General features: G+C 52.9%; 2 protein-coding genes across 4 annotated transcripts in view; both read right to left on the bottom strand.

The window, feature by feature from the left end:
• Positions 1 to 12717: 12717 nt before the first annotated feature.
• Positions 12718 to 59584, bottom strand: MYOM3 (myomesin 3). Of its 3 annotated transcripts, none has more exons than XM_047726585.1 (37): positions 59439 to 59584; positions 56234 to 56412; positions 55693 to 55773; positions 54964 to 55123; positions 54103 to 54260; positions 49742 to 49837; positions 47806 to 47894; positions 45819 to 45863; positions 45214 to 45354; positions 43993 to 44154; positions 43084 to 43225; positions 42014 to 42213; positions 41189 to 41242; positions 40672 to 40799; positions 37959 to 38142; positions 36393 to 36567; positions 33482 to 33603; positions 32868 to 33055; positions 32495 to 32621; positions 31326 to 31504; positions 28510 to 28624; positions 27417 to 27573; positions 26636 to 26745; positions 24884 to 24928; positions 24284 to 24420; positions 22409 to 22553; positions 22207 to 22266; positions 21781 to 21848; positions 20580 to 20690; positions 18791 to 18878; positions 18242 to 18280; positions 17902 to 18010; positions 16608 to 16771; positions 16349 to 16385; positions 16137 to 16159; positions 15356 to 15411; positions 12718 to 14353 (listed from the first exon to the last, which is right to left on the bottom strand). In XM_047726585.1, the coding sequence occupies exons 2-37, from the start codon at positions 56392 to 56394 to the stop codon at positions 14063 to 14065; spliced, it is 4347 nt and encodes a 1448-aa protein (XP_047582541.1). In that variant the 5' UTR covers positions 56395 to 56412; positions 59439 to 59584; the 3' UTR covers positions 12718 to 14062. The 3 variants fall into 3 exon arrangements, with proteins under 3 accessions (XP_047582541.1, XP_047582542.1, XP_047582543.1); XM_047726586.1 differs by having other exon boundaries at positions 59455 to 59534; XM_047726587.1 differs by lacking the exons at positions 54964 to 55123; positions 56234 to 56412; positions 59439 to 59584 and having other exon boundaries at positions 55693 to 55761.
• Positions 59585 to 62922: 3338 nt separating this feature from the next.
• The window catches only part of IL22RA1 (interleukin 22 receptor subunit alpha 1), a 21612-nt gene continuing 15035 nt past the window's right edge, over positions 62923 to 69499 (bottom strand). Inside the window, exons 6-7 of the mRNA XM_047726588.1 lie at positions 67050 to 67171; positions 62923 to 66144 (exon numbers count right to left, since the gene is read on the bottom strand). Of these exons, the coding sequence (XP_047582544.1) occupies positions 65194 to 66144; positions 67050 to 67171 (1073 nt within the window). The 3' untranslated portion in view covers positions 62923 to 65193. The remainder of the gene's footprint in view (positions 66145 to 67049; positions 67172 to 69499) is intronic.

The following is a 69499-nucleotide window of genomic DNA, read 5'->3' as shown; positions in this document are numbered from 1 at the left end:
GGGGCATAGATTAGCATCAACTTTCTTGGAGGCCAGAAAGACGTGACAATATCTATCAAAAACTTAAATATGCCTCCCATTCAACATAGCAGTTCCACTTCTAGTTACTTAATCCCACAGAAATACTTTATCCTACAGAAATATTCTATTCTTTAGAAATATGGCACCTGGCCCAATGGTGTGTGAATAAGGGTCACATACAATGCCTGCTGTCATTGTTTGTAATGATGAAAAAATAGGAAACTGCCTAGATGTCTACTGATAGAAGAATGGCTAAACACAATTTAGTTCTGGATATAAAATAAAATACTGGGGCACCTGGGTGGCTCAGTGGGTTAAGCCTCTGCCTTCGGCTCAGGTCATGATCTCAGGGTCCTGGGATCGAGCCCCGCATCGGGCTCTCCGCTCAGCTGGGAGTCTGCTTCCCTCTCTCTCTCTGCCTGCTTCTCTGCCTACTTGTGATCTCTCTCTCTCTGTCAAATAAATAAATAAATAAATAAAATCCTTAAAAAACAAACAAACAAACAAACAAACCAACAAACCAACCCAGGGCTCCTGATAAGCAAATAAATGGTATGTACTGGTAGAAAGATAATAAGCTTTATCTGTAAAATGCATTTATTAGTATATATTTGATCTTCCTGGGTTGTTTATTAAAAATAAACTCAGAGTTTATGAATTCATGGGGCATTGCTTGTTGGAAAATGCTACATACGCTGTGTACTTAATGGGGCATAAAAAGAAGGTGCCGCATACCCAATATGGCCGCCTCATGTAAGTGATGGCACACGTAATTGCTTAAGACTTACATGTTAAATCCAAATCACAATGTCTCCTATGTGGGCGAGGAAGTACTTATGGGAGCCATGTTGATGGTCTCAGACTTCCCCAAGGAAGGAATGTTTTGTGCATGTCTTTTGGTTGCTGTCTCCTTTGAAATAGTAGGGTTTGGTCCTGAGTAGGATCTATGATGCATGCGAACTTGATTTACAAATGGGGAGATATAAGTGGGGTAACATGAGCAGCTAAATGGACCTTAAGGCCATGGAACTTGGGAGAATAATCTGGGCTGAGGGCATGGATAGGAAAGAGAAGATCTTGGACAGTGGAGTAGCCTCCTACCCGGTCTCCTGGCCTCAGGGCTCTTGACCTCTCCACAGCTCCTAGTACTCACCCCTTGTTTGCCAATGTCCCTGCTGCCCTTGGCTCCTTCAGCTGCCAGAGAACCTCTCTCTGCTGTTGCCTCTGCCTGCAGGATCCTTCCCCTGGGACATTCTCTACATGGCTGACACCTCTCGCGTTTCAAGTCTCAGTTCAAATGTCACCCTCTAGAGATTTGCCTTGACACGCGACCTAGAATAACTCTCTTCTCAGTCCTGGTCTCTTATGGCCTCACCTTGTTCACATGCTGCTGTCTGAAATGGCCGGGTTTTAAATTGATTTTTTTTTTATTGTGGTGAAATCTACGTAACATGAAATCTACCACTTCCACCACTTTTAAGTGTATAGCTCAGTAGCATTGTACATTCACAATGTCATATATAACAATCACCTCTATTTCTGGAACTTTTTCATTATCCCAGATAGAAACTCTACACCCATAAATAATACCTTCCCGTTCCTTTCTCCTCCCATTCTCTATCCTACTTTTAGTAACCTCTATCCCACTTTTTCTTTTTCTTTTTTTTAAAGATTTTATTTATTTATTTGACAGACAGAGATCACAAGTAGGCAGAAAGACAGGCAGAGAGAGAGAGAGAGAGGAGGAAACAGGCGTCCCACTGAGCAGAGAGCCGATGCGGGGCTCGATCCCAGGACCCTGAGATTGTGACCTGAGCCAAAGGCAGAGGCTTAACCCACTGAGCCTTCCAGGCGTCCCTCTATCCCACTTTTCGGTTTTATGAATTTGCCTATTCTGGGTTCATACAATAAGGGGAATCGTACAATACTTGTCCTTCTGTGTCTGGCTTGCAAGATACATCTGTATTACAGCAGGTGTCAGACTTTCATTCTTTTCAAAGGCTGGATAATATCCCATTGTATGGATGTACTACATTTTGCTTATCCATTCACCTGTTGATGGGCACTCGGATTGTTTCTACCTTTTGGCTATTGTGAGCAATGCTGCTATGAGGTGTACAAAGATCTGTTTGAGGGTCACCTGGGCGGCTCAGTGGGTTAAGCATCTGCCTTCGGCTCAGGTCATGATCTCAGGGTCCTGGGATCAAGCCCTGTGTCGGGGGCGGGGGTGTGTGTGTATGGGGGGGGGTGTCTTTGCTCAGCAGGGAGTCTGCTTCTCCCTCTCCCTCTGTGCTTGTGCTCTCTCTCTCTCTTGCTTGCTTGTTCTCTCTCAAATAAATAAAATCTTAAAAAAAAAAAAAAGGATCTGTTTGAATCCTTGGTTTCCATGCCTTTGGGTACATACTAGGAGTGGAATTGATGGTACAATTGTTTATTTATTTGCTTGGTTATTATCGCCCTTCCACTAGAATACTGACTCAAGTGCTTCCAGTAGTGCCTGACCCTCAGTAGGAGCTCAGTACATATTTTAGAAAGGAACACATTTCTCCGGTAAACTGAACAGGTTAGCATAACCGTCACCTACCTCGTAGGGCTGTTAAGAGGATGAAATGCAACCGCTCACGTCCTAGCATGGGGCCCTGGCCTGTCATCACACTTCTGTGTATGGTGGCGGTCCGTGAATGCTTCACAGCCCAAGTTCCTGACCTTCATAACTGCTGTCTTGGCTTCTATATTTACTTTTCTGTTTCCAGCATAGAGTTTTTTTGGGTTTTGTTTTGTTTTGTTTGTTTGTTTGTTTGTTTTTTTGGTCTCCAGTTTGCCCAACACCATGAAGGCCCGAGACATCAAAATGATCAAGACCCTGCACCTGTCCTCAAGCAGCTCAGAATCACATTAAATTCAGAACATTGGCCTAAAAGCAGACTCTCGAGGAAAGGTTCATGGAGGGAGTTAGCTTGTGTTTTAATATGAGTCAAATTCATTTCAAAATTCGCAGCATGACTTGGGAGTCCTAGTCAAAGTGGGCGAAGAGAAACGGCGCGAAAAGTCTCCCCCTTATTTGTACGCTTCTGCCACCTCTGATGATCCAAGGAAGATGCTGAATCCTGTGCTAGAAGCTGGCGCCGCCCTTCAGCTTTTCCCTTCACCTGTTGCCTATCCGGTGGCAAGAAGCTGCTTTAGCTCTCGCCACCTTATAGTCTCATTTCAGGCTTCTTGGAACTCTACCATGTGAATCTCTGGGGGGAAATCCGGGGGAAAGATGGAGAGATGGAGGAAAAAGAAGCCGGAGCTGTCAGGAATAGACTTCAAACCAGTATCGAACCACCAATGAGTTCTTATTAAGCGCCAACTGTGTGCTGCTTATGGCGCAGTGAGAATCAGCGTGGGGGCTGAGGGGAGTTCACGTACTGTCATTTTATCCTCACAGAGTTTATGATCAGGAAGGGGCAGATAGAACTCCTGGCTGAGAAACTCCCATAAGACAGAGATGTAGGGGCGCCTGGGTGGCTCAGTGAGTTAAAGCCTCTGCCTTTGGCTCAGGTCATGATCCCAGGGTCCTGGAATCGAGCCCCGCATCCAGTTCTCTGCTCAGCCTACTTGTGATCTCTGTCTGTCAAATAAATAAGTAAAATCTTTTTTAAAAAAGATGTAAGTAAGTGCTGAGAGATAAGGTGGTGGCTGGTACACACTTAGACTGTCAAGGTGGAAGGGCTCATTGAAATATGGGCTAGTCCCTCATTTCAAGAGGGGGGAAGCCTGAGGCTCAGAGAGCATAAGTGGTTTGCTTAAGACCACACAGCTAGATGCTGTCGAAGATCTCTGTCCCCCAACCTCTCTACTGCAGTTTTTTTTTTTCTTCTGTTAAACCACAGGTATCTCTGTTAATTGAACAGTCTAGCATGGCTCTGTCCAGGTTCTGTAACCTGAGTCATATGAAAAATTAAAAAATTTCTAGTAGCGACATTAAAAAAAATGCAAAGAAACAGGTGAAGTTGATTTTATTAACATTTTATTTAACCCAATGTATTTGAAATCTTATCATTTCCTCACGGAATCAATGTAAAATGATTAAATGAGCTATTTTATAATCTTTTCATTGTGCTAAGTCCGAGAGGTGGGTGTATGCTTTCTCCTTCAGCACATCTTTCTTTTGGACTGGCCACACATCCCGTGAGCTATGGCCGCCTGTTGGTGGCTGCTGTATTGGCCAGCCCCAGCTAGCTATTTGAATTTAATGATCCATGTATCAGATTTTCAGGGAAAATAGTGAAGAGATTGAAAGGTGTTGTATAGACATCATGGTACACTGACAAAGAGTCTGAAAGCTGGCGCCTGGGGTTTGGATCCTGAGTCACCCAGTTGGTAACTGTGTAGACTCTGGCAAATCACTGACCCTCCTTGATCTCCGTTTCCCTAATTGGTTTACGCGCATCAAAGGGCAATTGTAGAGATCTGTTGAGCAGCTTACATGAAATATACATGTGTGTATGCACATACAGGTAGATCCACATCTCTGCGGGAACAGGATTTGCTAGTAGAACATCCAGCCCTCAGAGTGTTATTTTCATGTTCTCTAGAACACAAAGGATTTCAGAATGTTGTCCTATGCTGAGCACTGGATGGATAATGAAACAACTTTATCAAGCATCTTTAGTATCCTACGAAATCAGTACAAAAGCAAGTGGGGAGCAACTAAAGATGTGCCAGGATATTGAGCTGGGAAAGCCAACTCATCTGGGCAAAGTCAGGAGGTACAAATATCTCCGAGGCCCCAGTCTGTTTGCCTACTGGGCCTGACCCCAGCTCACAGCCTGCGGGTTTCTGACTGTCGGGGAGATCTGAGCTCTTGGGCTGGCAACTGTGTGCTCTTGTAATCTGCTATGTGAACATATTCCCTTAAATTTAGGATTCAGAGTTAGATGGGGGAAGATTTGCTGGGAGCTGGGCGGCCTCAGAGCCCAGCTGCTAGCCATCTTCTGATAAACGGAGAGCATCAGTTACCCAGGAATGGAGGCATGTTTGCATCACCACCTGGCCGATGAACATATGGAGTTCTGGAAAGGTTCAGCGATTAGGCCAAAATGAATGGGCTGAGAGTAGAGCCCAGGTCGCCTGACCCTCAGGCTGCTTTAGAGATGAGAGGACTGAGTATCGTGTACCCAGAGATTGAGTATTAGAGACATACTCATTAAACTGAACGCAGTTAGTTGCTCTCCCTTCCTCAGAAGGCAGTCTGGAGGCAGCACTTTAAATACTTCTGTTTTTAGTTCTTCTAGTGGCTTCCCATACAGCTCTAAAGATAGGTTTTGTGTGGTTATTTCTTAATGCATTAATTTTAGACATTGCTGTTGGTTTCTCGTCGGGTGTTATAGAACCTCCTTTCCTCTCTTCTCGTTTTGATGTTATGTGGATTCAAGCTGCCTACACCTCTTTCCTTTTCCCTTAGCTTTCTGCTGTTACCTTTGGCTTCCAGTAAACAGAATTTACATATGAGCATCATGTAAGTAGATCCAAGTAATGTGCTGATACGGCATTTCCTTCTCTGCTCACTTAATGCCCCTAGAGGAGAGTGTCCCCAGAGTCAATTTCAAATGGATTCTTCTTTCATACCCACCAGCAATGGTTTAAAATCATGACATGTTTTATTTTTGGATTATGTCTATCCTATATGGCCCTTCCCCCTGGCATTTCTGAGCCTCTGTTTTCTTGTTGGGAGTGGCTAGTAAAAAAATTGCTGATCTTTTCTGAGCAATTGCCACATGCTGGGTACATCACTAAGTGCTCTACACATAATTAATCCTCGCAGGTACCCAAAGAGGAAGGCACAAGAGTTTCCCTGTTTTACAGAGGAGGAAATTGAACCGAAGAGAGGTTAAGTGAGGGAGCTGTGATTTAATGCAGACGGCCTGGCTTTACTTGCCTAACCGCTGTGCTCTACCCAAGGGACGTGTGCCATTGTCACCATATCCCCAATCCATTCTCATCCCTACTCATTCCGTGTATTGCTTCCTTGTTCTAACTTAGATTGGTTTCTTTGCATTTAGACCAGGCCTTCCTTGTCCAACTATTATAGTTTATTTTAAATGGACATCTTTGGGACTCCCATTATTCTGCTTTCTGCACCTGTGGGAGAGGTCCATGTAGATCCTGGAAGTGAGTTTGGAGACTTTTGTCAGGGAATTCTGGTTTCTGGATACTGGGTGCATAGTTAATAAAGGGGGGATGTCATAGACTCTGTGTGGCCTTGTTCCCTTGTCTTCATGGATTCCTTGACCCATAGAGAGGGGTGTGGCCAGCAGAGGGTCAGAGAATACCTCATAAAAGCATGGGGGCCGGAGCAAGAAGACCCTCTTGCCTGGGTCTAAGGCCAATGCTATTTTCTCCAAGAGATTTTAAGCAGTTTTTGAAAATAAACCCATCCTCAAAGCTCAGTGATTTGCTACCACTTGCTGAAATGATTCAAAAGAATGTATGTTGAGTTCTGACTGTATGGTTGTGGGCAGCCACTTAAGGGTCAGACCTGCTAGGCTGTCTCTGCAATGCCAAGGCAAAGGGTGCTCAACCTTCTCCAATATCTGTGTTATAGATCTAAAAGCAAATGCCAGAAATCCCTGGGGGCATTTCCCAGAAGGAATGGCCGCTCTGAGAGGCATGACCCCTTGCCCATGTGGGCTTCTCACTTGGAAGGTGCTATTGAAGATTGAAGCAAGGACACTAAATCACAATGAGGAGTTGCACTGATGGTATGTCCACATAGGCTTTAACTAGACTGATCCTCCTGCAAACTGTAGCTGTTAACTTGTGTTCTATACCCCCTACCCCCTGCCCCCAAATTTTACCTGAAGCACTGGAGGATAAACAAAAGCAGGCAGATCCTGGAAAGAAGTTAACACTTGGAAGTAAAGAATGGTGCAGAATGAGTTTCTAATATTTTATGGCCTTCAGCACACTGCAGTCAGTACGATTTGAGAGTGTCTTTTAATATCCCAATAGAAAATCTACAGTATTTCAGGCCTGAAACCCAGAGGGCAAAGTTGAGGGCATCCACAGCCACTGGAAAGTGAGGGAGAAATCCTGGAAAAGTAAGAGGTAGAGTGAAGAGGAGTCACGAGTTCTTTGTAAACTCTTTTTCCAAATCTCTGGCTGACCAGTAAATTGCACATGTAGAGGAAAGACTACAAGCAGATCAGGTAAGGACACAAGAAGTAAACTCATATTTGATCTGCTTTTCCAAAGACAATGTGCTTTGAATCCAACCAACTTAATTACCTGGCAAAACAACAATCACAAAAATCAGTACTCTTTAGAGGAATATAACAGAATCCAGAATGTCCATTACATAACATTCACAGTGCAATCAAAATTATTTGACATGCAAAGAAGAAGAAAATGTGATCCATTTTCAAGAGGAAAGATAATCAACAAAGATTGGCCCTGAAATGAACAGATAATGATTTTAAAGGAAATATTTTAGCTATGCTCTTTGCTATAAAGGAAAATATGTTCATAGTGAAGGAAAAGATAGGAAATCTTAATAAAGAAATATAACTTTAAGAAAGAACTGGATGGAAATTCCAAAAGTAGACAGTACAATATCTGAAATGTAAAAAGTCATCTGAGTCTCAAAGTATCATGAAGTGAGGGTGCCAGTTACCACTGATGAATGAAGTAAATGGGCAAAATAAATGGTTCTGGATCAAGGAACACAGAGAATAAGGAGAGGCTAGTTTGGCCGAGATGGGGCAGATGTCTGTGGTAGTTTTTAAAACATTCAAAAGTCTTACTTCTCATTTCTGTTTAAAATATAATGCAAGTTTATTGTAGAGATTTTGAAAATACAGTAAGAGAACAAACATCTATTGTAATCCTATCACCTAGATAACTCACTGTTGACACTTTGATGTTTATTCTTCTAGTCTTCTTTTTTCTAGAAATTTTTTTTAAAGATTTTATTTATTTATTTGTCAGAGAGAGAGAGAGAGTGAGCACAGGCAGACAGAGTGGCAGAGGGAGAAGCAGACTCCCTGCTGAGCAAGGAGCCCGATGCGGGACTCAATCCCAGGACGCTGGGATCATGACCTGAGCTGAAGGCAGCCGCTTAACCAACTGAGCCACCCAGGCGTCCCTATTCTTCTAGTCTTCTAAAAATATATATCATCTTTATTTTAATCAAGTACATTCACACTCTATATACTATTTGAAATCTGCTTTTTGATGTTAAAACCTATCCTGAACATCTTTCCATGCCCATAAATGTTTTTTTTTCCCCCCTGCAACATCATGTTTGATGCTATGACTGGATTGTAATTATATATTAAGTATATTAGTGTTATGTTTTTCATATCCATTACAAATAATTTTCTCAGTTGGCTTTTGCTTTTTTTTTTTTAAGATTTCATTTATTTATTTGACACAGAGAGAGAGATCACAAGCAGGCAGAGAAGCAGGCAGAGGGGGAGGGGGAAGCAGGCTCCCTGCCGAGCAGAGAGCCTGATGTGAGGCTTGATCCCAGGACCCTGGGACCATGAACTGAGCTGAAGGCAGAGGCTTAACCCACTGAGCCACCCAGGTGCCCTGGTTTTTATACAAATTATGGTGTGCATATGTACATGTACCTATGGTTAAGCATCTGACTCTTGGTTTCGGCTCAGGCAGCGTTTTCAGGGTTGTGAGATCCAACCACCTGTTGGGCTCTGTGCTCAGTGTGGAGTCTGCTTGAGATTCTCACTCCTCTCCCTGCCCCTCCCACTTGTGCTCTCTCTCTCTCTCTCTCTCAAATAATACATAAATAAATCTTAAAAAAAAATCAGCTGCCATCTCTCTGGGTAGCCATCTGTTAAATGGCATTTCCCACATGGGCAGGGTCCCTGTCTGGTTTGTTCATCTCCATATTGTCAGCACCTAGCATATTGCCTGGAGTGAAATAGCTGCTCAATAAAAATATGTGTTGGCCGATCAACTAACTTCTCACCTGTGCCCCTGAGGGGAAGGCCCAAGGTACCATCACTGTTTGCTGGTTTCCATTCTTGCTGTGTAGCTAGTCTGTTTTTGATCTAATAATTCATGCTCTTTGGCCAAGCAATTCCTCTTCTTGAATTTATCTGAATTTTTTTCAGAAATGTAGGCAAAGATCCATATCAAGGATGTCCATCTGAGTTTTATTTATAATAAGGAAAAATTGGAAACAGTTTCAAGGAATATGGAAATGATACATAATCACATGATAGATGAACACAAATATGGGGTTTTAGAATGCTTCTTGGGAATGTGAACAAATTCTTATGATTTGATGGCATATGAAAAGTCCAGAAGGTAAAATTAGAAGAGTTCCCAACTCTGTTAAGATCAGCAGGAAATAAACCAAAAAATGTTAACAGGTGGTGTGTGAATTGGGAATGCTTTCAGCTCTAAGGAACTGAAAATCTGACTTATGGTGCCTTAAATACAGAGGGGTTTAGTTTTCTCTGATAAGTTGTCTAGAGGTTTGAGGGAGTGCCATCGGCAGCTTGGTGATATTAGGTATGGCATCTCGCAATGCTGTTTTCTTTATGGTCACAAGATGGTTGCCCCAGCTCCAGGCATCATGTCCACATCTGAGATAGGAAGGAAGAAGAGGAGTAGCACAGTGCCTGAAGCATCTGTCCTTTTTATTAGGTACCTCTAGAGCCTATCGAGGTGCCCCAGCAGATTTCTGCTTAAGTCTCTGACCAGAATTGGGTCCTGTAGCTGTCTCCATCTACAGGGGAGCCTGGAGAAGGGAATATTTAGCCTCCCAGATTCCAGAGTAGAGGCTGCAGCAGGGAAGGAGTAGGAATATCTGTTATGTTAGTTAATAAACAATGTCTTCTACTCTGCTTATTTCTGGGTGGTGGGCTTATGAACATTTTTGCTTTTCTTCTTGGTTCTTTTCTGTGTTGTCCAATATATCTGCAACCTGCCTTTATAATTTCTATAATTGAAAAAAGGTACAACAGATATTCCTTTAGAAATTCCTTGTGAAGTTGTGGGCTTCCGTCTCTGGAAGCATCTGTATTGTCATCAGTCACAAATGTGCACAAACAAGTGCTGAACTCTGTGGGAGCTGGACTGACTCATCTGTCTTCCCCCCGCCCCTGCCCCCACTTAGGCACTGTGCTAGTTCCTTGGACAACCTCCCTTTACCCAATTCTCACAACAGCCACCTTTTCCAGAAGAGATACAGGAAGGTTGCATAATTAAGTCGCACACAGAATAAAGCAAAGCCAAGTCTGTGCTGGTGGCACCAACTTTAATTTTGTATATTCCTTCCACGCAGCAAGCTCAGTAAAGATTGTGTTGAATGAATGCAGAGTAGATGAGTCATTTGGATGTATAATTTTTTTTGGATGTAATGGATTTCATAAAAATTTCTAAAAACTATGCTCCTCAAAGAATACCACTAAGTAAATGACTATCCAAGCTACAGACAGGAAAATATATTTTTGCGAAACATCATACAGATGGGTATGCAATTTTTTTAAACTACAGCTATTACTTGATAATGATTTCTTGTAGTGTATCTGTGTTAGCACTAATTTTAATCAGTGCGATCGAAAAATAACAGACTGTTCTAGATTGCCTGCAAGAAAAGAACTCAGCTCTCTTGCCTGTGTCTAATATCCTTGACTAATATCTGGATAAAAAAAGCTTACTATGACTCCAGATGAATGGTAGTAGAACTGCCTGTACCCACCGAGCTTGATGAGTCATCAAGATTTTGCTAACTTTTTCATTTATCTCCCTCATTCTACTTAAAAAAAAGAAAAAAAAATCCCCAAACCAAAATAAAACCCAACAAACTGGAGTATTTTAAAGCAAGCCCAGAGACTGATTTCATCATGAACATTTCTGTAATTGGAATAAAAGGCTTTTGAGTGGCCTCGTGTTTCTTTCTTTAGATCTGCTCACATAGGAAGCAGTGACGCACGCGTCGGCCAGCTCCATGACCTGAAAGAGGTCCAGGAGCGGAGGGCACGTTCCTTCCAGGCTCTGCAACTTGTTTTGCTCCCAACCCAGGGCCCTCCTTTGCTGAAACTCCTCTGGCCTCAAGATTTATACTTTTTTTTTTTTTTTCAAATGCTCAAAATAAAAAAATATCTGGCTTCCTCTAGCTAGAGACATCTGGGGAGTGTTACTTCTGAAAGTATTTTTGGCATGAAAACGTCACCCAAGTTGCTGGAAGTGATTTGGAAATTTTAAGGTATTGAAAGCATCTGACTAGTGTGGTGGTTGAGGCCGAGTGGGTAGAGGTTAATTATTACACTGGCTGGTCATTTCCCATTAGGAAATTTCCCATTCTTGCTCCCTGTGCTGTGTGTTTATTCTTAGGTCTTAAGGCTTTAGGTCAAGGATTGCTCCCCAGGCTGGTACACGGAAAGTGACAGAACAGGTACCTGTAGGGGACGAGTGGCCTGGGGGTCTGATAAAGGGGGGAACCCACTGCCATTGTTCCCCTAACCCTGCCTGGCTCCCCGGAAGTGCAGTATGTTGGGAGACCCACAGAGGGATCCTGGGGAATGCTAGGCTCCTGTGTTCGCTGATGGGCTCCACCAGATAAGAGACACAAGGTTCTGCCTCTCTGAGTCCCACGCAAGGTACCGGGGATCAGGCTAGACCGGCTGAGATGTTTCCCAGGATGAACCATTATAAGAAGAACACAAGGAGTGAGTGGGAATCGCAGCTAAGGAGGAAGCATCGGGGTCCAGCAAGCAGGTGCTGAGAATAGCCTAGGCTGGGGGGTGGGGGAGCAGGAGGCCATTGGGAATAGGCTGGGAAGGGGAGAAGAAGGCGAAGGTGAAGGCCAGTGGTTTGGACATTGCTCAGGATTGGCGTGGTAGAGCAAAACATCCTCTGAACCAGGACCCAGGGATTCTTGTTCTTGTCCGACTCTGCCACTTACTATTTGGGCACTCAACAACTCAATGATGCTGTTGTATTTGATCACAGGAGAATGCTGCCTAACCTTTGAAGTGTTGTATGCACGTGACCATCATGACCTCTGCCTACCTGCTCCCTGGGTGGAGACGATCTCGTGGAGGAGACGCGAAAGTGCTTTGTGTTACGATGAAGTACATACATGAGCACGTGAGCCTCATGGGAATTAGCAGGAAGAGCACGGATACTGTGCTTCCTGATCTCTTGGAAATGTGTACCATTTTGCAGTGACTCATGAAAGAAGCCACGTCTTCTCTGAGATGCCAAGTACAAGAGTGGGAGCAGGGGCTCGGATACAGCCTTCTTTTTCACCAGTTAGGAAATGAGCAAAGCAGAAGAGAGTGAAGTTCGGGGAGGTAATAAAACTCTTAGGGTCAGCTAGAAGGGCCTTCAAAAATGACCTTTCAGGCTTCTTGTTTTATAGATGGGAGTGAGCCCCAGAGAAAGAGAAGAATTGCCCAAGAGCACACAGCGAGGTGTGGCTTCAACCCTAGGCGTGTATGTTTTCCAGATCTGCACAATTCCCATGCTTGTTCCCAGCCAGGGACAGTCATGTTCCCCCCACACCCTTCGCTGAACAGCGGGTCTGGCTCCCCCAGGCAGCCTGGAACGGGAGCTGCGGGGTGTGTAAGTTAACCCACCACGCTGCGTCCATGTGTAGTGGGCGGGTGGAGGAGGCATTCATTTCATCCTCGAGGTCAGAAGCCATTTCAGAAATCAGAGGCAGGGGTTATCTCCTGGTGGTGGGAGTATTGATGATTTTTATTTTATCCTTTATAATGTTCAAGGTTTTCCAAAATAATACAACAAACATTTATAATTGTATAAACCCCACTCCCTCCAAATCTTATTTTTTTTAAAGATTTTATTTATTTATTTGATAGAGATCACAAGTAGGCAGAGGCAGGCAGAGAGAAGGAGGGGGGAGCAGCCTCCCACCGAGCGGAGAGCCTGAAGTGGGGCTTGATCCCAGGACCCTGAGATCATGACCTGAGGCGAAGGCTGAGCTTAACCCACTGAGCCACCCAGGCGCCCCATCCCTCCAAATCTTATTTTGAAAAAGAAGGAAGTGGGAGGGCCGCGACATGCCCAGGTCTGGATTGAGGTCTGCTGGGCAAGGCCAACCAGTATCTGTCACACCAGTATCTGTTCCCCGAGCTGGGAGAGGTCCTGAGGTCATCCACCTCTCCAGCCTGGCACACGAGGCCAGCCAGGTAGCATCTCCCCACCTCCTAAAATGTCCTCCTCCCAACACCACTGCCAAACTGAACTCGTTTATCAGGGTCCAACACGGTTCTGCTAGATCCGTGAAGGTGTTTTAAAGCCCGCCTTCCCCCACTGGGACGAGCATCTTTCTCCCTCTCTGACCACTAGTGGCACTTTCTTTGGATCCGTTTTGTCATCCTTATCTGCCTTGTCCTGGAGTCTTTGGTACCCAGGTCTGTCTCTCCTGCTGGGCTGAAGCCTCGAGGGTTGGGCCTACATATCATTTATCTTTCTGCTTCCAAGGATCTCCCCAGCCTGACACTGGGGCTCAGATCAATGTTCGCTGAACTGAAGCGAATTGAAAATACAGACTCCTAAAGGAGGATATGGCCATCCAGTGGTTTACAGCAGGGCTCCTCACCCTCGGTGCCCCTGCCCTTTGGGGTCTGATAATCCTATGTGGTGGGGAGCTATGGTTTAGTAGTGTCCTTGGCCTCTACCTACCCGATGCCAGCAGACACCCCCGGTTGTAACAAGGATATGGCTAAATGTCCCCCCGGAAGACAAAGTGCCTCCTGTTGAGAATCCCTGGATATGGTTGATACAGGGTGTTTCAGAAACAACCCCTTGGGGTAGGAATTCCCATTTAGCAGATGAGAAAGTCAAGGCTCATGCAGAGTTCGGATGGGGAGTAGAGTCTTGCCCATCCCACGACCCCGAGACCCCCCCAGAACCCCAGTAAGGTCTTTAATTCTGTGCTTTGGCATGCCCACTCCACTCTCACCTCCCCAACCCCCCTGTCCTGGGTTCCACCCTATCCCCTTCCCCGCTGCCTGTGCCAGGCTGTGACCTACTGGTTGACCCCGCTGGTCCACGCAGACTAGACCACAGGTGGAACCTCAGCCTGCACTCTCTTCTCCAGCACCTTGGCCTCCTCCCCGTGCTTGAACACGCTGATGGTGACTTGCCCCGTCTCAGAACCATACTTATTCTTGACGAAGACACCGTAGCGCCCACTGTCCTCACTGTTGACCCTTTCGATGGTGATGGTGACCTCCGAACCCCTCACTTCCATGCGGTAGCGATCAAGGAAGGTGACAGGCTGGTCATTCTTCAGCCAAGAGATTTCAGGGGTGGGGTCTCCCGAGATGACACAGGTCAGGCACAGAGTCTGTTAGAAAAGACAGGAAGGGAATGCTCCATCTCACCTCCTTATAATCATACTTGGCATTCACCTTCACTCCCCCAGACAGCCCCCAGTACAAGTTGCTCCTGGTGATAAATTTATTATGTGAGTTCTATTATAACCCATAAAAGGATAACATTAAAGGGAGAGACATTTTATTTTAATCCCACATCCTCCATCCTCAAGATTTCTACAGGAATGCTTACTAGTTAGAATTTCCATCATTACCCTAGCAATCATTTGTCCCACACTGGCCTGAATTTTGCTTTATTGCTTTTTGTCGCATATATGTTGTTATGATTTTACTATGCAAATAAGACTATATTGCCTTAATAAGAAGATTTATGAACTGGGTTTGAAAAATTCTCGAACAAGCTCTAACACGGAGCACTATAGTGTGGGGGTCGAACAGGCTCTGGAGCTGGGCACCGGCAGACTGACTCTCAGCTCTGTCCCTTCAAGCTGTGTGACCCTAGGAAAGTCTCTTGACCTCTCTGGGTCTCAGTTTGCTTCGCTGTAAAGGGTGACTAATGGTAGTAATAATATTTTATTTCCTGTGGCTGCCTTGATGGTTAAACAGACTACAGTATGTACACATACAGGGAGCAGTGTCTGGCGCAAAGTAAGCACCATAGAGACACGAGCAATCATTTTCTAGAACACGAGACTTGCATACTTTCAGGTCAAGAGGGGCTTTTAGGGATCATGTAGTAGAACTCCTATGGGAATGGAAATGGAAGTTCATAGACAGAAGTCTGTGATGCCCAGGGCCACCTGGAGAGGTGGGGTGAGCATCCCCATGGGCCTGACACCAGGATCAGTGTTTCCTTGTGACCAACAAGGTGTGGTCACTTGGCCCGGCTCCGGGGAGCCAGCTCTTTCTGCCCTTGAATCCATGGTGCTACTTTGTACCATGATCTCTGATGGGTACAGAACAGTGGGAGCACGGGGTGGGCCGGCTGGCCACGGGCTAGGGTCGCTCACTACCTTGTCTTCCATGATGGTGGCTACATCTGGCAGGCCCCTCACCACTTTGGCACGATCTGGAAGGGAAAAGAGAGACTCCAGTGATGAATGGTTTCCTGCCAGCTGCTTCCCAGAATCAGGTTCCACAGAGCTGGGGTTTACTTTTAAGCCACGTTTTCTTTTCTCCCTTTTCATCATTTTGGGTGGAAATCTTTAAATTTGCATTACGTGTTTCCTTGCCTTTCCCAACAGAAGATGGGGGACATACTACGCTTGTGGTATGGACTTGAAGTGATCCTGGTAATGACTGGTACCTGGAGGGGACAAGGAGGTGCCCCTGCCCTCAAAAGTGGGGAAGGAGGAACTGGCTGGGGACACGTGATGAAGCTCAAGTAGGTGGATTTGGTAGGGGTGTTCCTGTTGCTCGAGAGCAAGCCAGGTCCCTCTGGGGTTGGGCCTGTATCCCAGACCAGGTGAGGCCTCAGCGTCCCCACCGGCCAGAACCAGCTTCAGCTCAGAGGCTGTCCCTTCCCCAGGCCTCATGCAGAGAGCCCGCCCAGCCTCATTCCTGTCTGTGCCCTGCTGCTGCCCTTGACCTTGTCCGTGAGCCTGCTCGGTCCACACCCACCATCTCCCTGATCCTTGGACCCTTATCCATCCATCATCTGCTTTTGGGCTGCTGCTACCCACGGCTGCACAGACCCCATGGGGAACTAGGACTTTAGATGCCTGCCGGGAGGTAAACTCATGGGAAGGTGCCCCAAACCCAGACACGAAACACCAGAAATACGAGGGGACTTACTCTTCTCAATGATGGCCAAGGCTCTGAAAAACAGAAATGGGTAAAAGGTTTGAGTTCCATTCGTGAAAGATCAGGCCCGCCCCGGGCAGGGGTGAGGGGGTGATGAGGGAAAGGTGGAGCTGGCCCAGGCTCCCAGGAGGGGGTCCTGTACCCAGCTCCTGCCATACCCCCAGGGGCCTATGATTCACCCAAGAGATGCAGAGGGCACTTACTTCAGTCTCTGGTGCTCAGCCAAGGCGTCGTCAAAAGCTGCCAGAAGGAAAGAGGGGGAGGGGAGGGGAGGGTCAGCTCCTCAGCCCCTGTGACCTGCAGGAACAGGGCTTTGTGCTGACTGTTTCTCCGCTGCCCTCCCCATCCTGTGTTCTCTCAGGGCAGTGCCCGGACTGGGTGGGGAGACAGGAGTCCCCTTCCCTCAAAGACATAGGATTCTCTAAGCAGGTTTCTCTGCGGACAGACAGGTGGCTGGCTCACCTTGTCCCGAGAGATCCGTTGAGAGCTGCCGGGTGTCCTTCCCTGTGGCTATCTCCAGGGTGTATTTGCCCTTGTCTGAGTCTTTCGGGTCCAGGATGTGGAGCCAGATCTCATCCAGGGTGGTTCCAGCCCTTATCCGGTCACCGCTCTCCAGGCGCTTTTCTCTGGGTATGAGGACAAAGAAATGTGTGACTTGGCTCAGCTCATCATGCTGGCTAGCTGTGGGGCTACAGGCACTCCCTGCCCCAAACTCCTCTCCTGGGGTTTTGTTTCCAGATCTGTGAGCTGGCCAACCATCCATCCATCCATCCATCCTTCCATCATTCATTCATTGGTTCATTCATTTGTTTGTTCAGCAAATCTGTGGCACATCAGGTAAGTTCCAGTGCTGAGTCTACCTGTGACACGTCCTTCAGGTTCCCGGGTCAGTGCCTACCACCTCCCCCACCCTCAGGGGTCACTTTCCCACCTCTTCCTTCTCGTCAGCTTAAACCCTTCCAGTGTTTCTTTGAACAATCATCCTTCCCCAGCCCTTAAAAACCATAGAAACTCCCTTCTTTCTTTACTGAAATGTCATTCCTGGAGACACTTGGTCCACGTCTTCAGTGTTGGGTCACAGAGGTGACACCTCTGGTCTCGGTCACTAGGCTCAGTAACTATAGTTGGGAAAGGAGCCCTTGGCTTTGGCTCTCACTCATTTGACAAACTTGACCAAGTCAGTCTAGCCTTTTCCATAGAGCAGGTGCAGTGATGTCTGCTCTGCTAGGCTGAGGCATGCAAATGACAAGCAGCCCTGGGAAAAGAATGCTCTCAAGCTGTCTGTGGTCACTTAGCTCCTAGCTGAGTCTCTGTGGATAACTTATCCATCCTGCCTTCATGCTCTGGCACTCAGTCAGTCGTCAGCCCCACAGGTCCCTCTGCCTGTACCTCTACTCTCAGCCTGGCTGCCTGAGTTGCCTGGGGCTGCAAAGACCCATAGGGGCACCGTGACTCCCGTGACCATCTGGTCTTCCTTTCCTCCCCCACTTCCCAGATGCTGCTTTTAGACAATGATCCTTCTGTGGCCACGGATGTTCAGGAAAAATGGTTTTATCACTAGGGTTCTGACCTTTGCTGGGGAACCTCCCTTCTCTACCTTTAATTGCTGTTCCCTATCCCCAACTCCCTCTGCGGACAGCACAACTGGTGGGAGACCCTATGTCTGCCAACCCCTTGGGACTGGGCTCTGGGGCAGATGCCCCCTGTCCTTCCCCACCCTCTACCCACCCTGGCCTGCAGGGAAAGGCCAACTTACTTATGGAACCAGGTGGTTCTCATATACTGGATGTCAAAGTACTTGACCTTACTGAAGATCCGGATCCCCTCCTCGGTCCCCTGGATCTTCAATGGGGTCGCAGAGAGGGCTGCGGAGGCAAAGGAGAAGGCCAAGGTCCTTTGGGCAGAGCATTCTGGGGCCAGCCAGCTCAGCCCTGCTCTGGGGGTGTGGTGGGGGGGAATGTGGCATTGCGAGGAGGCAGGGATTCTTTAAGGTTGGAAACGAAACCCAGGCCCAGTAGCCCAGGCTGGCTGGAGGGGCCCTGGAAGCTGTTTGCCTCAGGACAGGGCTAGCGAAGCAGGGAGTGGGGCTTGCTTACCACCAATCCTGCCCAGTTCAGTGAAGATGGCATCCAGGGCTGGAGGAAGACGGAGAGAATGGTTAGCTGATGTAGGGACCTCCCAGGGATGTGCCTGGGGTGGGTATGTCCCTGGGAAAGGCTGGTGGAACCATGAAGAGCTCAGCACACAGGGGGCACAGCAGGATGACTCCCATGGCTTGGGGGTGGAGGGGGTCTGGGGCACTCACTGATTGATGGGGCAGGGGCACACCACGGAGGGAGGACAAATGGGCCAGCCTGACCATTTTCTTGAGGCTGGGCCAACCAGCCTGATGAGGAGTCTGGGGCCCAGTGTGGGGCAGGGGAGCAAACTCTGGCTTTGGCTCACTGTGGTATACTACAGAGAATGAGGGTGTCGGTGTCACAGACCAGGCCCCTGCCACTGACCAGCTGTGCAGCCTTGGGCAGGTCACTTAGGCTCTCTGTTGCCTCCAAGTGATATGGGGATCCCATAAATTTGACCCCACATCTGAGTCCGTGTGATTCCCTGGGTCCCCGTGGCCCATGTCTAACCTCACCAACTCCTACCTTCCCCTGTGAGGTCCAGAATCGTGTCATCCTCCCCTCGGTCATCAGAAACTGTTGCTCTATAAATTCCCTTGTCCTCTTTGGACAGCTGGAAAGAAAGATGAGAGATGACATGGTGTCAGCATGGGTTCTGGAAGGAGTACCAACCAGCCTGGACTCCGGGCCTGCTCCTAACTCTGTATGATCTCAGGCAAAATTCCCCCCTTTCTCCTCTCTGGTCCTCAGTTTACCCATCTGGAATGGGTGATTGCTGAGGCTCCTTCTAGCTCCAGAGCTCTTTGAATCAGGTTTGGGTCATGTCTGGGCCTCGGGGTGGGGATGAGGGGGAACTGAGGGCAGAAGCAGACACCCCACATTTGGAGTCACAGGAAGCTGCGCCAACCAGAGCATATGATGAGCTCTCCTTGCAGTCTCCTGAGCTGGACTCCTCCTCCCTGGAGGTCCCTGGATGGAGGGACCGGGGGACCCCTCTGCCCTTGTCCAAAAGGAAGTGTGTTATCTTTGGCCCAGGACAAGGGGCTTCTTTCTGGCTTATGCTTGCCATCCCCAAATGAAGTCTGAACTAACCCTCTGCCCAGCAAGAACTTGGGTTGGACTTTGAAGCCTTGGGAAGTGCTCTCTGCTTCCCTGTCCCCTCCAGGGGGCCCTCCCACTTTGACTGTCTCTACTTAGTGTGTTTTGAGGCAGAATCCAAGGCAGAGACAGCTCTGAACCTGGGGAGACAAGGGCTGAGCCCCACTAGCCCTCTCTTATGTCTCCCCACCCTTTCCCCAGGGAAGGTTCCAAAGTCCCAGCCGAACCTGGGGGGAGAATGATTGGAGTGACTTCTAAGCCCTCTCTCTAGCCTTGTGTCTTGGTGTGTAAACCCTCGGGGTCTCCATTTACTCATCTGTAGAATGGTGGCATCATCCTTGCCTGGCTATGCACTGTAGTCGCTGTGGGGATCAAGGGAAGTTTGATCTGGGAAGCCAGAAAGTTCTATGCCAGCTGGACAGACTGTTAGAACAAGCCTCAGTAGCTAGGAAGCACCTACTTGTTGATAATCTCTGTTTAAGGAGCATGCACTGTGGTGACAAAGGCCAAGTCCTGGCTGGGATTTGGGGGGAAAGACCCTGAAATCATTATTTCCTTCCTAGTCAGCAAACCTGCATGTGCTCCAGTCCTCCTGGACACCCCGTAAGGCCACAGAAACCAGCAGCGGGGCAGAAAAGCATTGAATATTTGAGAACAAGCCTTGTGCTTCTACAGTAACCAGGCCACCCTCCTCTGGAGGCCAGGAGGAGATTGTGGGCTGGAGAACAGGCCTCCAGCCCTGCTTTGCTCTGCCCAGCCCTGCCCCACAGAGAGAGCCTTCCTGTCCCGAATCCCAGACTGTTGACTGAGGTAGGACCAAACCTTTGAGAGACAGCATCCCTTCTGACCCAATTCATGTTATAGATGAAAACCAAGGTCATAGAAGGACAGTGACCAGCCCCAGGCCACACAGTGGCAGGCCCAGAAATGGAATCCAAATGAAAGGAAAAATCAGTATTACTGTTTCTGACTTTATTTGAAATTTTGCTATTTCCTCCTCCATGGGCTTTTTTTTTTTTTTTTTTTTGCATTAATTTTGACTAAAAAAAAAAAAAAATACTGCCTGAAATATTAACTTGATTACTGAGTTTTCAGTGCCCCCTTACATTTTGTGCTTGAGGTGAGCGCCTCACTTGCCTCCCCCTGGCCCTGCTCCAGCCCAGGGATGCTGCCAGGGGGGTGTGAGCCCTGAAGCCGGAGCTGTACTTTTTTTTACCTCCTCGATGCACAGAGTTCCTACTCCAGTCTCTGGGTCGTACTGACCGTCCGGTGTCTCTCTCTTCTGGAAGAACCACTGGAAGCGGGTTTCCTTCTTGGTGTTGGTCGCCTGAGGGGCGATCAACGAAGAGGGCGATCAATGAAGAGAGACTCCCTCACGTTTTCTCACATTTTTAAGTAAAAACTCATCAGCTCTTTTTTTCCTCCCACAAACCTGATTCTCTCCCACCCCCATACTCACTCTTAGCTAATTCCTTCCTAGATCTCCGCTAGTCCTTCCTCACACCCTATCTCCTCTTCTGGTTCCGCATTCTGGATTTTCACTAATGGTGTTCCCTCCGCCTTTTGCTCACTTCCCTACTCCATTTGTCCTTGTAAGTCCCTATGCATCTTAAGGAAGCAAGGAAGATGTCACCTCCTCCAAGAGGCCTTCCTTGAAGCACCCCAGAGTGCCTCAATCATCATTAACTGATTTCCTGCACGTGCTGCATCACAGCAGGAGACATGCTGTTTTCTAAGGATCCTGCCTCAGACCCCTGGGCTCGGAGAGGCCCAAGGAGACCCCACTTCTTCGTCTTTGTATGTCCAGGGCCTTGGGGAGTGCTTGGGGATTCCCGGAGAGCACTCTCCCCTGCCCTTCCTGCCCTTCCCCAGTCGTCTGTAGAGGCTGCAGAGTGATGAGAAGGAGCCCCAGCTTTGGAGTCAGACCGATGGCGTTAAAACCGTGCTCTAGACTCTTCCCGCTTGGGTGTGGTCTTGAGCTCTTTCTCTACTTGTTTTCCGGATCCATGCCCATCTCACAGACGATCGCGAGGCGGATGAATCCCGAGCACAGGGTCTGGGAAGGCTACTAATAAACGTCAGGGAGTCCCCCTCAATCTATACACCCCTCACTTGTTTCCAGATGCCCACGCCCCACAGAACCCCTTTGCCGGAGCAGCGGGGAGATCTGGCTGGAGGCTGATCCAAACCACACTAATTCGGCTCCGTGGGCTCTTGCGGGGGTGGGGGGGCGTAAATTTTGTTTCCCAGTTAAATGTGGTCTCCCTGGGGCTACTTCTCCTCCGGGTCAGCCAAGCACAGGAACTCGGGAAGGTGGGCAAGGACAGCCACCGGGACGAGCCACCGGGACGAGCCACACGCGCCCCGCCCTGGGCCAGGGGGCGGGGCTGGAGGCGGGGGCGGGGGCGGGGATTTGCCTTGCAGGTCAGCAGCACTTGGCAGTCCTCGGTGACCTTCCACTGCAAGGGCTCCACGAAATGCGGACCTGGGAGCGCAGAACAAACACGCTCACCGTCAGGGCGCCACCTGGTGGCCAGGTGGGGGGCAGCTAGTGATTACAGGCCCCTCAGACTCGGCCCCCACCATGGCAGGGACTGCGGCGACGCAAGTGGGGTGCGTAGGGCGCGACATTTAAGGAGGTGTTACTCTCAGGGTTGGATCGACTCTCGGGGGTGTCGCTCTCTGTTTTGTTCTTGCACGGGGACAGAAGTGGATTGCATTGCAGTGGCTCCCTCTGGGACCCGGCGGAGCTGAGGGATGGATTAGCCCACCTGTCCAGCACCCAGCAGGTCCCCAGCACGGAACACTGGCCTCTTTTGAACTCCCCCGCCAGCAATTCTTACCCTGTTTTCTCTTCCAGTCTCTTCTTTGAGCCTCTGCTTTCCTCAGAAGTTTGTCAAAATCTGTGAACACAGAGGAGCGAACTGGCCTGAGTGGGAGGCGCGCAGGTCCGGAGAGGGGCAGCGGGAGGGACAGAAGGCCCCGGGCCAGAGAGCGGAGGGCTGAGGTCTGGCATGTGGGGGTTGGGCAGTGGGCGTGGCTGACCGTCATCCACCAGCGCTAGGGTGATCTGGTTTTTGGCTTTTCCATCCTGGAGCTGGGCGGTGTACGACCCTTTGTCATCCTCCGACAGGTTCTGGATGATCACTTCCACCAGGCCCTTCTCTCGGACAAAATTGATTTTGCGGTTCTGGGGAGAATAAACCCGGCGAATCTTTTTTGCCCTTTTCCTGTCCCAGGGGATTTGTGCTGTGGGGCACAAATCAGAGTGTACTTGGACTTGGGGGGTGGTATGTGCAGAGTGACAAGCCTTCTGAGGCGCGGGCAGAGTCCTGGGAACACCTGTGGGGCCCAGCAGGCACAGGAAAGAGTCTTGGGTGCTTGAATTAATTGCAATGAATAATAAACCCCTGCCCCCCACAGTGCCACAGTGCCACATTCTCTACTTCTTTCTACAAATCCCCATAAACGTATGAAGGATAATATGAAAAATGCCTGTGAACTTGCTCCCCAGAACTAACACTCACTTACATTTTGTTGTGTTCTAACAGTTTTTAAAAATTTTATTTTCCACATTTAGGATTGTATTCCCTCTGGATTTATTTGTATGTATGATTTGAGGGAGGCAGCTAGGTTTATTTTATTCTTCTGTAGGGACGACCAATAGTCCCAATGCTGTGCATGGCAGACCGCAGACTTGGTCACACATCCTCTACTGTGTGCCAAAATCATGATTAATCTTTACGCAGAACTTTTGGATCAGTTTTCTCATTTGCTTCTTCTGATTCTGGGACAACCCACTATCACTGTACAGATACAGAAACTGAGGCACAAAGAGGTGAAGGGCACACAGCCCACAGGAGGTGGGTAGGAGTCCCGAGCTCCCTTTTCTCTTTCGGAACCAGTGCCCCTCTCTGTAACACATATCCTCTGATGGTAACTTTGCCACCCAGAGATGGAATGTTCAAGTAACCAGATGTCATGATTGAATCTCTCATGAAATCGAAATCGCCATGTTTGTAAAAACATGATTGGTTATGGGCAGTTCATGGCTCAGTCTAATACAACCTACACACATGATTCTGCCCTCCCCCCCAGGAAAGCAATGTAATACCACAACTGTCAAATGAAGAAGAAATAAAAGCCAAATAAAATGTATTTCAATAGTAGCTGCTCAGACATAATTTCACTCATGTGCGCTGCTTTATAATGAACTGGTTTGAATTTAAGGGAAGTTAAGTAAAGCAAGAAGGTCAAAGTGATTTGTATGAGAAGTAGAGGAAAATGAATGAAAAAGCATAAGTAAAGTGGCTTATAGGAAAAAGTCTCTGTTTGGTGTGTATTAAAACTGTGCAGGAGCACCTGGGTGGCTCAGTCAGTGGAGCGTCTACCTTCTGCTCAGGTCATGATCTCAGGGTCCTGGAATCGAGCCCCACCTCGGGCTCCCTGCTCAGCGGGGAGTCTTCTCTCTCTCCCTCTGCCCCTTCCCACAGATTGTGCTCTCTCTGTCTCTCTCTCTCTCAAATAAATAAAAATAAAATCTTTAAAAAACCCGCAAACTATGCAGAAGTCCTTTGTATTTATATTACCAGGTTAGGGTCTAGGCTTAGATAATTATGAGCATGAATGTAGGTTTTTAATCTTAAGAATGTCTGGTGGGGCATTCAACAGTGGTGTGTCGGGGGGCATGGGGATTCTTTATCTGTGGGAGAGTCCCTTGCATTGGCGGGCATCTAGCCAGGAGCCTCCCCCACCACCAAAGGCCAGGTGTCCCCACCCTCACGCCATCCCTAGCCAAAGCATGTGGCTGTTTCTGAAATGTCCACTAGGGGCCGGTGCTGGGCTGTGGCGAACCACCGCCCCTAGAGGCCACGTCCCGCGCAGCGGAACCTCCCAGAAGCAGTCTGAACCCCCAGTTACCGGCGAGCTGAAGATCTCCTTCTCATTGAAGATGAGATGCAGCTCAGCGGCTGGAGATAATTTTTCTACTTCCAGCCACAGCCGCACCTCTCCTTGTTCAAGGATGTCGACGTTCCAGCCCGAGATGAGCTTGATCGCTGGGAGGCAGAGGACACGGAGGGGGTGGGTGGGGCACCGGTCTCCCCTCCGCACTCCCAACCAGCCCCACCTTGAGCACACCCTGGGCATTTAAAGGGCAAAGTGCCTGAGGCATCTGAAGGCCTTGCGGCTCACTCATGTTGCACTGATTTATAATGACCTGGTTTGAATTTAAGAGAAGTAAAGCAAGAAGATCAAGAGCTATTTTGCACAAGAAGAACGGCGAAGTAGAGGTTTAAAGAATCCAAAATCTGAACTACTAAGGGGCCAGTGATAATGATTATAAGGAGACAAAACACTGTCCCCGCCCTGCCCGCCACCCCTTTCCCACTCACGGTCCGCTGACTCCCTGGACCCCTGACCCTCCAGCCCCATGACTCTTCTGTCCTCTGCCCCTCAGCTAGGTTCTGGCTCTTGGCCCCATTCAGCTCTGCTCCGGACACCCCAGTGGGCCCAGCTTACTTGGGTTTCTGATCTCATGGCTCAACTTCTTCAGCTTGCCCAATTCTGGGACAGGAAGGAACAAGGGGAAAAAAAACAAACAGACCAAAAACAGAGAATGAAATGCCTGAGCAGTGGGGTCCATGCAGGCCATCCCAAGAGACTGCCCCCCACCGCCTCAACCGGGAGTCACTTGCTACACAGGGGGTGATGGTGAGCACTGTGGGGCTTGGCCCTGGGGCACTGACGGGGATCGGGGGATGTTGCTGCGGGACACCCTGAGATCAAGGGCCACCTCCTCCGAGAAGTGGGTGCCCACCAGGGCCAGGCACCACATTACCTCACTTGTCCTCACACAACGCTGTGGGGCGAGCCCTATTGTCCACCACCACCCCCGCTCCAGCCTCACTGGTTCCTGAGCCTCAGCGCTCACCCACCGTACTCTGCTGTCCCATCTGCTGTCCCTTCTTGGAGGGTCTAGCCCCCGCCCTGAGCACTTAAGTCTACAAGTCTCTAGAGCAGCTCGGTGGCGTGCTGTCTCTTCGCTTACTGCCTCTTTGGTTTGGGTTTGCAGATTTGTCTCTTCTGCTAAGCTGAGCTCTGGACCTCCGGGAGTGTCTGCACATGGCACATAGTAGGTGCTCAATAAATATGTGTTGATGGGGGCTCAGCCGTTAAGTGTCTGCCTTGGGCTCGGGTCATGATCCCACAGTACTGGGATTGAGCCAGTATCAGGCTCCTTGCTTGGCAGGAAGCCTCCTCCTCTCTTTCCCACTCCCCCTGCTTGTGTTCCCTCTCTCTCTGTGTGTCTCTCTCTCTGTCAAGTAAATAAATAAAATCTTTAAAAATATATGTGTTGATAGAAGAATTGACAAGGGTAGAGCCCATACTTCATTTTCCCTTATAAACCCCAGCATCCTTAGTATGAGTCTGGACTCGTGGCAAGTAAAAACAAAATAAAACAAAACCCAAAACGTATCCTGTGTGTGGACGGCTTTGATGTGCCTAGAACATTGTATTTGAGTAACAAAACCACGGGGGTTATGACCTCCCATTACAGATGAGCAAACTGATGTCCAGAGAGGTGATATAACTTGCTCAGGATAAGAAAGCCAGAGAACGATGGAACTGGAATTGGACCCTGAGCCTGTCTTCTGTTTCTTCACAAAGTTGGAGGGTCTCTTAAGCAATCATCAGGGAAGGCCCTGGGTGGTCCCCCAGGGACTCTGGAGACAGCAGAGCGTGAGTCTCGTCACTCCTCAGTACTGGTTTCGGTTCTGCTTAAATCATCAAACGTGGATGACCCTTGAGTCGCAGCATCTACTCTCCGGTTTGCCACAGTCCCCACTGCTCCCTGTTGTCATCCTTGCTGCTCAGACCAGCTGCCATCTGCAATTTATCCTGACACTGCACTGTTGTATTTCTGGGGCTCCAAAGGAAGGGGAAAGGATCCTGGTCCCCTTGCTTTTATAGGAAGTAGAAAAAGGAAGGAGAGACCTGAAGGACGTGAACTCCACCAAGCGGGGATTTTTGACAGTTGACCCCCTCCCCTGGTGTAATGCCCAGTGCCTAGGACGGTATCTGGCTTAGGGTAGTGCTCAGTGAATCCTGATTAACTGCCTGGCTGGCTGAACGGGTGGGTGAGGGCCTACTTCTCTGGAAATCACTGCTTTATTAATTTTTGTTGCTTCTCGCCAGCTTCTGTGGCCATTTGCGTCTGGGACTCTCAATCAAAGCCTCTCTGGGGAGGTGGTAGTAGAACAGAGGCATTACCTTCCTCCGTCAGTGTGTGGCTGGCTGAGATGTCTTCATCGGCATCGGTGACCACGACGGAGTAGGTGCCCAAGTCCTCAAGGCCAGGGTCTTTCAGGATGACCTTGGATCTGGCAGACAGAGGAGAGTAGAGCCTCAGGGAGGCGCCTTGTGCACTGGAGGCCTGGGAGCTGGGGGCCCCGCACCCCAGCCACAGCTCCGGCCATGCTAGGCAGCAGGGATGGTTGCCTCCTTGCATCCCCGTGGGAAGCCCTACCCAGGGCAGCTCTGGCTTGGCCCCTTCAGTGGCCCCAGGCTCTCTTCTTACTGGCTGCACTGCCCAGTCTCTCCCCCTAAACCCCCAGGACTCCAGTCATTGTCTGGACAGGGCTGAAGCCAGAGCTGCTGAGGGTGGGGGAGTAAGACATGGGGCAGCTGACATCTGGTCCCAGACCCCTTCTTTTACAGATGAGAGTGCTGGGCCCAGACAACTTTCAGGAGCAAGTCACCATTTGCAAGTGTCCAGGCTAGAGACCAAGGGCTTCGTGTTTCCCTGGAAACACAGGTGCAAAGGCACATAGCATTCCTTGCAGAAGGAGAATCGCTAGTGAATGTTGTCCTTTCTGCCCTTAAATTCACTGTCCCCTCCTTGCTCCCTCAGGTGGTATGTGGCATCCTTGGTGAGGGACCGGACAGCCCCTGGCAGGCGCGTTATCCGTGAGTTCCGCCAGGTGGTCTCACCCATGAGCTTCTGCAGACTCACCTGCGGACCAGTTAGACCACCCCCTCTCCCCTCACTTACTTGTTAGCCTTCTCCTCGATCTTGACCCTCTGGGGATCTGGTGGGCCCTTGTAGTCCTTGGACCACTGAAACTCTGCTGAATCAGGGGCCTCCGGAGCTTCGAAAGCCAAGTAGATAAGGCCTTCTTCATCCACACCAACCTTGATCTCTCGGGCATCTGAGGGCAGGATTCAAGGGCGGGGGCCAGGAGATATTTAGAAGTGACAAACCAGGTCATACACCTTCCATGGCTGCCATCGCTAATCCCCATCCCCTTGCCATGGTCTTCAAGACCTTGTGATCAGCTTCTTCTCAACTCAAACATCACACCTCCTCAGGGATGCCCTCCCTGACTGCTCTGGCTAAAGTAAGACCCACCCCGCCATACCACCCTGTTCATTTCCTTTATAGCTTACTAGCCTCTTGGATCATCACCTTCATGTCATTATTTCTCTGCTTCCTGTCCATCCTGCCCCTCCCCCAAGCTTGAGCAGGCGCCTTGCTTTCTCGTCACTTCTGTGTCCCCCAAGATTTGTTGAATGAGTGAATAAGTAAAAGAATGGAAAGACAATGTGCTTTATAGTTTGCAGAGTTGAGTGATTCCGTCACGGACCAGCCGTGTGACTAGATCACTCAAATTCAGAGCTTCAGAAAAATCAGTTCTAAGGTGGGGGTGATGATCCCTCACGCAGGGGCTTGTGGGGAGGCCCAGGGCCCTGTGAGGATCTGCCTTAGCACCTGGTGTGTGTGGTAGGAGAGGACCTCAGGAATTGTGACTGCAAGAGAGACAAAGCCTCACGGGGCATCTGGAATGCAGCTGGGTATTATTTTAAACATCGAGGAAGAGCTGTGTGAATGTATGAGTACAGCGTATGGAAGAAGGGAGAAAGCAGTGCTCGTATCTTGGGATCCCAGAGAAAGAAATGGGAGTGGGGCATGAGGGAGAAACAGGCAAGAAGGAAAGTCAGAGCTGGGTGACATGTGGTGGGGGGCAGCAGGACCTGGTCCCCTCCTGCTATAGAACCATATGCTCCTCCCGACCCTCCTCTGACCTCCACCTGTCCTAGGTGGCACAGCCCGGCCCTATGGGGCTAGCACCTCTGCCCATCCCTACCTGGCTTGTCTTCCAGGAGTATGGGGTCGGTGGGCATGGATGGTTGTCCTGGACCTGCCGAATTTACAGCCTGAACTTGGAACACGTAACTCTTCCCTGGCTGCAAGTCAGAGATCTGGGGGAGGTGGAGGGGTGGGCAAGTGTGAGCACAGAGGACAAAGAAGACCAGACCTTTCTCCAGCCATGGCTTTGGGCTGGAGGGAGCCCCTCCCTCCTGGGACTCAGCAGGGAGCAGGCTGCCCCGGGGTGCACTCCCTGGTCCCAGGTCCCAGTTTGTAGTGGGTCCCTGCATGGGTATTACCTCCCACCTCCGTGGGCCCTGGAATTCTACCCGCTCAACTCATCACCTGCCTCTCCACAAGAAGACACTCTCCCTTCCTGTGCCCCAACTCTCTCTCCTCCATCCATCACCCCAGAGAGAAGCCGGGGGACCATCTCTGACATCTTTTTCTGGAGCCCTATACATCTAATCAGTGAGTTCACATTTTATTCCCCTAACATGTCTTGAACATGACTTCTCTCCGTGTCCCAGCCATGGCCCCGATCCAGGCTTCATTTCTCCTCACCTGATTAGTCCAGCAGTTTCCTAAATGCTGTCCCTGACTCTAGGCCCTTCTTCCCAGTCAACCTTTCCTTCTGCCAATTTTTCTAAGACGCCGGTCTGTGTTGAAACCTTTCAGTGGCCTTCAGGGTAAAGTTCAGATTTTGCAGTTTAGTCCCTGAAGTCTTCCTAATCAGGCCTTAGCCTCCTGTGTTCTTCCTCTCTGGGGGTCCCCTTTACTCCATGGCTCCCTCCAGATGCCCATGTTCATCTCATCTGTTTCCCCTTTCATAGCTCCCTGCCTTTGTCCTTGCTGAGCCCTCTCCCTGGAATGCCCTCCCTTCTTTCTCGGTCTAGCCAACGCCAACTTGTCTTTGCCTGCTCAGCTCAGGTAGATCCGAGGATTCCAGGAAGGGCCTCTTATCTTCCTCCATGGAACTTCCAGAATCCCGTTGGACCCCCTCAGTGGTACAGTGCACAGTCTGGTAATTGCCTGTTACCCTAAAGACCAAGACTTATTTAATTCTTTCTGTCTAAGACTTGGTTCCAGACCAGGTGCTAAGTTGGTGTCAAGAGGCGTTTCGTAAATGACCGAGTGAATGCCAGTCAACGACCCGCACTGCAGAAATGGGCCAAGTAACAGAGGCTCACCCAGCCCTGGCCTGGGCTAACCTATGTGGGAGGCAGAGGGACCGTCCATCTCACAGGGCTCTCTTGGGCCAGCTGCCCCGGGGCTGGCTGATTTAACCGCAGGGAGCCTGGCCCCATGGGGCAGAAACCACAGAGTCTTAGAGCATCCCCCTGGCTAAGGCTTGTTTTCCCTGCTTCTGTTTTAGGTGGGTTTACTGTTATTTTTTTTGAAATGAAAGATTTTTTTCCCCCAATATAAAAGACATACACAATCGTTGGGAAAATATTAAAGCAATAAAGAATATAAAAGGAAGGGTTATAGCCTCCCTGGCAGCCCCCTCCCCCCAGAGGTGGCCAGAAATAACAATTTTGTAAAGATCCGTTTAGACTTTGAAATGCACATAAGCCGTGAGAAACGTGGAGTGCACACTGTTTGTTAGTATCTTCTTTCCGCATTATTTTGGGCGTCTCGAACTTGCCTTCTTTCCTCTTTGGTGCTCACTGATGGGATGCACATGTGTGGTCTTGAAAACCCCTCACCCTCCCGCCCGCTGGGAAAACACCTCATCAAGTGAGCTGGAGAAGACATTTCCCCTTTCCCTAGAGCTCCAGAAAACAAAATCCAATCCACATCACAGAACTGTCCCCCGCACCGTTCCTCAAACACAGGCGAGCCCTGAGTCAGGCTGGCTGCAGAGCTGGGCGCTGGGTGTGCGGCAGTCGGGGTGGGGTGGAATGGGGTGGGTGGTGGTGGGGTGCGTGGGCGGGGCGGCCCCCCAGGAACCCGGAGGTCTGGATTCTCACTGATGGTCTAAAGTAGTGATTTGTGTCCGCTAGGAACACTGCAGTCGACACTTACTTTGTTTTCCGGCGTGGACAATTTCTGTGAGTTAGTGGAAGTTAAAACGACCATCCCAGGTGAATAACACCGATGATTCTGCTAAATTTCTTATTTATCCCTAGAGTTGAGAGTTTCTCATGTAAATTAAGAAATAGCTATCTGCGTAAATGTTCGTTAATATATGAAATATATATGTAGCATGTTTTCTAACATGAGTAGCCTACTTGTATTCTGATTTTTTTCTTAGCCACCTATGATGGATATATTTTCATGTCAAAACATACCTGCAGGTCCAACCCATTGTCCTTAAAATACCATAGTCTTGATACTACTGAGCACAGGATTCCGTCTGAAGGATACACTGATTTATTTAAGCGAAGCCCCTACGGATGGACATTTAAATTGTTTCCAACTTTTGCCTTGATAAATAATGCTGCAGTGAGCATCTTTGCCCTTAGATCTTTGCCCATTTGCTTAATTCTTTCCCTACAGTCCAATCCCAGAAGCAGAATTCCTTGCTCAGGGGAGATGCATGTCCAATGCTGACCTACCTGGCTGATGGGGGTTTAGGGAGGAGTCTGCCCAGCCTGGAGCAGGTTAAGACAAGCAGCCATCCAGCCAGCCCGACTGTCAATTTACTGCGTGACCCTGGGTGGGGTCCTTCCCCTCTCTGGTCCTTCGCTGACGTTAAGTGAGGGCAGCCATCTCTGAGGGTCATGCTGGCTCTGATGTTCTGTAATCCTGCCATGTCCAGTGGCAGGGAAGGCTCAGGGGGTGTCAGGGGGTGAAGGGGCACGGACTCACCCTCAGGTGGGTGCCAGAGATGAGGTCTGGGGTGACCGGCTTCCATTCTTCACAGCCTTCCTCTTGGACACTGATGCAGTAGCCCGTGACGGGCCCGGCCCCGGTGTACAGTGGGGGCTCCCACTTCAGCATCAGGGAGGTGGCCCGCACCTCGAACGCCTGCACATCATATGGGGGACCTGTGGGAGATGGGGCAGAGGAGGAGTGGGCCAGCCAGAGAGGTGGGCAGCGAGCTGGGTGGTCAGTCACCAACCCTTGTCAGTCTGTCAGTTACAACCGGGCCGGGAAGTGCCTGTTCTGGGCACGGCAGGGACCTGGCAGGTCTTGGCTTCATGACAAAGCTTGGTCTTGACCTGGGCCTGAGATAGGGTTAACTCTTCAAAACGGGCTCTGCCTCACTTTTTCCAGAAGTATCCGTGATCTTCCTCTTCCCTATCCCAGGGGGCCGTAACCCTCCTAACACCTTTGCTTTCTCAGTGATCAGTGTAGGGGCAAAGGCGTGACCTCACTGGGCTCCGTGCCCCAGCTCCACCTTCTCAGGCTATGGGGACTCTAGGCAAGTTATTTGGCCCCTATGTTCCTGTCTCCTCATCTGCAAAGTAGGGATAATAATAGTTCTTAAAATCCAGTGCTGTTATGAGCATTGATGGCAAAACTTGTGGAATCTGTGGTACATGGTAAGTACCCGACAAATATCAATTGTTCATAATTATTGTCTCAAGCATCCCATCTACTAATGATCTGCCATTTGCTTGAAAAAACCAGCACCGAGCTGAGCAGAATGATGGAAAGTTGTGATCCTTCCTTCCTAGGGGAGGTGAGGGCTCATTTGGGGAAAAGCTAACAGGGTTGTGGGAGTGGTGTGCAGGGTGAGGGTCACCCTAGCAGTGTGCCCTTGGGGTTTGACATTGGTCTGTGGCCAGAGCCAGAGCTCCAATGGCGTGTTGAGCTAGGAGATAATTATTGCTGAGGTTACAGAGCCAGTAGATGGCCAAAGTCACGTGTCCTCTAAGGCAGGGTTAAGACTGTCTGTGTCAGAGGATATGGGGTCTCTTGGTGGAAAGGGCCAGTGACCTGAGGTCTGGGACCAACAGAAAGCTCAATGGTGCTCATCTCACTGGTTAGACTTGGGGCAGGGATGGGGCGGGGGCAGGTGCTGGACCTCTCACCTGGTTGGGGCATCGTCCACTCTTTGCACTCAAACAGGCTGCTGGGCGCCGACAGCTCACCAACCCCTGCCCAGTTTGCTGCCCGGGCACGGAACTCATAGAAGTGGCCTTCACGAAGGTTACTGACCTTGAAGAACAGAAACAGACGGTGAAAACCAGGGCTGGGACCAAAGGGGAAAGAGGTACGGTGGCAGGGGAGATATCAGAGCAGGAAGTCCAGGGGGCCTTAAATGAGATCAGTTATGTGACTCTGCACTTGAGAATTAGCCAGATTATCTGGCTCAGGGAACCTGAGGCCTCTCTTGGCTTTAGGAACTCCAATAGTGACCTCGGGTCTCCACCTGCCCCGGCCAGTGGCCCATTCCAGGCTTACCTTGCAGACCCGGGTGGGAATGGGCTGCTGGTTGACTGGGTGCCAGTCCAGCTCCTCTGAGTCATGCTGGTCCAGGAAGTAGCCCAGGATCTTGCCACCTCCACAACGTTTGGGGGGCTTCCACCCAATGACCATATCATTCTTCCCACAGTTCAGGAGCATGAAATCGTATGGGGCAGATGGCGTGGCTGTGGGGAGGAAGTAGGTGAGGACTGCTGTTTCCTGGGGGTGGCCGGATGGGGCAGGGGGTCCCCAGGGAGCCAATAAGCACCCCCAGTGGATGCCCACCCCTGCTCGGGGTGGGGGTACTCGCTTAGCCAGGGGCATTTGCTGGTAACCTTGACTCTGTTCCCTACAGGACACCTGGGGCCAGAGCTGATCAGATATCGTCCTATGATCTCAGGCCATTGTCCTTTCCTCCCAAAGGAAAGGGGGAGGTCAGGATCTGCTCTAGATCCCCTCAGAAGACATACGGTCCCTTGGCCTCTGGGGTTACACCCTCCAAGAGTGTATAAGCCCTGCTCTCTGCCCAGAGATCTATAAGACCCTGCTCTCTGCCCAGCCCGGGGCTGCCCCCAAGAGACTTGCAGGCTGCACCTGCCCTTCGGACTTACCCAGAGCCTGCTTGACCCTGATGGGTTCAGTGGCAGGTGAGCTCTCGCCTACCCCAGCCTCGCTGACTGATCTGATGCAAAACTCGTACTCCTTCCCCGTCCTTAGCCCGGGAACTGTAAACCTAGAAGAGACATGGGCAAGCTTTCAGGGAAGGCCAAACAGGTTGCAGACATCCCTGAACTTTCTAGAACAACTTGTGGGATAAGTGGCCCCTAGCACTGGGATTTGAGGGTTTGGGACTAGCTCTTACCTAAAGATATGGGCCCTTGCCCCCACAGTGATGCCCGCATCCTAGAGTGTGATGTTCTTAAGATGTGAAAGGCTGGTGGAAGGTGATCAAAAGGTACAAACTTCCAGCTCTAAGAGAAATCAGTACTCGGGGTGTAATATACACCACAGCGACCACAGTTAACCCCACCGTGTGATAGACGAGAAAGCTGTTAGAGAGTAGATCCTAAAAGTCCTCATCACAAGGAGAAATAATCTCTTTCTTTAAAAAAAAAAAAAGATTTTATTTATTAATTTGAAAGAGGGACACTTGGGTGGCTCAGTCGGTTAAAAGTCTGCCTTCGGCTCAGGTCATGATCCCAGAGTCCTGGGAATGAGGCCCGCATCGGGCTCCCTGCTCAGCGGGGAGCCTGCTTCTCCCTCTCCCACTGCTGCTTCCCCTGCTTTTGCACTCGCTCTCTCTGGCATATAAATAAATAAAATCATTTTTAAAAATCTAATTTGAGAGAGAGTGAACAAGAGAAAAAATACAAGTGGGGTGAGGGGCAGAGGGAGAAGCAAACTCCCCACTGAGCAGGAATTGATCCCAGAACCCTGGGATCACAACCTGAGCGGAAGGCAGGCACTTAACCAACTGAGCCACCCGCAGGCCCCTCTTTCTTTCTTTTCTTTTTATTGTATCTATATGAGATGACGGATGTTGACTAAGCCTCTGGTGGTCATTATTTCGTAATATCTGTAAATCAGACCATCATGCTATCCACCTTGAACTCACACAGTCATGGCCCAGGGAGCCAACCCCAGATCTGTGCCACCTGGCGCATCTCCAGGACTTTGGGCCTCATCCCTGAAACACGACAGTGGCCCTTATTCCGAGTGCTGTGATTCTAAAGCCTGGCGTCCTTTCCAAGGCCCCCAAGGAGAACTGGCAACCAGAGACCTACATCCAGATATGCTCTGGTTTAGAGAAAAATGTCCTCATCCTGTCCCCTCTTGATGAAACCCAAACGGCAGACCCCTTTCTCTCTTCTCCCTTGTCAACAGCGTCCTGCAGCAAATCTGGCCCTACAGGGAGCTTCTCCCAGCCAGGCGTCCCTGACGAGACCCGAGGACCGAAATCAAGTGCTGATGGCTGACAGAAAAACTAGTTCCCTGCTCAGGGACATGCACTCCAATGGGGAACATGCCTCAGTAAGACGGACGAAGCACCAAGGGGACAAGGCTCAGGGAGGACCTGAACGGTGAGGCCAGGGGTGACTCCCTAGAGACTGGCCCCTGTGGACCTCAGAAGGTGACGATGACAGCAGTGACTGCAGCCACGTGCGCGCATCTAGCCACGGCTCGTCCTGTCATCCACGTAAACTCGGGCTCTCGTCACAACACCCCTGTTTTGGAGATGAGGTTGAAGATGAATGTTGGAATGTTGGGGGTGGATCTCGAGGGATCAAACTGTCCATTTCTTCATTTTACAGGTGGGGAGGGGCTCCCCCAGAAGGAAAGAGGCGAGCCGAGAGCACACAGCCCATTAGGAACAGAGTCGGGACCGCAGCCCAGGCCTCCTGAATCCCAGCGCAGAGCCTGCCCTTCTGTTACTCATCCATTCAGACATTCGGATGCTGTCTGAGCACCTCCAGTGAGAGCCCGGTGCTGTGGGGCCGGCCATAGGGCAGGGAACCGGACCCCCACAGCCCCATGGGGCTCCTTTGATGCCTTCACACAGGCAGCACTCCCCGGCTGTGGTGGTTGCCTCTATCCAACCATGACACATGTGACCAACGGCAGGCACGCACAAGTTCTCTAGACATTCCAGAGGAGCCCGTGCCCCCTCCCCCCACACTGTGTGTGATAAGTGTCCAAGACATGCCACTCTCTTCCAGTGACTCCCTCATGGAAGCACACGAAATGCAAGCTGGGGGGAGATGTTCTATTGACAACCTGGTCAAATCTGTCCGAATCTGTAAAAACTTTGATGATTCTCCAACTTGGGATCTTTAGCAATAACAAGTTGTGAGTGACCCCTCACAGCTGACCATGAGACACCAACGACTTGTGGGGTTCAAGGTCCTGTCCCTTTTTCTGGGTCAGATAGTCAAGGGGCTCCTGGCCAAGGGGGACCCAGCTGACTGTGCTCAGGGCTCAGCCAGCCGGCTGATGGAAAGGTGGGGAGAGCCCTCGCCACCCAAGCCCTTGACCCTACAGAGCCTCAAAACGTGAGCCCAGAAGCCCCGCGGTTCACTACCTACAAGGACCAGGGGCTTGTGAGGCGGGAGCTTCAGTGGGGAGGAGAGTGTGGTCCTACCCAGCTGAAAGCGGGGGCTCTATGGCTCCCCCAGGCTTGGGGAGGCAAATGTCAGTGCAAGAGCCCCAGGCAAGGGAGGGGTGCAGGCAGAGCCTGAACCCTGGCCTCCGTGGCCGCATCCTCTGCCTCTCTCTGTCTCTAAGCTCCAGGACGGACGAGACTCAGTCCATCTCCTCTAGAGACAGCATGCCCTCAGCCAGTGTGTGCCAAAGACAAGGTCGTCCTGGCCAAGTCCCAGTGTCTCCATGACTAGCTAAGGGAGTCTGGGCAAGTTACTTAAGTGCTCTATGCCTCCGTCTGAGAAGAACTCAGAACAGTGCCCAGCAGCACACTGCTAACGGCAGGTGTGGGCAGTCCTTGCGGGAGGGGTGGGGCAAACTCACTTGCAGCCCTGGATGGGCTTGTTGTTCACTGTTTGCCACTCAGATGATCCCGCCTCCCGGGAGTAGATGTAATAACCCAGGAGATCTGGGGCGTCTTTCAAGGGCTCCCAGGTCAGGGATACAGATGTCTGCGTGTCTCGGAACGCTTGAACTTGAGCTGGAGGAGGGAGAGTAGCTAAAAAACAGAAACGTGGGCTGTGTGAGGATGCTGGCCTAACAAACTGGGGAGGGGAGGGGAGTGGGGAACGGCTGGGAGAACCCCCCCAACCCCTGCAATCCAGGGAGCGGGGATGGAGGTGGCAGTCATGACCTGGGAGCCTCGAAGGGGGGGTGCCCTTCCTGGGCCCTGTTAGTCACAAGTCCTCTCCCCTCTCACCTCCAAATATCTCCACTTCCTCACGAAAGCCTCCATTCATTCATCTTCAGTCTCTGTCCCTTTCCCCTCCCCGGCCACTCTTTTTGGCTTTTTTGGTGTTTTCCCATTTTTGTATAATAATCTTACTTTTCTCATACAAGTAAACGCTTTTTCTTTTTTGTTCCCTTCCCTCCCATTCCCCCCCCCCTTCTTCTCTTCTTTCTTTTACTGACGTGTACTAGAACTTTGCCCTAAAACTTCCTTGTGCTTCAGAGACTATGATCACACATTCAATCATAAACCGCTCAGAGGTCAGACCCTGAATTATGGCTAAATGTTAACTGGGCCAGAATCAAAGGAAAACATCACTTGCTCACCAACCCGTTCATATTTGCTATGACTGTATATATGTATATATATATACACAAACACAAATACACATATAATACATATGTATATACGTACACACACACATATTTTTCCTATATTATTGGAACAGAGCAAATCTAGGACTTTGCTCTCTCCCCCAGATGGACCCCGAAGCCCACCAGGCTCCCCTGGGCTCGGTAGTACTGCAGCTGGGCTCCTTAAAGGGCCAGTCTCAGTCGTGACAGCTGCAGGGAACCTTCTGATCTGATCTTATCAAGACTCAAAGAGCCCCAGAATCCGGAGGCCTCAGGAGAGGGAGGGGCCCCGGAGTGGGGACCAGGATGGAGCTGCACCTGGGAGACTCAGAGATGGAGGTGGGAGCCATAACCAAGCCTTGGGAACAACATATTTGGTAGCTGAGGACAGCAAGGTTTGTGGGTAGGCAATGACTTGCCCAGGTCCACACAGTGTGGCTACTGAGAGGCGTCCTGCCTGGGGAGCCAGAGCTTGGGGTGGGACAGCGTTAGACCTGAGGGACCCCCTCCCGCTCACACTTGGCTCCTCGCTGGACCAGCCGGATTCTGCAACATGTGAATTGTTGAGCTGGAAAAAAAAATCCCCGAACTCTCATGAGCTCCCTACTCAGAGAGATGCGATTCCTGGTGTTCTGAAACTTGACAGGCCTGAGATCACATCGCTTTGCCATTTCAAGATGGGAAGAAGGGGTTAGGGACAGGGAAATGAGCATGGCTTTGTCCCTGCAGGCGGTGGGGCCCCGGCCCTGGAGGCTGACAGCCTGGCCTGGCCTGGCCTAGCCCCCATCTCTGGCATCGCATCAGTACCTGGCTTCCCCCTCAAGGCGATGGGCTCGCTGGGCTCCGAGGGATCGCTCATGCCATACTGGTTTATGGCTCGCACTTTGAAGACATACGACTTCCCTTTCTCCAGATCCAAAAGGGCGAACCTTGGGGATTTCACAGGAGTGTCTGTGTGGATGGCCTCCCAGGTGCCACTACCTATGACTGACTGTGACAAAGGAGAGAAACGTGCATTGGTGAAGCAGCTGCCTGGGCCGGGGCTCTGTGCTGGGGGCTCTCATTCACTTCTGACCCCCGGCCCTGGCTGCCTCTGAACACCGAGCTCTGGACCCTTCTGCCTCCTCCACATCTCTGCCCGGTGCCTACCGAGCATCTCACATCTGCCATGTCTGGAACTTCACTCTGGATCTTCTCCCCAAATCACCCACATTTGGTTAATGAGTCACCTATCCAGTGGCTCAGGCCAAAAAAATCCTTGAAGGCATCCTGGACTCCTTCCCTCTGTCCCTCCCACCCCAAATAGGCAAATCCACTTGACCCCACCTTCAGAATTCATCCAGAATCCCACCCTGGCTTACCACCCTGATGCCCTTGCTACAACTTTGATCCAAGCCACCATCATCTTTTACCGGAGCTACATCACTCTTTTCTCCAAATGATGGTCGGAAGGATCCCTTCACAACACAAGTCAGATCACTGTCCCCAGCTGCCCAAAACCACCATCTCCCTTAGAGCCAAAGCATCTCCGTGGCCTGACCCCTGCTACCTGTCTGGTCACATTCACTCCCTCTTTGCCCTGTGCCTCCCTGCTATTCCTGATGGCGCCTTGCTTACCCCTTTGCCGGGGATGTTCTTCCCTGCAGAAATCTCTGGTGGGCTCCTCCTTTCCTTTAGGTTTTTATTCAAAACTCACCTTCTCAGGGAGAACTCCCAGCCTTTAATCTAAAATGTCAGCCACCCCTTCCCTCAACACTTCAAACCCCTTCCCTGCTTTTAGTCTTTTGCCTTTGTGCCTACAACTAGCTAAGGATTTTCCTGATTTATCTCCTTTACCATCAGTCCCCACACCCCTGACTCGAAGCTCAGCTCCATGAGGCAAGGGTTTGCCTGTTTTATCCACTGCCACGTGCCCAGGGCTGGGAAGAGCCCTGGCACATGGGAGGTGCTCAGTTTATGTTTGGGGGACCCATAAATGAGAAAAGGAATGAATTCTCATGATAACCTTGAAGGGGGTATTAATTTCCCCGCCAGTGAGAAAACTTGTGCTCAGGGAGTTTAAGCCCCTTGGCTGAAAGTCATGCATCTAATAACTGGTGTATTCGGTATTTAAGCCCAGGTGTGGGTGTCCCCAAACCTGTTCACTCTCCCCAGCATAAGGGACCCAAAAGGTAGCCACAAATCCTGCATCTCTGGGCAGATAGAGGGTGACGAGCTGAGGGCAGTGCAGGTGCCAGGAAAGACCCAGAAGCACTGGGGGAACTCGCTGACCCCGCCATGCACCCCATCTCCCTGCCTGCCGTGCTTTCCCCTCCCAAGGCCCACCGACCTGCCAGGAGTCCAGAACTCAGCTTGGCCACACACACACACACACACACACACACCCACAATAAAACCAGCAGACATTGCTGAGCACCTCCTATGTGCCAGGTTCTCTATTCTAAGTCCATAGGTGCCTTACTTGGTCCTTGTATTGGCTCTATGGGGTGTGTATGGTTATTATCTCTCTTTTACAGAAGAGGAAACTGAGGCACAGAGAGACTCCATAACTTGCCCAAGGTCACACAGCTAGTAAGTAACAGAAACAAGATTTGAACTCTCCCCCCCAACCACCGTGAGTGTGCCAAAGGAGGCCCGTATGAACAACCAGAGGTAGAGACTCCTCCCTGGGACTTTCACTAACCCTGTACTGTCCACCTGCTGTGTGCCAGGCCCTGTGCTGGGCACGGTGAGTAATGAGAAGCAAACCTCGTCTCTTCCTCTAGGGGGTTAGGGCCAACAATGTGTCCTCAGGACCGTTTTCAGGCCTGGAGCTGCTGGCCGGGCTGTGTGCAGCATCTTATTTCATTCTCCATTTGCTGCCGGAGGAAACTGAGGCTCAGGGAGCTCAGGAACCTGGCTTGCACAGCAGAAGCCAGGATTTGAGTTGATCTTAACACCACGCTGTTTTTCACCCTGCCAGCTGCCTCAGCTCCGCTGTGAGATCTGCCCTGCATGCACAAACGGCCCACACCCCCAGACACCTGCCCCCACCCCATCTGGGTGGGAACTACCTCCAGGCGCCCCGCTCCCGACCCCCTGCTATGGGAGGGCTGCCCACTGTGACCCTGGCTCATGCGTACCCTCTCAACATGGCCATGGCCAGGAATTCCTGCTGGACCCGATGTGTGGCCCCATGCCAGCCAGACTCGGGAGCGGGGAGGTACCCAGGAAATGGTGGATTGTACTGTTGTCACTGTCGTCTGTATGTCCTAATTCTGGGCATTTTCATGAACAGTCCCAGGAGCTGCTGCCAGTCATTGGCCGTACAGGGCTCAGGTCACTTTGGAAGGAGCCCCCATGGAGGGCTATTCTCAGCCCTTCCAGGTACGGATTCTCCTCTAGTCTCTGAAAGCCACCCAGGGACACCGTCTGCCATCTCTCCAGCTGTCCCCCTGCCCATGCCCCCGATGCCTCCCATGAGCTGGCAGTGTCTGCTTTTCAGCCCAGCCTGGGGCTGGGGCCTGTGGGGTATCTGTACCTTCTCCAGAGTGTATGTCAGGGGAGCTCTGCCCCGAGGCCTTGGCTCCTCCCAGCTCAGAACCACGTAGGCCTCATGGATCTCACTGGCGTGGACGTTGGTGGGGGGCGAGGGGATGGTCACAAAGTCTGGAATCAGAGTCATTGAGGAGGAGATGGGGTAGGCCCTCAGAGACCCCTCGTTTCATAGAAGAGGAAATGCGCCCAGAGAGGGGCGGGAACTTGCTCCTTGTCATCCAGCAGAGCCAGGCAGAGCCAGGGCCACAAGCCACGTCTTCCGATGTCCTCCCCAGGACTTTCCCCAACATGCCACCTCCTCCACAAGGGGCACGGCAAGACGGGCCGAGGTCACCTGAGGACCCTGGCCTCCTCCAGATGGACCTCACCCACCCTCGCCTCCCCATAGCCCGCATACAGACACCTTCCGCCTCTCCACCACTTTGTTTCCCCGAGTTTCCAGAAACATAAAGGAGGCTGACTCACAGCTCAAGGCAGAGTGTCAGGGGGTTCACACGTACCTTCAAAATCATCTGTGTTGACTGTGATCTTGTTTCCCAGGTCAAAGGAGATCTCTAGGGTGGAGAACGGAGCACGTTGGGGGAGAAGCAGAGGGTGCAGGGTGTGTGGGGGTGGGGCCGGGTCAGGGAGGGTCAGGGCACGACCTGTCCACTCGGGGTGCTGATTCCTCACCCTCTTCCCAGTCCTAGCCTTTGGGCCCCTCATTGTGTGACCTCAGGCAGGTGCTCTCTGAGCCTGCAATTCTCCAGGGTCCAAAGTGGAACACTGCTGTTCTAGACCCTGAGAGATGCCCTGTCTCCTTGTGACAAATGGGGACAGAGGAGAAGTGATGGGCCTGGGGTCGGATACCTAGGGTAAGGCAGAGCTGGGAGGCAAACCCAAGTCAGGGTGACCCCTCAAGGCTGAAAGGATGGTGCCCGCACCCCCCTCCCCCATATCTCTCCCAGCTCAGGACTCCTGAGGCAGGGCTGTTTTTCTCCTTCAGGGTATCTGAAGAAGGTGCTGTGGTCCCCCCTCAGATTAGCATCTCCTGTGGACAGATTTGTGTTTCTTCCGTCAGACTACTTGTCCCTTCCCCCTCAGGCTAGGGGTTCCTAAGGACGGCACTGTGCTTCCTCCCACAGCCTGAGACTGTGTGTGTGTGGGTTCCTGAGACTGTGTCTCCCTCATCAGACTAGCAGTTCCCGAGGGCTGTGCCTTGTCTCCCCCCAGCCCCTTGGAATAAGGTTTGGAATGGGGTCTGTGCCACCTGTGTCTTGCATGCGGCGGTCCTCAGAGTGCCCTGATGGATGCTCCTGAATGTTCCTCAGGGCCTCTGCACCCACCTGTCTTTCTCCGGTTTTCATCATGGTCACGCATGACAACCAGTTCTGATGCCTTGGAGGGGAGGCTGCTGCCTGCTCTGCTGACGGCTCGCACCCGGAACTGATAGCTCTGGCCTTCCAGAAGGCCTTGGATGGGGCACCGACAGGTCCCGCCGGGGGCCTCGTGCCAGGGCACCCACTGCCCAGACTCGCCCTGGCACCTGCGGGAGAGAGGCCCTGGCTTCAGCCCCTGCCCCCGACTCACACCTGCTGGGTCTGAGCCCCTACCAAGGCCATTCCTTCACCCCAGGCTACAAGTTCGAGTCCTGCTCTCGAAACCTCGTGAATGATAGAACTCGGATTTTACCCAAGGGCTGCCTACTCCCTAACTTGGCGTGCAGTCCAGATGGACCTTCTGAGTTTGGGCTCTCTGTGCCATCCTGGTACCACTGTCCTCAGGCAGTACACTGGCACGCGCTGCCAGCTGGATGGGACAGTGGGCTCGTGGGGTCTGAATCCTGGCTCTACCACTGAAAAGCAATGTGACTTTGGGCAAAGTCATCACCCCATGTGCCTCAGTTTCCTCATCTGTAGAATGGGGCACCACAGAGTCCCCTGCTGCCCTGGAGAGGATCGCAAGGACTCAGTGAGGGTGGGCACGCAGCTTCAGCACCTGTTGTGAGCCCCTTCGGGGCAGGGCCATCTGTCACCTCAGACTAGGGCCAGGACCTGGCAGATTGTGCAGGGGGTGGGATGTTCCGGGCCCTCCCCTCCCCTCCGGGTCAGTGCTGTCCTGTCTCTGTCACTCAGGGAGGAAGGGAGCCAACATACCTACTTAGGCTCACTTCCAAGCACTTCATGTTTGCCCCTCCCAGAGTCCACATGGCTGACTCCAGTGGTGGAATTCCAGGTGTCGGAGGTGACAGATTTGGAGGTACGGATACCTTTCTCTTGCCTCTATATCACATGACCTGATCTCCTTCCCTCCCGGTTCTGAGGCTAGGCATGGGGGTCCCTCTATCCTGTGGCCCCTGCTCTTATTCTCACGAGGTCTCCCCCAGGGGGCTCTGCCCCTCAAGAGGCTGACTCACAGCTCGATGGAGTAGCTGGTGATGGGGTGGCCCCGGGTGTCGCTGGGTGGGGTCCAAGTCAGGATGAGGCAGTCTCTGTTCACATTCAGGCATCGGACATTCAGAGGGGAACCCGGGGCCCCTGGCTTCTCAGCTGCAGCATCTGAGACCCAGAGTACGGTGTGGGGGGAGGGGAAGAGGAAGGTTCCTCACTTGGTGTCTCTTTGGCCACGGAGCCTCCTACTCCCTCCCAGCAACCACTTCGGGGGAACCCTCCAGGGCTCACTTGTGATCTTGTGGTCCTCAAGGACCTGAACAATAGCTTCCTCCTTTTTTTTTTTTTTTTTAAGATTTTATTTGTTTATTTGACAGACAGAGATCACAAATAGGCAGAGAGGCAGGCAGAGAGAGAGACGGGGAAGCAGGCTCCCTGCCGAGCCCTCCTTTTTAACAACAACATCTGGGAGGCTGTGGGAGTACCAGTCATTAGGGGCCCATTCCACTCTATGCCCCTGAATGATCAGTGTAATGAAACTCTGAGCCCTGTAGCATCCTTCCATTTTGTGGTTGGGAAAACAGAGTCTCAGAGGAAAAGTGACTTGCCCAAGGTCACCAGCTAATGAAGTGGCAAAGTCAGGATTTGAACCTGAATCAGTTTAAAGACCAAGAGGCAGAATTTACCAGTACTGGAATCATCCCAGCCCATGCTCAGCGCTCCCTCCACAGCTCCCACTAGGTCTGAGACTCAAGCTGTATCTTTTTGGAGGGTCATAGGATGCCAAAGGGATTCTTAGAGACTCTCACTCAACACCCTTATTTATAACAGGGAAACTGAGGCCCCAAGAGGGCAGGGAAAGTTGCTGAAGGTGCCACAGCCAATCTGGTTGCTGGGCTTCAGCTACACCTTTTACCCTCTAACCCCCCACTCACCTCTCACAAACACGTAAGCGCTCTGCTCCTGGAGCCCCAAGGGGGAAGGCACCTGGACTGTGTAGAGCCCCTCATCCTCCTTGTAGGCACAGGACACCTTCAGGGATGCCTGGCGGTCTTTGTAGAGGATCTGCCGGCGTCCTGAGGGTCTCAGTAGTCTCCCTGAGGAGAGGAGGGGTCCAATATGGGTCCTGGCCTCACCTGGGTGCCCTTAGATGGTCTGGGTTGAGGCAGCAGTGTGGCTGGTGTGGCTGGTGTGGCTGGTGTGGCTGGTGGGGCTATAGCCTCAGGCTTAGCTGGGGAGTTGGAGAGGGGCTGGTGACCTCCAGGGCTCTGCCAACGTGGCCCCGAACTCTCCTCTGCTGAAGGTTTGGGGAGTGGGGCCGGGTCCAGGGAAGGGGACGGTGGTTCAACATGGGAGTGAGCATTTAGAGAAGTGGTCAGAGGCCCAGGGAGGAGTTGGAGGTGCTGTGAGAAAGTGGAAATGAGAGACGGGCCCTTTTGTGAGGGTCAGTATCTCTGCATGGGGGTTGGGGGGTCACTGTGGGTGTTGGGGGCTCAGTGGGTGGGGGTTGTAAGCTCAGTGAAGGGAGTAGGGGCTTGCTGAAGGCATGTAGGCTCAGGAAAGGGGTTGGGGGCTAACTGAGGGAGTTGGGGCATCCGTGTGGAAGGTAGAGGGCTTGTTGAGGGGTGTAGGGATCAGTGAGGAGAGTGGGGACTCAGCAGTGTAACCTTAGTGAGAGGGACGGGGACTCGGTGAAGGGGCCTCTGAGGCTCAGGAAGTGGGTCCTGCCCTGAGGCCACACTGTGGGGCTGTCCTGCTCCGTGTTCCCCTCTCCTGTCAGGACCTCCATTCTGGAAGATCTACAGGTTTGGGAAGACATCTCAGCCTTATCACAACTGTCTCTCAGGGCTTGCTGTGGCTTCCCCACTCTTCTGCCTCCCCTGCCTCCCACCCCTCCACCCCCAGCCCCCAGAAGGTGCAGTCTCCCTAGGGGTGCTTGCCGGCCACTGTGCTCCTTGTCCTTTGGCTACAGGCCTGGTCAAGGTGGGGAAGGAGGTTCAGACATCCTTCCTCTCCCTGGCTATCAGTGGGCAGTGGCTGTGACTGTGCCTTAGCCTCCCCTTGCCTCCCAGATGAAGAGCAGCGTGGTCCCTCTCTGGCTTCCATCTCTGTCCCTGAAGGCTGAGGACCAGGATGGAGTGGGGGGCGGGGCTCACCATCTTGGCTCCACTGGATGTTCTGCTCAGCATCCAACACATCTTCCGAGAATAAGCAGGACAGGGAGAAGGGCTCCTTCTCTCGCGCGAAGACTGGCTTCAGCACTGACGTGAATTCCACGTTGGGGACCAACATCAGTCCTGGGGTGGGAACAGAAGTTAGGGCGGCAGTCTTCGGAGGCCACCTAGCCTAGCCTAGCCTGGGACATTCCCACTCCTCTGAGTCAGGATGCATAGTTTCTGGGGTGCTCTTAGCCAGGAAGGAGGGGCCCGGTCCTGGGGGTTGGTGGAGGTGGGGCCGAGATTTATCTAGGTGGGATCAGATGAGCCAGAAGAGCCGCTATCCAAAGGCCATGTCCGTTTGTCTGTTTGGCTTTGCCTTTCTCACTCAGTTTTTGCCCCTGGATAGCTCGGCAGTTGGGGGCCGCTCTGGGGTGCCTGGGGACCCCCAGAAGCCAGTCTGCAAGTGTGAACAGCTCATAGGCAATGATATGCCTCTGTGGGCAATGGTTGGTTAATATTCTGAAGGGGACTATGGAAGAAGGTATGACAAGGAGCCCAGACACCCTCTTCCCCGAAGGCCATCGCTCCCTGAGCCTCCTTACTTTTAAAGATCTCCGAATCGAAGCCAGCATCCTTCCCCACGTAAGCTGAAAATCCAAGGCAAATGGAGTTTGAGAAGGTTCAGACCTCACATCCCTATTAGATGAGAGGCATGTGGGTTTCCGTCCTGGTCTATTGGTGGGTCTCCCTCTGGCTGCTGGAAGTTCCTTCACCCCTCTGGGCCTCTCCTTTCTCGGTAACTTGGGGGCAGTGGCTCCTCGCTCCTGATGGTGGGGTTCTGAATAAGTGAGTTCACATGAACAAAGCCCTCAGCCAGAACCGGGCACACAGTTAGTGCTCAATAAATGGTGATTTCCATCCTCTGCCCAGACCCACTGTCAGGATCACACAGTCTGCATAGAGGCCAACTCTGGTCAGCATGGGATTTCTGGTGGGGGCAGCGAGCAGGGGAAGGGCAGCGCTAAGACTAGGGCCATCTGGGGGCTTACGGGTGATATCCAGGGTGATGTTGACAAAGACCACAGAGCCTAATAATAGCTCTCGTTCACATGGGACATATTAACTCACATATTATCCTCACAGTGCCTTGTCTGTTGGTGCCATTTCATCCTCTTATACAGATGAAGAAACTGAGGCATAATCCCTCAGCTAGTACCCCAGCAGCCTGAAGCCATGATGGGACTGGTCCCTGGTAAGGCCCTTCCTGAGTGATGCCTGGAGGGGGCTGGGAGGCTGCCCAGAGTCACACAAAGTCAGTGAAAGACTCAGGATTAGAACCCAGACCTCCTGCTTCCCAACCCGGGGCCTTTTATCAGTTGCTATGGAGATGAGAGGAGGGGAGGGATGGCAATGACTGTGAGTGGATCCCCTAGTAGGAGGCTGGCTGGAGTCTGAGGGTGGATCCCAGAGTTGCTGGCCTTGATGGAGAGAGGGATAGGGGTCTGGAAGAAGGGATGGGAAGGATGGGTGGACAGAGGGAGGCAGGGCCCTGATGCTTGACCTTGGTCTTGAATCTAGGCACAGCCTATAAGGGCAGCCCAAATTCCAGAGAGAGCCGGACTGGCGGAGGGGACAGCTGCCTTTCAAGAGCTATTTGGGGAACAGGGCAGATGCGGGGAGAGGACTGTGAAGGACAAGGTCTGATGAGAGGCAGGGAGGGGGCTGGACGCCAGCCTTCTGCTGACCAGGGAGTGTGTGTGAGTGCGTGCGTGTGTGTGTGTGTGTGTGTGTGTGTGTGTGTGAGTGCATGTGTGTGTATGCAACCTCTCTCTCAGGGGCCCTGAGGACAAGGTAGCAGTCTCCTGGGCTCAGAGGCATGGCCTGCTGGCTATGCTCTGCCCTCCTCATGGTGTGGGGAAGAGAGAATTACGGCTTCCCCAAACCTACTACAGGCCACGCTTTACCTCTACCATCTCATTTAATCCACCTGAGCACCTGAGCGAGATGGGGGGAGACCCCCTTTACAGTTGAGGAAGCTCAGAGAAGTGAAGCGAGGTGCCCCAGGCTCACACAGCCAGTCAGCGGCAGAGCCAGAATGTGGACACGGGTCTGGCTGACTCCCGAGTGTCTCCCCTGCCTTGTGCCATCATCTCAGATGCCCCTGGGGGAACCCCACCAGTCGGGAACTGCTCCATTGGGAAATACGCACCAGAACCCAACTGGGGCAGTGAGGTCCAGAGGGGAGTTGGGAGGGCTCAGGCTTTCCCCCTAAGGACCCCCTCAGGAGGGCTGGCAGGACCAGGCCACCCTCCTGGGGGCCATAAGCTGGGTCCTGACCCCCCAGCCCAGCCCAATGAAATGAACACGGCCTTTGGAGATAGTTGTATAGGTTGTGCAATCTGAGGGACTCTCCCTTGTTCCTCAGGCTCCAGGGAAGTGAATCTCTATGGTTGTCTTGGTCACCTGGTCCCAGACCCAATACCCTTGCATCAAGGGGCCGTCCTCAAGTCTAAGCGCAGATTCACGTCCCCTCTGCTCACCCTGGGTGTGCTGTGGGCTGGCCTGGCTGGTGGGAATGGGAGTGCTTACTTCGGACAAGGACTTTGGCGAAGGAGGAGGCCTGGCCATAGGCATTCTTCACCTTCACCGTGTATGTGGCTGCGTCCTCCACGGTGCATCTGAAAAGGAGAGAGGAAGGGCCCCCCCAAGACTGCTGGGCTCCATGGGAAACTCAAGTCCCCACGTGTGGGAGAGGCAGGCATTCACATGACGGCTTGGCGGGGGTCGGGGGGTGGGGACTTTAGGCTTTGGTTCAGGCCCCAGCTCTGAAAAGCTGTGTGTCTTTGGACTGGCCACTGCCCTTTGCTGGGCCTCAATGTCCTTCTCTGAAGAACTAGGGACATAACACCAGCCTAACCCAACTCAGGTGGAAGAACTGTGAAAATATGATCGTCATTCCTGAGTTGGTAGGATCAGACGGGTCAAGTTACTTGCCCAGAGTCACACAGCACCCAGAATTCAACCCAGCTTCAAGGTGACAAGTTCGCTCCCAGGCATAGCCTCCTGCCCTGTCAACACCTCCAAATCAGAATCCTGGAGGAGGAGCGGGGCACGGACTTGGAGCAGGAGCGGGGCACCCCTGCCAGTCTGTGCCAGAACTGGGCCAGATGCCCAGGTGTTCTCAGTCTCAGTCCTCAGTCTCATCACTAGTCAGGCCAACCCCATCTCATTCCCAGAGCTTGTGCCGGGTCCATCCCAGGGCTACACTGGGGACAAAAGAGTCATTAGGTTGTGGCCATCTGGCCCCATCAGCAAGCAGAGAGGCTCCTTGGTATCCCCGCTCTTACCCTGACTGCTTGGGGTGGGAATCTGTCTTGCTTCAAGGACTGGGCCCACCTGCCTCTCTAGGCAACCTTGACCCTGCATGCCTTCCCTGATTGCCCAGCCCACGGCCCCCACCCTCTATGGTCTCCTGTGGTCAGATACTTATGTCCATGTCTCCCCACTTTGCTTCTGGAGGGTAGGATCGATGTCCTGTCCAGATTTGTGGCTCTGAAGCCCAAGTTGGTTCAGATGGAGGGATTGGTGTATTGGAAGGAACCCAGCTGTGGGGAACGGCCTCAAACTCAGCTCCTGCCCTATACAAGCCATGCAGGACCCTACATCTTTTGGAGCCTGGGTGTCCTTTACTGCACCACAGACAAGACTTCCCTGCGGGAATGGTGATGAGCAGAATTAATTGTATGTGTGTGTGTGTGTGTGTGTGTGTGTGTCCCCTCACACAGGGCTTGGCACCGGCAGGAAGTCAGCACGTGGTAGCTCATGGGAGCCCTAATGTGTGCTTTGGGGGGCACTGTGCTCACAGCCCCCGGTGCCCGCACTCCATGCGTGCTGCTTCTGCCTTCATTTTTTTTTTTTTTTAAGTAGGCTCTGTACCCAATATGGGGCTTGAACTCACAACCCTGAGATTAAGACCTGAGCCAATATCGAGAGTCAGATGCTCAACTGCCTGAGCCACCCAGGAGCCCCACTCCTTTCCCTTCAAAACCATGTTTAAGACTCACTATCTCCTGAAAGGCCCATCCAGCTCTCTCCCCTCCAACCGCCTCTCCTTGCTGCTGTGCCTCTGTGTGTGTGTGTGTGTGTGTGTGTGTGTGTGTGTGTGTGTGTGTGTGTTTTCTCTCCCCGGCAGGGAGCACTCTCAGCATTCCCAGCTCAGCATTCAGTCCATCCAGCTGGCCTCTGGCTACGAATTTCTTCTCGTGTATTCCAGGGCATTGGAATGACCTAAGAGTATCTGTTAAATACTGATGTCCAGTCCCCATTCCAGAATAAGACCCACTTAATCTGACTCTCTGGAGGCAAGAGGAGGCCCCATGTCATGAATCAGTGTTTTAATGAGCACCCCAGATTCTTCTGAACACGAAGCTGACTCAGTTAATAAGGATTTGAAGTCCTGCTCTGGCTTTGGGTGGGGGGGTTGGGGCTTGGAGGTCATGGGTCTCTCTAGGGGTGACAGTCTCACCTTCTAATCTCCAGCGTCAGGAGCCCATAGTTGTTGGTGATTCGGTACTTCCCAGCGGGAAAGAGGCGGGGATCGATTCTCATGTCATTTTTGTACCTGTGGGGATACAAAGGTCTGTGGCAGGCAGCGTGGCTCTGAGGGGGAAGGACCCGGAGGCTCTCAGGCCTGGATTCCAACCTCAGCTTTGTGCTGTTTACTTGTCTATGGGACGAGAGACAGCACCTTCTCTGCTCTGAACCTTGGTTGTCCTCATCTGTGAGATGGGAGTAATAAGAGCACTAACTTCATAAGGTTGTGGGGAAAATCAAATGCAGCAAGATATGTAAAACTTTCTCTAGTGCCCCGAGCACTGGCCACACTCCGGGGTTCATTCTCCTTCCAGGAAGGGTGGGGGGACAGAGAAGATGGAGCCTATAATTAGTGGCAGCTACCCTCTGAGGGGGTTGCCACAGAAGATGCCCCATTCTTCCTCCCTTGTCAGCCTCTCAGGAGGATGGTTCTTTATCTTGGCTCTCATTAGGGTGCTTTGAGACAGCTTGCCGGGGTTCTGAACAGAAACCTTTGGAAATTTGTATAAGAAGCTGTTCATTGGTCTCCAGTGGCCATTCCCTCTTTCTTCCTCCCTTCCTTCCTTCCTTCCTTTCTTTCTTTCTTTCTTTCTTTCTTTCTTTCTTTCTTTCTTTCCTTCTTTCTTTCTTTTTCTTTCTTTTCTCAAGTTGGCTCCATGCCGGGTGTAGAGCCCAACACAGGGCTTGAACTCACGACCCTGAGATCAAGACCTGAGCTAAGATCAGGAGTCCAGGAGGCAAAACCACCTGAGCCACCCAGGTGCCCCTCCCTCTTACTCTAAAGGAACAGGATTCATCACTGAGCCACCCAATGTGACACCAACTTCCTGCCCTCTTTTTCTTTTTTTAAAGATTTTTAAAATTTATTTGACAGAGAGAGATCACAAGAGAGGCAGGCAGCAAGAGAGTGGGGGAAGCAGGCTCCTCACTGAGCAGAGAGCCCGATGCAGGGCTCGATCCCCAGACTCCTAGATCACGACCTGAGCCGAAGGCAGAGGCTTAACCCACTGAGCCACCCTGGTGCCCTCCTGCCCTCTTTCTACTAGGTGTTGCCATGTAACTAAAACTTGTCAACACAAAGAAAGCACAAGTGCCATGTGGCCGCTACTGATGACCCTTTGCCCCCTTCTATGTCATAGTTCCCTCCATGTGACGGCAAGAATGTGGCCCAGACGGTGGCCATCTTGCACAAGGAAGCCCAGGGCTGTGCCCTCCAGCAGTGAGGGGAGCAGAGTCTGTGAGCAGAGTCACACAGCTGCCCCAACCTGTCCAACTCAGGCGCGCAGACAAAAGAAAAATAAACTCCTGTCTTATTAAAGCCATTAAGAAAATCTCCGTGCCCAGCCTGCGTCCCAGATCATTCTGGAGTCAGAATTTCTGGGGATGGGGCTCTGTCTGTCCACAGCCCCTTGTTGGGGTTTGGAGGCCTAAGGAGTCACGGCTGGTGAGTGAAAGTCTGTGAAGCTTGGGAGGCCATGGTTCTTGACCCAGCTGGCTGTGTGACCTTGCCCAAGTCAGTCCCCCTCTCTGGGCCTCTGTGTCTATGAGGCTGTTGGGGGGACAGTCAGCCCCAGTGGTGTTTGAGGTCGAAGGGAGGCCGCAGCCGAGAGAGGGCGCCCTGGGCTCAGCGCATCACCTTCCTGGGACTCGGCTCTCCCCACACCCTGTTTGTGTCCATGGCAACCAAACAGTGCCACACCCACACCCCATCACCACCCCCCTTCCAGGCTGCACCCTCTTCTGAAAGAAACCCAACTAAGTCTTCTTTGGGGAGGGCAGTGCCTTATCTTGACAACCAATCTTTCTACCTCTCCTAGGCCTGGGGACCAAAGTCAGTTCCCCCTACCCCCACTTATCAGGAACATTCCAGACACCTCGGCCTGGCCAGCTTCCAACTTTCAAAGGAAAAAGCAGCAGCGGCAGCTCTGGGCAAGGCCTGGACAGCCAGAGACCTCGGTGTTTATCTTGCCTCTCGCTGGGGCCCTGTCTCCCACCTCAAGGCAGCCCCTCGAAGACACAGGCTGTGCCACTGACCCTACGGGACAGCCAGTCATAAAACAGTGCCCAGATGACAGAGGCGAGGCGTCAGGCCCACAGCCTGGCTCAGAGAGGCCCTCATAACACAGTGAGGTTTTTATTATTTATCTCAATGGTTTTTTCTTCACAGATTTCCGTATTGGGTTTTACTTTTGAAGGCTGCTGGGCCTGGGAGACTGATTCCGATATCATCTAGAATCATGGCCAGGGCCTACCTCTACCACCTTAATGTGGCCAGACTGGGCCTTGCCTGACTTGTCCTGTTGTTGTCCCTGCATTCAGGAAGTGCTCAATAATTGCTGAATGAATGTACTCGCCTGACGAGCCTGGGTGCGCCGGGATCTTCCTTTTGACCTGGGGGAGGGTATCTGCCAGGAACTGGACAGAGCCTGGGGGCCAATGCCAGGACAGTGCATGGCCCTGCCCAAACTGACCGGCCGACAGCGGAAAACTGGATCCCCAAAACCAGGAGCACCGGGGGCCACCTGTGTTGCTCCTGCTGGAGGGGTGCCTGGCCTTGTTTCCACCACTTACCACACTCAGCTCCCTGCTGTGGCAACACTGCTGGCAGGGTGGACGGGAGTCTCTTCTCTGAGAGGCTCCTCCGGAATGCCTTAGATGTGGGCCTCAGTGCCAGAGCAGGGCAGGGCAGGGCGGGGCCACCGGGCAGGACAGCTGAGGCACTGACCCCCTCCTCAACCCAGGCCAGCTGGCAGGAGCAGTCCTCCTACCTGGCCAGCCGCTTGCAGCCAGGGACTGCCTTGGTCCCCATAGAAATCCAGTGCCCAGCACGAATTCCAGCTCCCCGCACCCTTTTGTGAGTGCGTGTCATCTGGCAATGACCAGCCCCGAAGCCCGCTTCCTCGATGCCTCTCCTGATTGTTCCTGGCCTAAGTGCTTTCTCTGTCTCTGACTTCTGAAGCATTACATGTGCCTCAAGGAGGAACAGCAAGCCCAATTTTCACTTTCGAACTCTCTAGGCCGGTAGCAACACCGATGGTTGGGAGGCAAGAGACCCAAGTTTGAATTCGGACTCAAACTGGCTGTGTGACCTTAGACAAGTCACACTACCTCTCTGACCCATGGGTGGCCCCAGGGCTCAAAGGAGAAGAAAGTGGTGGGTCAGTAAAAGTGGGTTCAAGGATACAATGTTGCTTTTCCCTTCATGATCTCTATTGTTTGTGTGCTTATCCTCTCTCTCCTACTAGACCACAGCCTTATTCACTCTCAAGATCTGGCTTATGTGTCACCTCCTCTGAGAAGCCTTCCTGGATCCTCCAGGGGGAGGCAGCCACCTCACTGTCTTCGTCTTCACTCTTGTATTCCCAACTGCACCCATGAATGTACTTCTCTGTATGATGACATTTCTCTTTGGGGCTGAGCGTTCTTTGAGGGGAGGTTGTGTCTGGTTCATTTCTATGCCTCAGTGCCTGAATCTGGGCCTGGGGCCGATCGCTCTCCTGGTAGCTATTTGTTGAAATCCTCTCCTTATCCCCCAGCATGCCTGACCCCGGGTCTAAGACCCAGAGGGAGCCCCCTAAACAGTGGGAGACACTGGCCACCTCCCTTCCCCTCCCGTCCCCTTGGTCAGCTTCTGCTGTGGTTACACTCCCAGGAATGGTGTCTTCTACTTTCCCAGCCCCTCTTAAGCTCTGAGGCTTCCCCGTAAGTGTGGCATTAAATCCTCACCACACGCAGGCTGGGCAGGAGGCCTTCAACCCATTTTACAGAACAGGAGAAAGGAACAGGACCGGAGAAGTTGAGATGTGGCTGGAGCCACACCCTGCGTTTGTAGAGAGAGCAAGGTCTGGACACAGGGCTCTCACTCCAGGTCTGAGTTCCTTGCTGGAGGGGGGGGGGTGCTCCTCTGCCCCCTGCCTGCTTCCCGCCATCATCTTCCAAGCCTGGAGACGCCCAGCTCAGAGCAGCTGCCTTCTGCCACCAGAGTCATATTTTTACAAGGGCTGGCTCCCCAGTGGCCGTGTCTTCCTGCCCCAGGCTGGCCGGGAGGAGGCTAAGAATAACCCATCCTGAGCCTTGGAGCAGCTGCTGCTCTCTGGGGGGAGGGGGGGGGGCGGGCCGAGCTCAGGGTCTATGGGGCTGCAGCTTTCCTAAGGCAGCAAGAACTTCGGGGGGCGGGGAGGAAGTGGGCTCCTGGAAGGAGGTGCTGGGATGTAAAGTACACACAGTTAACCCTGCAAGCTCAGAGCCTGGGGGCAAGTGAGGACCCCCTTCTCTCCTGCCGCGGTGGCTTACCAGGTGACCTGGGGTGGAGGCGAAGCCTGGACAGTACAGGTCAGCAGGACCGTGGTATGCTCCCAGACGGCGTGGGAGCGCAGAGGGATCCAGAACCAGGGCCCCCGGCCGGAACACAGCTCCCTCAGCTCCTTGGCCTCCCGGACCTTCTCCTCTGTCTGGAGGCGGGAGGGGATCTGTGACTCCCATGAGCCAGGAGATCACATCTCCCCATCTTTGCTGTCACTGTTCCCCCGAACACTCAGGCTCTGGGAGTGTCAGCTGAGCGGCAAGGTGGCACAGGGGGCAGGGCATGGGCTTTGGAACAGCTGGCTTGGGGTCAAGGCCAGATTCTGCCACTTCCCGCCTGTGAGACCATAGGCAAGTCCTCAGTTTCCTTATCTGTAAAATAGGGGTGATAATAATATTCCCCACCTTCCTGTGGGGTTGTAGTGAGGATTAAGGGAATTAGTATGTGAAAAATCACGGGCAATGAGAAAGCCCTTGTGAGTGTTAGCTATGCTCTCCTGCCCCGGGAGGGGGCACCGAGGATGGCTTCAGATCCCTGATGTTTGTCAGGAATAGTATTTCCAGAGGTTCTTCTGGGAAGGTCATTTTACAAGCCCAGTCTGGTTTAAAATCCCCACCTCATCCCTGAGAGTGTGTACACCACACACATCTGTTTTACAGGTGAGAAAACTGAGGCTCAGGGAGGGTCAGCTGCTTGCCCCAGGTCACACAGCAGGAGGGCGGGGACGCCAGCCTTCAGACCCAGTCCCAGACCAGAGTCTGGACTCTTTCCGGGATGTCCAGCCACCCCTTGGGAAGAGGGCAGGTGAGCTGGGTGGCCCCCAGGGGTCGCAGTTCCCCCAGACCCCTCACCCGCCGCCTCAGCGCCTTCCTGTCGCGTCTCTGGCGCAGCAGCCACTGGGTCTGCAGGAAGGCGATCTCCGTCCTCTCCCAGTCGTTGCCGAAGCCCACTCGCTTCTGCCCCCGGTCCTCCAGCTCCACGGCGGAGGTCTGGCGCCTCAGCTGGGACTCCCTGCGCAGCAGAGGCAGGCAGCGGCCGAGGGCCCAGGGTTCATGGGGGCACCCTGGCCAGGGCTGCCCGGCCTCCCCACGCCAGCCTTGCCAGCTGCACTTTAAGGTTGTTGAGGACAAGAGCAGCTTTTAATCCTCTCTTGCTTCCAAAATACCTGAATGCCCTTCTCTCAGTAGGTGCATAATAAGTACTATGGCTATAGTTCCCAAGGCCCTTTCACAAGTCTTTGTTCCTCTTGTCTTCACGACGACCAAGTGGACAGGAGTTGTCCCCCTATTTTATAGGGCAGGGACTTGCTTCAAGCTGCTAGGACCAGGAACCGGGCCTTCTAACCCAGGTCTCGGCCTCCCAATGCTCTCTGGCAAAGTCCCGTGGTGAAGTGTGGCCCCCACCCTCTCCCACGGGGGTGGGTCTCACTACTGCCTGGGGACCCACCCAGAGAGTGTTCTGGGCCCCCGTGCTAGATGTAACTCTGGGAAGAGTCTGTAAGTCCAATGTGGGAGCCTAGTAGAGGCAGGGGACTGGCCCTTTCTCAGCCCAGCGCTGTCTGAAAAGGTCACCTGACTTACCGAGATATCTCTGAGGAGGCCGTCAGAGCCAGGGCGGCTGCGAGGGCGTAGTCTGCGGCGCTGAACTGATACTCTTCCTCACTGCCCAGGGAAAAGGGAGTTAAGGGCTGGTGCAGGATTGCCTGGAGATCTGGCCCCAGTGTCCCTGAGCTTAAGGGACAGCAGGGGGGACAGCATCTACCTAACCTGTCTCAGGACACTAGCGAGCACAGCTGTGCCTCCCCCGCTCAGACTGGGACCTCCACAAAACAGGGCTGTGCCTCCCCACTCAGGCTGGGATCTCCACAAAGCAGGGCTATGCCTCCCCCCTCAGACTGGGACCTCCACAAAGCAGGGCTGTGCCTCCCACCTCAGACTGGGATCTCCATAAAGCAAGGCTGTGCTTCCCACCTCAGACTGGATTCTCCAGAAAGAAGGGTCTCCAGACAACAGTTTTGAACTTCTTACCTCAGACTGGCTTATCCCGAAAGCAGGCTATGCCTCCCCACTCAGACCCTTCGGGGTGGGACAGTGGCCTGGGTGGGGTCCCTGATGATCCCACCTGCTGCGGAAGGTCCTCCTCCGAACTGAGGAACCCATGTGCAGGCTGTGCTGCCGCTCCTCCTTGTGCTCCTCCTCCTGGCGGTGTTCCAGCCGGTGGACCTCCACGGCCTGGGGGGGCCGGGGCTCCCCCACATTTCCAGGGCTGTGGGGCAGAGTCATGGCTGCGAGAGCAACAACCTGCCAAGTGGGGCGCACGGTCATTCTACCAGGCACCTGCCCATCCCTTCCCCACGTGGTCCCGGGCATCCCTGGGAAGTTTGTGGGGTGGGAGTTCTCACTCCAGGGGGCAGACAGCAGGGAGGCCAGGGAGGGGGCAGGGACCTGGCCAACAGGACAGAGACAGGCTTCGCACTCTGAGCCTGGCTAGTGCATCAGTCCTTGCACTCTGCGGCTGCATGAGCAACAGCTCTGCCCTCCCCTTGACCGTGACCTGGGCAAAGCCTTCCCTTTTCTGGGCCTCCACTGATGAGTGATCCAACACTGTGGTGTCCGAGGGCTGCTCTGTGACTCAAGATGGGCAGATGTCCTCACTCTTCCTGCACACGCCCACCCAGCCCTACCTCGGAGCCTTTGCCTGCACTGGTTGCTGCTCTGGGGGGAACCTTTCCCCCCTTCTGGCCTGCTGAGCCCCACTCAGGCTTTACAGCCCAAGCCAAGAGAGCATACTTCCGTTGGTGCAAGGGTCAGGGGTGGGGACTCTGGGCATGGTCCCGCTTCTCATTCCAGCTACAGGTGTGTGCCCTTGGGCAAGACTCTGTGACTTAGTTTCCTCATCTGTGAATGGGTCTACTGACTTTCCAGGATGGTGGTCAAGGTTGGAAGAGTGCTAGGAGCATAGCAAGTGCCATGGAAGCGTTAGATATTAGTATGATTTTTCGGAGTAACCCTGCCAAAAAACTATCCGCCACCTAGAATTTTTCTCTCCTTTAATCCTTTTCATGCTTTTTCTGTCTGCTCTCCGCAGTCTAGCTCTGATTCAGAAAACACCTCCCCTTATGAAATTAGTTCGTATTTGTACATCGTCACTCTCCAACAAGACTATAAGTGAGTTAAAAGTAACAACAGTGAGTGTTTTCAGTGTGCTGGCCCCATTATCTTCCTGTCTTACTGATGAGGAGGGACCGTGCTTGTCCAAGTTCACCCAGCTGCTTGAGGCTGGGACTATGAGTGGCACCTGACTCTGAGCTCTCTTGACATCTATGACACATGTCTACTCCAGACCAGGCCTTGACTGTGGCTGGGCACACAGTAGGCCACAGGGCCGTTCTTCTCATAAGGGCATCATGATGGAGCGCTCCCCCTTTGTATTCCTGAGGCTCAGGTCTGGGCCACAGGTGGTACCCAGTCAGAGCTGGGTTCAGCGAGTGTGGAGGGAGCCTCAGGGATCGGGGAGTGACTCCATGGGTGTGGAGAGGCAGGCAGGGAGAGTGGAAGGCCCAGGAACGAGCTGTTTTGGGTTCTTGCACAAAGTTCGTGCCCCAGTCTGGGCCGTGGTGTCACAGCTGGTCTCCGAGGGTCCCTCTGATGCTGAGGCTCTAGGATTCGGACCATAGTCCCTGGAGAGGCTTCCATATCTCCTTCAGGTGGGAGTTCAGGGGGGCAGGCCTCTGACCCGGGAGGGTCCTTGCCAGGCTTAGACCTGATATTGTCCTTGGCCCCAGTCTCCCTGAAGGTCCTCCTGGCAGTGGTGGAATGTGTGTGTGTGTGTGTGTGTGTGTGTGTGTGTGTGTGTGTGTACCGCTTCTCTAAGTCCATAGCATGGGAGATGGGCCCGCTGGCCTCATTAGAGCACCATGGCCCTGTGGGCCTGTTGTGGGGTGTCAGGGGGGACAATTTCTATGGGCATTTACCCTTTCTAGTTCCCAAAAGTGTGTTCCCTTTTAGTATCTGGATTACTGCAGTGTTAGCCAGAACCAAAGCCTGCCCCAAGCGTCCTTGGTCTCCGGCAGATGACCTGAGCTGAATGTAAGAGGACTGTCACCCCTTGGGCTTCCCATGTGGCCCCCCCACCCCAAGGAACAGGCTCTGCTCGCTCCCAGAGAATGACTGGCCCAGGCTCATTCTGTGCCTCCTTCCTCACAGCCCTGGGAACTGGCCTCGATGGGGAGGCCCCCTCCCCCCACCTCTCCTGGGACACCGTGGCCCTGGCTCCAGCAGCTGAGGAACGTTCGCTGGCATCAGCTGCTGGCTCCCTTCCCCGGATGCTCTGTTCCTGATTAGCACCGTGGCGGGGGGGCGGTGACTGGCACCCATCCCTGACCTCCTGGGCCTTCCGCAGCCAGAGCCCCCCCCCCCAGCTTTAGCAGATGAGCCATCAATTATTTTTAAAGCACTGACTGCTTGGGATCAAACAGCAGTGGGAGTGAAGCAGCATGTGCTCCTGGCGGGGAGGGGTCGGCAGGGTGTGGACCTCGGGGAAGCAGCCCCCTGCCCTCTCCCAGGGATACAAGGCCTGGGTCATGGGTCCCACAGCATGGCCTCCCCTTTTCTCCCCAGCCCCAGTCTGCTTTCTCACCAGGCCCTCTCACGGGCACCCCCAGAGACCAGGGGCAAGGAGGCTGAACCCCTTCCTCAGGAGGGAAAGGGCAGGGCACAGCAGCTGAGGGACTGGCAGAGCCCGAGGGCAGAAAGCTGGGTCCCAGGGGCCGGCCGTGCTCTGCCACCTTCTGATTCCAGAATTCTGACCCTGCCGTGGAGTGGCCGAGGCCACCCCTTCCCTCTCTGGGCCTCGGTTTCCTGCCAGTGAGCCTGGACTGGACGCGTGCCCTCCTGGCCCTGAGAGTCAGGCCTGGAGGGCTTCCTCCCTTTCCCCGCCTGCCTGGTGGGCCAAGCAGACCTCCGGAGGCCAGGAGTCCCTTAGCTATGCCGGGCCTGTCAGCTCACTCTGGGCCCATCCACTCTGCGGGCATTCCCGATCGTCTCTCCAGCAGCTGTCACATCACAGAGGGCTCAGCACAGACGACGGAGGGCCGCACAGAACAGTGAGGGGACGCGGGTCGCCACAGTCCCCTCCGATTGTCACTCAGGGGTGCTACCTAAGCACGCGTGTACTTTTTCTTCCCAAATCCCTCAGGCTCCTTTCCCAACACACACACACACACACACACACACACACACACACACACCCCACTTCCTAATGGAAAACTGAGGGGCTCACTTTCTGAAGGTGTCCCTGCCCACCCCGATCCCTGGAGGGGACTCACAGAGGCAGCTACGCACACTCAGGCGTCTCTGGGGAGACGATTCCAGGGGATGAGCCGGACCTTGGTTTCTTCTTGCCCTGGGCTCAGCAGGGACGGGGAAAAGAATGTGATCCTGGAGCCTGCGTGGGCCTTAAATATAGCAGCGCTGAGACAGTTGATGACAATGGATGGGAACTATGGGGAGGGGGGGCAGAGAGGAGGGGCTGTCCCTCCAGGCCAGCCCCGCTCAGGCGGCAGCAACAGGTGGAGCCCTCCCCACCCCCACCGCAGCCTCCCCACAGGGCTCCTTCCCTCAGCAGGATTCCTTCTGCCCAATTCTAGAGCCCACCCTCCCACCTCCAGCCCCAACTGAAGTAGAGGGAAGGTAAGAGCTCAGGCCTGGTTGGAGGGAAGGCAGCTACGGGGTTGTCTTCCCTGCTGCTGGGGTTCTGACTGGCGCCTTGGGGCAGACACCCAGCGTCTCTAATCTGACCCCCCACCGTGAGCAGTGGAACTCTTCGTGAAGACAGCGGAAAGAATGTGACCTAAAACCAGTATTTAGTGCTGGTACCATATCACTGGTCAAAATGGAAGCAGCTTGCTTCTCACGCCAGGCCCTGTGTTGCGTGGGGTGTGGCCCCGACAGGGGCCTCTTCCTTCACGGGGCGGCATTTCTTGGGGTTCCCGAGTGGCCACTCTGTCTTCCCAGCCTTTGCCACAGCCCCTCCTGAATCTCAGTTCTTCCCCCCACGTTCGTTCACGCCCACCCTTTGCAGGCAGAGGGGACTAACACCCATGTGTGGAGGAAGCTTTCATTTAGGTGAGGAGACAGGCAGGAATGGTGGCGGGGGGCGATCAGGAAGGTACCCCTGAGCCAGGTCTTGAGGATTGACCAGGTTTGAGGAAGGGGGTGTCAGCTCTGGTCCAGAGAGCACAGCTCCCCTCCCTGGCCTCCTCCTGGGGCCGGAAACACCATCGATCTTTCCAGTGTCTCAGGGATAGCTCTCTAGAACTGGGGGCTGGGGGGTGGTGGGAGGAGGGAGAGGGAGAAAGTGAGCGAATGCAAGTGAACTCTTCAGCTAAAATCTTAATCTCCTGCCCTATTTGAAACCCTCTTTCTAAACTCTCCTGCTTCTCCCCCTTCCTCCCTGGGGACAGTGTTAAAGGCCTCTTCTGGGGAGAACAGTTGGTGTCTGTCTTCCTTCTTGTATGGAGCTGACCTCAAAAGGACTTTCCAAGACCCACGTGTATACACTCTCCGTGAGGTGTGAGTGTGAATCTGTACATACAGCAGGGTGGTGTGGGCTTCTAAAGCAGCAGGAGACGGACATTTAAACTGGTCCTGTGACTGCCTTTCCCCCAAGGCAGCCTGGTGGAGGGGCCACCGCTACTATCCGTAGGACCTTGGGTGAGTCACTTCAACCTTTCTGCCCCTGTTATCTGTACAGTGGGCTCCATGATGCTGGTCTTCCAGGGAGAATGAGAAGATTGGGTTAGGGCACATGATTGCCCGGCTCCCTGGAGACACTGGCTCGATGAGAACGCCACTGATGATTCCATAGCTCTAGAAATGCTGAGAGCCTACCCTCCTTCTGTGTGTGGGATTCCCATTCAGCCCAGTGATGCCCTCCTTCCTCACTGGGGCAGTGCTTGGGGGAGGTCTGGAAGTGTCTTAAGGAGCACACAGCTGACCCCGCAGGTGAGACTTGGAATTCTACAAACCTCGGTTGAAATCCCAGCCTCTGGCCCCTGCGCTCACTAATGGAGGGACCCTGGCCTCCTCTCTGGGCTAACTTAGTTTCTTTGTTGGTGAGTTAGAGGTAAGTTCTAAAACACAGGAAGCTCGCCTGCCTGTCTTGTCCACTGTATCCCTAGCCCCGAGAACAGCGCCTGCCCTACAACTAGCCCCTTCATATATGCTTGCTGAAGAATGAATGAATGAATGAATGAATACCTATCTTGCAGAATGGTAGTGAGATTCAAATGAGGTTAAGATGCATAAATTGCCGGGTACAGTAGCTGGCTCCTCGTGGTAGTACCCCTCAATATCTCCTTCTTTCTCCCCTTTCCTTCTCTTCTTCTCCCTTTTATTGCCTTCCCTGGAAGTATGAGCATTAAGGACAGTTGTTCAAATTCACGTACCCAACACCTTGACCTTCCACGCCACTATTTCAGACACCAGCCTTACTTTCCTCCTGCTTCTCTCCCTTCCCTCCTTCTGTCCCTCTCCCCACTCAGTTAATTCTGCTTATGGTTCTTCTCAGACTTACAGGTCAAAATGTATCATCCCTCTGCCACTTCCTCCTGAGCGTGGGAAAGGAAAGTGGCCTTGAGCAGCCTAGGGGCTGAGCATGGGGGTCAGGGTGTCTCAGGGCTGTGACCCATCAGCCACAGCAAGTGAGGACATTCCTGCCTCTGCTGATTGATTCTGTCTCACTTTCTGGAACCTCGGCTGGGGACAGCCACAGGGGATCAGACTTGGAGGTGATGCATGGTCATGGCCTCCTTGTTCAGGCTGATGCTCGGACCTGGGAGGGGCACAGAGAGACCCAGCCTCTGGGACCCGGGAGGAGCTCTAGTCTCAGGGGCCCTATCCTCTGAGTGGGAACTCAGGCAACCCCTGTATGTGCCCGGGGCCAGGGGTGTGGGGGGGCAGAGGTCTGCAGACTTCACGGGTGGAAATACCCCCTGAGTAGCCTTGCCCCGCACCCCCATCCAGGGGCTGGAATAAGGGCGACTCCTGGGAGGTGATTTGAAGCAATCCACAAGGAAACTGTTGGTATGAGGACCTTGTTCCCTCCACTTGCCTGAGAGGCATCGCCAAAGGTGTTTATTAGAAATACAGATTCCCCAGGAGCCATTGATTTAGTGGGTCTGGGTGGGGCTGGGGAAGCTGCGTTTTTCATATGTTCCCAGGGGATTCTCACAATGCGGCAAGTTTAGGACACCAACGTGGGCAAGTAACCTCTCTAAGCCACATTCTTCCTCGCAAAATATCAATAATGCAAAGTTCCATGGCAGTTTACCGGGAGGAGGATGAGTGAACCCGTAAGCGACATGGCTAAGTTCTTCCTTCTTTTTTTTTAAGATTTTATTTATTTATTTGACAGACAGAGATCACAAGTAGGTAGAGAGGCAGGCAGAGAGAAAGGGGGGAAGCAGACTTCCTGCTGAGCAGAGAGCCTGATGCGAGGCTTGATCCCAGGACCCTGGGATCATGACTTAAACCGAAGGCAGAGGCTTAACCCACTGAGCCACCCAGGCTCCCTGAGTTCCTCCTTCTTGCTTGCAGTCCTGCTAGCGGCTGCCACATCTGTTTATTCCTGCGAAGACTCCCTCAGCAGGGCTAGGTGCGGCAAGGCTATGCAGATTCCTGGTAATGGGGTCAGGGCCTAGGATACTAGGGGATGCCAATGCCTCTGCCCAGAGGGGCTTCAGGCCCTTTGCCTTCTGGCTGCTTCCAGCCCTATCTGCCAGCCTGGGCTGCCTGCTTGGGAGGCTCACAGGGCTCAGAGCCATTCCTCTCTCCTCTTAGGCACTCAGGCTCCACCCTCAGAAAGTCATGGATAGCTGGGACATCTGTCACCCCTAGGAGCTTAGAGAGCTTCTCAGCCCTTTTATGGCCTTAAAAATAGATCTATCTCTGTGACTCCCTGTCCCACTTACCTGGTGAGAACAGTCTGGCTGTTAAGTTGTTTCTCATTACTGAAGATAGTCAACCTTTGGCCAAGTTCACCCCAAGTGACAGGAAATAGACTTGTTTGCAGTGTGGGGGAGGGGAATAATCACGGGGCCACCTTAGCGGCTGCTGAGAGAGCAGCCGAGGTGGTCAGGAGGGTGGCCCACCCCTCTGTTATGGAGATATTGGATCTAGACCCGTGACCCTGAAGAGATGTTAAAAATTAATAACAAGCAGATAAGAGCACCACCAGCTGGTGCTGTGTTGTGTGTGGGTGGGGGGGTGGTGAGGAAGAGGTGGGAGACACATCTGGGTGCAGAGAACGGAGGACATTGTATACTCGGGAAGGTCATGCTGAGGCAACAGACGTTGATCTTGTTTCTTAGAAATGTTCAGAAGAGGTTTTGGGACAACAGGGTGTCAACAGGTCCTGACCCCTTAAAGACCCCATTGGGGCCGCCTTCCTTCCGCCCCCTCCATCCCATCTCCGAGAACCCACACTAGTGTGGGAAGCTCCTTCTCGTGAGGAGGATGGAAACGCTGGGTTTGAGCTCCAGCGGTGTCGGTGTCCTGGCTTCAGTGGGAGGCCCCCTAGCTGGGTCCCTTCTCTCTGGACCTTGGTTATCTCATCCTAGGGTCATCTGGGAGGTGAATGACACAAAGGACATGCCAGCATGCTGTAAGCACAAGCAAGGAGCCATTTCCTTATGGGAGAGCGGCCACGGGGGCAGAAAGGCAAGTGAGCGAGCACCGAGTACCGAGCACCGAGCACCGAGCACCAAGTACTGACCACCAAGTACCGAACACCAAGTACCGAGCACCTCACTGCCTCTGCTGAGGTGTGGGGAAGGAGATCTTCAGGGAATGCCACCGCACTCCCAAACAACTTCCCCCTGCAACCTCAGAGAGAAGGCTCCATTTGTCTTTGGACCCTGTTTCCAGAAGGCCCCGCCGTCCTTCCACCTCCCCCAGGTAGTCTAGCCCCTCTGGCCTGGCCTCGAGCAATCCTGAAAAAGTCAGGATAATTTGAGCCCACGAAAAAATGCCCCATGTGAAACCACCCTGAGCTGGGGGAGTGGGTCACTCACTGTGCGGCCCGATTACAAAAAATCACAAGGGGACGTAGCTACATTGATTGGGCACTGCCCACGGGCCAGGCCCCATGAAATGCTTTATAGACATTGTTAACGTCATCCTCACCACAACCCCGTGGAGTCGGTCTTACGATCCCCATTTTACAGGTGAAGAAACTGAGGTTTTGAGCAGTGATTCATTTGCTTGAAGTCATACAGCTGGTAAGTGGTAAGGTGGAAATTTGAACCCAGATGAGCTGAACCCAAGGCTGAGTTTTCAAAGTCTTGAAGTGTGTACTCTTTCTTGGGGGCCGTGTGCCTCCCCTCCACCCCGCCGCCGTTCCTTACGAATCCTGCTCTCCGGAGAGGGTCTACAGCTTCTGCGGGCTGGAAAGGCCTGTGTGTTCTCCCTCACGGGTAGACCTGATTTTCCCCTGGGGTAAAGCCTCTGGCAGAGGAGCCAGGTTGAGACAGTGTGGATTTTCAACAGCGGCTTGGTGGGGACTGAGCCCCAGGCTGCACCCCTCCCTGGAGTCTTGCCATCGTGCTATCATGGGCCAAGTTCTGGTTTGGCCCAGCCTGCTGTGGGGTGTCCTTTCCAGGCTCCGTTTCTCAGGAGGAGGTAGAGACCTCACTCTCTGTTGAATTAGCTTATGAAACTGGCTGGGAGTGGGGTGGAGAACTTCGTGTCCAGCCTCTTAGGAGCCAGTGGCGCTGTATCTCTGTGAGGTCTCCGTGCATTAACACCCAGCACTCTGATGGTCCCCTCCTGCCCCGCGGAGCTCATCTGCACGTGCCGCACACTCAGAATCCTCCAGCCAGAGTCCTTATCATGCCGCTTTGCTCTGACACCTCGCTCAGCCGTGGCAGGGGCCCCAGGTCCCTCTTTCCTCTGGTTCTTTCAAGAGAATTCCCCTGAGGCAAGGCTGCAGAGCACATGGCAAGGTTGGGGGTGGGAGTGATGGCCAACGATGTGAGCTTGGGTGGGGACAAGGAGGAAGCCCCGACCTGCCCTGTTCTCTGCTCAGGCCTCCCACTGCACGGTCAGGGCCAGGCCTCTAAAGAGAGAGTCCAGTTCTGTGGGGGGCTCCAGGTCTAAGTCCTGAGAGGCTGGGCTCTGGGTCTCCATTCTAGACTCAGGACCCTCATCCTTGGGACACACGAGGGACTCCAGCAGGCTCCAGGGACTTGGTTCCTGGTCTGTGGGGGAACATGGGAGGGAAGGAGTGTGCAAAGGGAGGGAGACCGGGTGGCCCTCGATCTGGACAGAGGCAAGAAGGGGGAGCTGGCCCTTTAGGTATGATGGTGTCCCAGGTTCCCCTCTATGTAGTACCCTGGGGTCAGGTGCTCTGTCCTTGTGAGCTCCCAGAGGCTGGTGGAAGAAATTTGCTTCTTGGGGGTCCTTCATATCCAAGGAGGTCACCCCTTGCAGAGAAAGGCCATCTGGGATATGGGTTTCAGCTGGCGCCTTTTTCTGGAGCTGACCTTTAGTCCTGCGGTGTTGGAGACTAGAGGGTGTCACGGATGGGGAGTCTCTGCCAGAGCCTTCCCCGCAGGTCCCATAGGAAGGCCAGCGGTCTGGAGCGGTCTGAGGGGTGTAGGAGGGAGGCTGAACCTCAGCCATGGCCTGTGCAGTGTAGCATGGAGTTTTAGCTTCGGGGGTTACTTGGGGCGCATAGGACAGGGGCTTGACTTCAGGGGCCGCCTGGGGTGCGTAGGACAGTGAGGAGAGCGTCTGCTGAGGTGGCACTCCAGAGGCCCGGAGAACGGAGATGTCTGGCTGCCCAAGATAGGTGATCTCAGACACACTGTGCTGTGGTGGGGCTCCTGGGGACTCCCTGGGCCCAGAGACCTTGACTTGGGAGTACTGGACGGGCTGAGCCAGACTGCTGGGGCTGCTCAGGTCAAAGACGGGGATCAGCACGTGTTCCTGGATGAACCGCAGAGGCTGGAAGGTTAGTACTCGCTGGACGTTCTGTGTGGGGACAACAACAGTCAACCCATTAGGGCGCATTGTAAGATCCCTGAGGGGCCGCGGGTGGTTGGGTCCTCCATGGAGAGGCAAGGGGGATGGGGTAGACCCCTGGGGGGACTTTTCAAAATGCACATGCCGCACATCCGGTTGGTTTTCCAGAGACTCCTCTCAGTTCTGGGCCTCCCTGAAGGTGGAGGCCGTCCCTTCTAATGATCTAGAAAGTAGGTGACTCAGATTGGAGGTTACCTTGGAGTATACTCTCAAGGTGGTGGCCCACACAGCTCCTCACTCATGGGTCTCTAAAAGTTTGATGGAAGGGGCCAGTTGTGAAAGGATAGCAGATAAGGGGAGGCCGGGAGAGTTCTACAGGAGATAGCTCATGTGGGCTTTGATATTGAGCAAAATGCCCTCAGGCTCCCCTGTTCCTCACATGATAACCAAGAACCAGCTCCTAGAGCCCCAGACCTGCAGATTGGGCATCTGAGGCAGCCGACCTGCTACTTCAGCAGAGAGCCAGTGCGTGCCGCCATAGTGGGGCTGCCAGTGGCACTTGGGTGCTTTATATGGGGCTTAGTCCGCACAGGGACCCCTCAGTCTCTCGCAGAGGTAGAGGCTTTCCCAGGTCCCACGTTCCCTGCCTAACACAGGTGCTTTCAAGACAAGTGGGTTTCTGCTCCAAGCCCACTAGTTCCAATCACCCACCCTTCTCCAATACACCCTGCTGGGCCATGTCTTCACCAGCTTTAGGTTGGAGAGGAGAAACGAGGCTGAATTTTCTACCCTGTGTGCTTATTCCTGCCCTTGAGGGAGAGCCAGGGGTCCCTGGGCCCGTGTTGTCTGCTGGTTTGGGGACCTGCCCCCCTTCCCACCCTGGGACCTCTTTTGCCCCAGGTGCAACTGCTCACCAGGGAGTTGGGAGGTGGAGGTGGCTTGGAGACGTATCTGTAGCTCAGGTAACAGAGCCCCGCGACGACGAAGCCCATGGAGAAGAGGATGGCGCCCGAGAAGGAGTATGTCCACGTCCGATCTGGGGGAGCACAGGGGCCAGAGCAGGGAGACTGAGGCCAGGGCCTAGTCTGGGCCCGGTCTTGTGTGGATGCTGCGGGCTGGGTGCTTCTCCTCCCTGCCCTCTTTGGACAGGCTTGGGAAGTCCTCTCCTGCCCCCAGGGTGTGCGGGGCTGGGTCAGGAGTACGAGGAGAGGGCCGCGTACTAGATGTCTAAATATCCAGAATTTATAAATCGTATTTGTATACTCAGTAACATATGTGTATTCTCCTGCCCTGACAAGTACACTTTTGATCACAACCTAGAACCTTTGAATTCTTGGACTCCTTGGGGTCCTGTGCTGAACTGTGGAGGGACAGGGAGAGCCTGCCATGGTCCCCTGGCCCACCTTGGCCCCATCCCTCCCTGCCAGGGGTCTCGTGCACGTGGATGTGGACTCCTCTGCCCACACGGCCAAGTTCATCCATTCCCCTCAATACGGAGCTGCCTGTTGGCCACCCTTTGGGCTGAGGTTCTGCACATCAACAGAGGATCTCCTCCCTGGAGGAGGGATGCAAGGAACAGATCCATTAGACTGGACACAGCCTCAGGGCATTTGTTCAGGGAATCTCGGGGTTCCAGGAACCCAGAGTGTGGCCTAGAAGGGAGGTCACAGGCTCTAGTGGGACCTGTGCATTTTGACCTTCAGACTCCTCTTCATCTTGTGGGGAAGGCCATGGCCAGAGCAAGGCCAGAGTGGAGCTTTCTAAACAGGCCTCTTTTGCCTGGGTCTGAGGTCAGCACGGCCTCCCTGCAGGGGGCTCTGGGCAGAGGCAGAGCCCCCTGCAGGGAGGCCGTGGCAATGGGAGGGGCCTGCCCTCCTTGCCCCACTGCAGAGGTACAGGGTGGGGGGCGGATGTTAGGGAAGATCTTGCTCTGGAGGGAGCACCTGGGGCAGCACCACCCTTTCTCAAGGGGAAGCCGAAGGACGACTGAGGGCTTCAGTGTGGAGCCTTCTCCCTGTGGTCCCGCATCTTCAGGATGGCCACAGCCGGTTCTTGGTGTGACACACTTCTCGCCCCCGTGGGACTGGTCGGGGGCGTAGGTTGAGGAAACTATAGTTGGGTTTTTGTTAAAACTATTGACTTGTGTTCTCCAGGGGTTTGGACTCTCCAGGCCACCCTCCTTTCATTCCTTCTGGTGGCTTCAGCGTGGGGTGCTGGTCACCAGCTGCCAGTGACCTTGGCAATCGCTGTGAACCCTGGGAATCGCTGGAGCTTCCACTTCCAGCTCCTTCCCAGCCCATGAGGCTTGGGCCTCCCTGGGTCAGCTTCCCACTTCAGTGACGTCCTGTCCCCCATCACGTAATACTCCCGTTGCTACTCCAGGGAGAAGACTCAGCCAGAAAGTCTCTACGTGACATGCCTAATGGTATGGGAAAACCAGTGCTCCTCTGGCGGGGTAGGACAGGGACTCGGACCACTCCCATGTGCCATTTAACACATGGGAAGGCAGGAAGAAGTAATGGAAACAGCTCTGGAGTGTGTGGTGTTAGAGATCTGGTTCAGCCACCATAGGCTGAGAAGCCTTCTCTCTGCTGCACGACTCTCTCTGGTCTACTCTGTATTAAAAAGAGTAGCCAGTAGTTATGGAGCTCTTACCTGTTTGCACTGTGTGGTGTGCTTTACCTATGATATCCCACCAAACAGAGAGGGCCAGAGATGCTCTCTTCTTAGGGATGATGAAGCTGAGTGTCAGAGGCTGAGTGACTTGACCAAGGTCACACAGCTACTCGTGGGAACCAGGCTTATCATGTACACCTACAAAGCTCTCCTCACAGGCATCGCACAAGGATGCCTTAGTTGCCTAATCTGTAAGAACTGGATATGGGGTGAGAGTCCTTTCCAGTTTCAAGATACTGGGATGTTACTCCGTGACATGTCTAGGAGTAGACAGACATCCCAAGAGGGAAAGTGGGAATTCTTTTTTTTTTTTTTTTAAAGATTTTATTTATTTATTTGACAGAGAGAGATCACAAGCAGGCAGAGAGGCAGGCAGAGAGAGAGGAGGAAGCAGGCTCCCTGCCGAGCAGAGAGCCCGATGCGGGCCTCGATCCCAGGACCCTGAGATCACGACCCGAGCCGAAGGCAGCGGCCCAACCCACTGAGCCACCCAGGCGCCCGGAAAGTGGGAATTCTGGACTCCGGGTATAAGAACAGACCACAGGCTATGGAGTCAAGGGCAGGATATATCACTCTGAAGTGGAAATAAGAGGAATAAATGTGCAGTAGAGAGGTCTAGCTGTGAACAAAATTGCAAGGTGAGGTTTCAAGATCAGATGAACTAACTGGGTTCACTGACCAGCTGTGT

The sequence above is a fragment of the Lutra lutra genome, chromosome 4 (genome assembly GCF_902655055.1).
Source record: "Lutra lutra chromosome 4, mLutLut1.2, whole genome shotgun sequence".
NCBI classification, from domain to species: domain Eukaryota; kingdom Metazoa; phylum Chordata; class Mammalia; order Carnivora; family Mustelidae; genus Lutra; species Lutra lutra.
This window is presented reverse-complemented; position numbering and strand designations above follow the sequence as displayed.

Coding starts and splice junctions, on each gene's coding strand:
- MYOM3 (XM_047726585.1), bottom strand. CDS start 56,394: ATGACTCTGCCCCACAGCCCTGGAAATGTGGGGGAGCCCCGGCCCCCC. Junction 42,214..43,083: donor ACCAGCTACTCCATCGAGCT/GTGAGTCAGCCT, acceptor TCTCTCCCGCAG/GTGCCAGGGCGAGTCTGGGC. Junction 41,243..42,013: donor TGAAAACCGGAGAAAGACAG/GTGGGTGCAGAG, acceptor TCTCCACCCTAG/AGATCTCCTTTGACCTGGGA.